The sequence below is a fragment of the Bos grunniens genome, chromosome 29 (genome assembly GCF_055505025.1).
Source record: "Bos grunniens cultivar Pamir isolate PY7600 chromosome 29, Bosgru_T2T1.0, whole genome shotgun sequence".
NCBI classification, from domain to species: Eukaryota; Metazoa; Chordata; class Mammalia; order Artiodactyla; family Bovidae; genus Bos; species Bos grunniens.
This window is the reverse complement of record NC_141193.1, coordinates 23,190,084-23,262,172: the sequence shown is the minus strand read 5'-3', so window position 1 is coordinate 23,262,172 and position 72,089 is coordinate 23,190,084. Positions and strand designations below refer to the sequence as shown.

The following is a 72,089-nucleotide window of genomic DNA, read 5'->3' as shown; positions in this document are numbered from 1 at the left end:
ACTGCAAGGAGTTCCAACCAGTCCATCCTAAAGGAGATCAGTCCTGGGTGTTCATTGGAAGGCCTGATGTTGAAGCTGAAACTCCAATACTTTGGCCACCTGACATGAAGAGCTGACTCATTTGAAAACACCATGACGCTGGGAAAGATTGAGGGCAGGAGGAGAAGGGGATGACAGAGGATGAGATGGTTGGATGACGTCACCAACACAATGGACATGGGTTTGGGTGGACTCTGGGAGTTGGTGATGGACAGGGAGGCCTGATGTGCTGCGGTTCATGGGGTCGCAAAGAGTCAGACACAACTGAGCGACTGAACTGAACTGAACTGAACTGAATAGTACTGTCACCTGTCCAAAACCTGAATCCTTGAAAAATGACTTCCTTCTTCTGTTTATTTCTAACTTACAAATTATATATTATACATGAAGATTTACACATGATAACATGTCTGCAAATGTGTCTCATTCGTATGCATTAGCTCTCAGACTTCTGGTTGTTCATCAGAGTTGTACAAGCATGGGCCCAAACCAATCCCCACCTGTCACAGAATTGTTTCCTGCCAGAGTCCAACTCCAGCAACCAGGGATTCAACCTTAAGAGGTGAACGGTGTCGGTGATGAGGCAGCCTCTCATTTTTCTTTTGGACTGCCTCTTTATTTCAAGCTTAAGATTCTCTTTTATACTTTTACAAAAACATTAGGCCAGAGGTTTGACATTTTCAGTTCCCCCTCTCCCAGATTTATTATCTCCATAAATCATTGTTGCTCTTCAAACAGAGTTCCTGCTTCAGTGATTCTTTGGAATCAGCCTTATCATCTATTATCTACCTCCTCTAATGTGTCCTATAGGTAACTTGTGATTACACTGTAGCTCATGCTACATTCCTCAGTTTACTACTTATCTTCTTAAATCCTATTTGCCCCTAATATCCTGAGCTCACTATCTCTAAAAAGGCTTCTAGCTATAGTGTCTCTAAAAATTCCTAACTTCTATAAGCTATAGTAAAATATGCTAACTTTACAACATTCCTTAAATCTTTAACTTCTAACTATTTTAATTATTTCTAAACCTTAAATTCAGTAAACTCCTTTGCCATAAACATTCTCCTCACAAATAGGCTTCAGATATCAATCCCTCCCATGGCCTCAAGCTACGGCCTATGTGCTCATCCTGGAACACTCTTTTGTAAAAGTCCTTAAACAAATGTCAATGATTAACTTTATGAATTATTTTCTGAGCACAACTGCAGAAGGCTTTGTGCCTTCTCATGCTCCTCTCAAGAACAATAAGCACCTTAATATTCCTTTTCAGTCAACTCAGCCAAGGAGAGGAAAAGACAAGTCAGAATGACAAGGCCTAACTCCTTCATCCCAGGATCCGTGCCTGCGGAATCAGGAGAGGGGCTGGGGACCGTGCCTCCATTTTGTCAGTAATGCCTAACGCGGCTCCCGACAGTTTCCTTTGTTATGCAGAAGCTTTTACGTCTGATGTAGTCCCATTTCCCATTTTATTATTTTTGATTTTGTTGTTTACACGTTTAGTGTCATAGCCCAAAAAAAATCATTGCAAGAGCAATGTCAAGGAGATTCTTCCCTATATTTTCTTCTAGAAGTTTTATGTTATCAGGTCTTATCTTTAAGTTTTTAAAGTTAAAATTAATCTTTGTGAAAGGTGTAAGAGAGTGGTCCAATGTCATTGTTTTGCAGTATTTATTCAGTTTTCCCAGTAACACTACTTAAAGAGACCATCCTGTCCCCATTGGCTCCCTTACTCACTTACCAATGTTAGCTGACTCTGTATGCAAGGAGTTAATCCTGGGCTCCCTTGCATTGGTTAATATGTCTATTTTTATGCCAAAACCATACTGTACACACTATTGTTTTGTAGTATATTTTAAAATCAGGAAACTATCAGGAAATTCTTCTTTCTCAAGATTGCTTTAGCTACTTGAGGTCTTTTGGTGTTTCCATACAAATTTTAGAATTTTTTTCTATGTATGTGAAAAATGCCATTATAATTTTGACAGGACTTCTATTGAATCTGTAGATGACTATAGGTGGTATGAATGTCTTAACACTATTAATTCTTCCAACCCATGAATGCAATAGTATACCTTTTCTTTTGTGTCTTTGATTCCTTTCAACAGATTCTTGTAGTTTTCATTATACAGATCTTTCACTTCCTAGGTTAAGCTTATTCCTATATATTTTATTGTTTTGATGCTATTGTAAATGGGATAGTTTTATTCTTTTTTCAAGTATGTATCAAAATTCACTTGTTTCTGTATATTAATTTAATATCCTAATATCCTGCAACTTTACTGAAATTGTTGATTAGTTTCAAAAACTTGTTGGTTGACTCTTGGAATTTTCTATACACAAAATCATATTATCTGCAAATAGCAACACTTTTACTTCTTTTCTGATTTTTAATGTCTTTGATTTCTTTGTCTTATCCAATTGCTCTAGCTAGGATTTCAGTTCCGTATTGAATAAGAGTGGTGAGAGTAGGCATCCTTTTCTTGTTCCTGAAATTAGAAATCTTTCAGTTATTCTTCTCTGAGTGTGTTAACTGTGATTTTGTTATATACTGTCTTTACTATGTCATTCTATACATAATTTATTGTGTTATCATGAAAGGATGTTCTATTTTGTCAAATGCTTTTTCTGCATCTACACCGATGTGCATGTGATTTTTATCTTTCATTCTATTAATGTGATATATTTCATTTCCTGATTTGCATATGCTATTGTGTTGTGTGTTTCTAGGATTTTGTCAACGTCGTCTGTGTCACCTCGTTTATTAGCATAAGTGTGCTGAGTTTCTCAGTCATATCTGACTTTCTGTTACCCCATGGACTGTAGCCTGCCAGGCGCCCCTGTCCATGGGATTTTCTAGGCAAGAATACTGGAGTGGGTTACCATTTCCTCCTTCAGGGGACCTTCCCAACCAAGAGACTGAACCCTTGTCTCCTGTGTCTCCTGCACTGGCAGGTGGATTCTTTAGCACTTAGCCACCTGGGGGCAAACACTAATAATATGCTCTTGGGATCATATGTATTTCCATAGTATCATCTGTAATGTCTTTGCTTTCATTTGAACTTCCCTGGTGGCTTAGATGGTAAAGCATCTGCCTACAATGCAGGAGACCCGGGTTCAATCCCTGGGTTGGGAAGATTGCCTGGAGAAGGAAATGGCAACCCACTCCAGTACTCTTGCCTGGAGAATCCCATGGATGGAGGAGCCTGGTAGGCTACAGTCCATGGGGTCGCAAAGTTTATTTGTTTGATCTCTTTTTTCTAAATTAACCTAGCTAAAGGTTTGTCAGTTTTGCTTATTTTTCCAAAGAACCAGCTCTTAGTTTCACTGAACCTTTCAATTATTTTCACTGGTCTCTATTTCATTAATTTCCACATGGATCTTTATCATTACAGTCCCTCTGCTAATTTGGGGTTTAATTTGTTCTTCTAGTCCTTTGAGTGTACAATTAGGCTGTTTATTTGAGATCTTTTTCATTCCTTTTTTATTGAAATATGGTTTACTTACATTATTATATTAGTTTCAGATATGGAACATAGTGATTCAATATTTTATAGATTATATTTCATTCAAAGTTATCACAAAACAATGGCCATATTTTCCTGTGCTGTAAAATATATCTATATGACATTTATTTTATATGTGGCAGTTTGTGTCTCAATCTCCTGCTCCTATATTGCCCCTCCCCCTTTCCTCTCCCCATGGGTAACCACTAGTTTGTTCTCTGAATGTGAGTCCATTTCAGTTTCAGACACCTGTTTTAAATCTATTTCTGTGTTGTTATATATATTCGTTTTGTTTTCTTAGATTACACATATAAGGGATAACATAGAGTACTTGTCTTTGTCTGACTTATTTCAGTAAACATAATACACTCCAGGTCCATCCATGTTGTTGCAAATGGTAGCATTTCATTCTTTTTATGGCTGAGTAATATTCCACTGTGTGTATATAAACAAGCAAACATATATATATGTATTATATATATATATATCACATCTATTTTATCCATTCATCTTCTTATGGATCTAATTTCTTAATATATGTATTTATTCCTATAAACTTTCCTCTCACAATTGTTTTTGCAGGGTCCCACAGGCTTCTCGCATGGCTCAGTTGGTAAGGAATCTGCCTGCAATGCAGGCGACCCAGGTTTGATCCCTGAGTGGGGAAGATCCCCTGAAGAAGGAAATGGCAACCCACTCCAGTATTCTTGTCTGGAGAATCCCATGGACAGAGTAGCCTGGCAGGCTACAGTCCAGGGGGTCACAAGGAGTCAGACACAACTGAACAACTAAACAGCAGCATGGGATTTGATATGTTGCTTTCCATTTTCATTTGTTTCAAGATAATTTTTCTCTTTTGATTTTTTTCTTTGACCCGTAGTTGCTCAGAAGTATGTTGTTTAGTTTCCACATATTTTAGATTTTCTAACTTTCCTCTTGTTATTAATTTCTAGTTTTATACCATTGTATTCATAAAAGGTAGTTTGTATAATTTCAGTGTTAATTTTGCTAAGATTTTTTTGGTGTCATATCATATGATATATTCTGGAGAATGTTCCAGGTGTACTAGAGAAGAATGTGTATTATGCTGCTGTTGGATTGAATGTTCTGTATACATCAAGATCATTTGGTCCAAAGTACAGTTCCATTCCAATGTTTTCATGTTGATTTTATGTCTGGAAAACCTATTCATTGCTCCCAAGGAAGTATTGAAACCCCTTACTATTATTGTACCGTCCATTCAGATCTGTTCAGTTCAGTTCAGTTCAGTCCCTCAGTCGTCTCCAACTCTTTGTGACCCCACGTATTGCAGCACTCCAGGCCTCCCTATCCATCACCAACTCCCAGAGTTCACTCAAACTCATGTCCATCGAGTCAGTGATGCCATCCAGCCATCTCATCCTCTGTCATCCCCTTCTCCTCCTGCCCCCAATCCCTCCCAGCATCAGAGTCTTTTCCAATGAGTCAACTCTTCACATGAGGTGGCCAAAGTATTGGAGTTTCAGCTTTAGCATCAGTCCTTCCAAAGAACACCCAGGACTGATCTCCTTTAGAATTAGTATTTGTTTAAAACTTGTAGGTGCTCTGACGTTGAGTGAATATATATTAATGGTTATTATATCTTCTTGATGTAATAACCCCTCTATCATTATGTAATGACCTTTTTGTCTCCTGTTATCATTTTTGGTTGAACTCCATTTTGTCTGATATATGTATGACTACCTCTGCTTTCTTTTGGCTTCCACTTGCTTGAACATCTACTTCCATCCTTTCACTTTGAGCCTATGTGTGTCTTTAGAGCAGAAATGGGTATTCTGTAAGCAGCGTATAGTAAGGTTTTAGTTTTTATCCGTGGTTACCAAAAAAAAACTACATAAAATGCCTCATAGGTAAAACAATCTATTTTATGCTGATACAAGCTTATCTTCATTCCCCAAAGACATCACCCTTTTGCTTCTCCTCTGCTGACAAGGATGCTGGTATTGCTACTGCCAAAAGTTCAGTCCCTCTCAGAGTTGCTCTAGGGAATATGCCCGCCTTAATGAGTTCCTTCCTTGCCTCTGCATCAAAAATCATCTTTATCTCATATCAGTGGCTTTCAGCATCTTCTGTCCGGCAGGCTATAGTGCCATCAGGCATTTTCACAATATGCTTTACAGAAGAAGAAAATGGAGTAATACATTTTAGATACTAAAAAAAATAAACATGAATGAAGGATGATTAATTTTGATACAGCCAGTCTGATTTAAATATAAAACTGCAGACAAACTACTATTAACTGATAAAAACTCAGGGGATCTTTTTACGATGGACAAATTTTACTAAACAGACATGCATAGCATTAAGTACTGTTTTTTACCTTTAAATCTAAGAAGGGTCATTGCCAGGGGTTGGGCTTGGGAAAAATGAGGGTACAAATTTTCAATTATAAGATGAATAAGTTCTGGGGATCATATGTACACCTTTGTGCCTATAGTTAATAATATTGAATTGCACACTTAAAATTTGCTAATAAAATAGATTTTAAGTACCCTCAGCACAAGAAAAGGTAACTATGTGAGATAATGGACATGTTTATTGACTTGATTGTGGTAATCATTTCACAATATACATATATGCCAAATCATCACATTGTACACCTAAAAACTCACATGTACTTAAATGTATATAATCTTTGTCATTCATATCTCAATAAAACTGGAAAAAATAAAAAACAGAAAAACTAAGCAAGGTTAATTACCAAAACATAAAAAAGTTTATTCTAGTTCAATGAAAAAAGCAGTTAACTAAAATTTTTAAAGTTTCATTTACCACTACAATATTGTAAAATAATTAGCCTCCAATTAAAATAAATAAATTTATATTTTAAAAAATTTTAATAAAGTTTCATTTTTACTAAATTCAGTGAATTTATGGAGAAATGTCCCAAAAAAGATATAAAATAAAACCTTTGCATAATAAAGACTATAAATATAGTTCATTATATGTAAAGATGAAAACTAATGATGAATATTAACCAGGATGGTATGGACTGATGGCAGAGGCAATGATGTTGGTGAAGGTGCTGAAGATGGTAATGGCTGAAGTGGTGATGGTAATGATGATGAAGCTAAAAGTGTCTTAGTGTTGACATTAAGCACCAAACTTACCAGGCTACAGGTAACTCTCCCACTAGAAGAAAAATTAACACACCTGGGAGGTAAAACATCTTTCATAGTGCAAATGGAAACCCAGACTAATTGCTCATTCAACAAGGACCCAGTCTCTGGAGCAACTGCATTCCAGGAGAGTCTACCTGTATAAACATACTCAGTGCTCCCAATTTCAGTGACCCATCTCTGTGACTTTGTTGATCCCTTTGACTGGAAATAGATGTAAAAATTTTAGTTTTCTATTTTCTGATTTTTATTTCTTGATTGCTGAAAACAAAGTACCTCCTAAGAATTTCAGGTAACAGTGTTCCAGTTTTCCTCAACACATGTATTCAATTATAGTTTTAAGGCAATTTTGTATAAGATAAGGACAAGATATCATCCATGAATTCCCATTTCTACTATCAACCTTTTTATATACTATTTCTCAATCATATATCCCCCTTGTCTCAGTGCTTTTTCCCCACTTGAAAAGGAAATATATTTGTCTTCATAATTCTATTTGTTGTCATTAGCAGCAATTTTGAGCTTCTCCTGAGCTGATAAAACTAGTGGTAAGATTTTTAGCAACTAACTAGAAATTCTGCAATTATTTATAAATTAGTTAGAAGATTACAGGAATAAAATTTAAATTCTTATTTTCTATTCATTAGAAAAGATGTCCACGTCAAGAGGCTGGAAACAAAATCTCTGCTTTGTAACAATATTCTGTTTTATAAGGAACTCTGACTGCTGGTAATGATACATTTTTGTGGATTTTCTGTTATTTATCATTTAGGAGACTTCCTTTTTGAGGGGATATGTAAGATATCTTTTAAATCTACTGTCACTCTCTAGATAAAATTTGTTTATCTATTTTCTTTTAAAAATTGAAATACGATTCAAAATTCTAACTCTTACTAGTTACTAAGAAGTTTACTACCTCACTGTCAGTAATTTAAGTTATAAAGTTTAAGATAATGCCGGTTATCTTATCTTCAATACCAAAATGAACACAAGTAATATTATTGCTGTTGCTGAGCAAGTGAGTCAGTGTCTTTTAATGCTGCAAAACAAACCAGGTTACAAACCAACATGTATAGTATGCTCATTTTTACTAAAAAAAAGAAACATATATATTAATGCATGTATATGTTAATGCATATATGCATAGAAAAATATCTAGTGGAATATACATAGCAATTTTAGATTTTCAGTCATTAGAATAAATGAGTTGATATTGCTTATCTATATGTTTACTTTTCTACAGTACAGATATATTGCTTTTCTAATTTAAAAAAATTCTGGAAATACAGCAATAAGATCCCTCCTTGGCCTTAATGTACTAAATTAAGTTTACTTAAAATATGAAGTGCCACAAGGACATAAGTTACAGTAATACAGCTGGAAAGCAAAACAAACTGATGGTCACAGCTCCTGGGTTCTGGGTTCTTGGGTGAATTGTGCAACTGGAGTTATGTTTCCTAGAGCAGGGTTTTGCAAGTGTTTCCAGGAAGGATGAGAGAGTAAATATTTCAGGCTCTGCAGTCCTTAGGATCTCTGTGGCCACTACTCAGCTCTGTCATTCTACTACAAAAGCAGCATCAATGAAGCATAAAGGAATGAACATGGCTTCGCTCCAGTGAAACTTTATCACAAAAACAGGCAGTGAGCTGGATTTGACTAAGTTTTCTGAAGCCTATCCTGGAGAGTATTTAGTATTATGTAGCATCTCTCTCCCTGTTTTTTCTATGCTCTCCTTATATTAAGAAACAAAGAGTAAACCTCAATATTGTGCAGCTGCAACATTGCCACAGACCTGTAATTGTGTGGATTTATAAGCCTACAGACCAAGGGAGAGGAAAGAGCATACAGATTTAAAAACAGCAGAATTAGGTTCAAGTTTCAAGTCACCACTGGTAAGTTTTGGGACCCTGGGGGAAGCCTTAAAACTTCTGCACGTCAACCTGGAACTAATACAGTGTGTGTTAGTCACTCAGTTGTTTCCAACTCGTTGCAACCCCGTGGACTGTAGCCCACCAGGCTCCTCTGGCCATGGAATTCTCCAGGCAAGAATACTGGAATAAGTAGCCCTTCCCTTTTAACTTAATGAGAACCTACTGTTTAGCCTAGGGAACTCTACTCAACAGTCTGTGGTGACATAAATGGGAAGGAAATCTTAAAAAGAGTGAATATATGTATCGGAGAAGGCAGTGGTACCCAACTCCAGTACTTGAGCCTGTTAGGCTGCAGTCCATGGTGTCTCTAAGAGTCGGACACGACTGAGCGACTTCACTTTCACTTTTCACTTTCATGCATTGGAGAAGGAAATGGTAACCCACTCCAGTGTTCTTGCCTGGAGAATCCCAGGGACGGGGGAACCTGGTGGGGTGCCGTCTATGGGGGTCACACAGAGTCGGACACGACTGAAGTGACTTAGCAGCAATTGATTCACTTTGTTCTACAGCAGAAACTAACAACACTGTAAAGCAGCTATACTCCACTAAAAATGTATTTCAAAAAAATGAAAGGTACCTGAGTTCCAATGAAGTCCAGCAGGACCCGATTCTAGAAGTTCATTAACTGACTAAGTTCAGTGCTCATGAAAGTTGATGCTTCCTTGTAAGATAAGTGCATTATCTCTGTCCTTCCTTGAGTTTTACTTTCAAATGCTCCAGAAAGTGTTTCTTCCTTTCCTTCTCTATTCTGCAATTGGCCCTCATAATTTGTTGTAAGAATTCAAATTGTACCTAACACAATCTGTATTGTTTTATTGTTCAGAAAGAAATAAATGACTATTTTGAGTATTCAAAAAAAGAATATTTGAAAGTAAAATATTTACATAATTTGCTTCAGATCACATAGTGAAAGTCAAAGTTGGAATTTAACCTCGCTGTGTATGACTTTTGAGTCTACAGCTACTACCACACTAAATGTCAAATATAATATTTTAACACAATTATGCTTTTTATATAAAACTACAACCCATAATATATTAATTCCACCAATAAAAAACATAAGGAAAGACAGCATTTCAATCAATTTTTTAAAATTAATGCATCACATAGTTTAAAATTCAAATGCTACTAAAAGAGTAGTCAAGAAAACTAATGGTTGCCTTCCCCAAGCAGCCCCACATCCACTCTGCCATCCAGAGAAAACCACTTTCAAGTATGTTTCCTCTGGTATTCACTTCTGTGTTTCCCCATTATATGCTTATAATAAATACACTTTGAGGATTTTATTATTTTAGACATTATTCATGGCCTGAAATAGGGTCTAAGTCATAATGCGTGCTAAGTCACTTTAGTTGTGTCCAATTCTTTGCTACCCTATGGACTGTAGCTTGCCAGGCTCCTCTGTCCATGGGACCTCCAGGCAAGAATACTGGAGCAGGTTGCCACGTCCTCCTCCAGGGGATCTTTCCAACCCAGGGATGAAACCCACATCTCTTACTACATCTCCTGCATTGGCAAACAAGTTACTTATCACTAGCACAACCTAGATAGCATATTCAAAAGCAGAGACATTACTTTGCCAACAAAGTTTCGTCTAGTCAAGGCTATGGTTTTTCCTGTGTTTTTCCTCACATCATGTATGGATGTGAGAGTTGGACTGTGAAGAAGGCTGAGCACGAAGAACTGATGCTTTTGAACTGTGGTGTTGGAGAAGACTCTTGAGAGTCCCTTGGACTGCAAGGAGATCCAACCAGTCCATTCTGAAGGAGATCAGCCCTTCAGATTTCTTTGGAAGGAATGATGCTAAAGCTGAAACTCCAGTACTTTGGCCACCTCATGCAAAGACTTGACTCATTGGAAAAGACTCTGATGCTGGGAGGGATTGGGGGCAGGAGGAGAAGGGGATGACAGAGGATGAGATGGCTGGATGGCATCACTGACTCGATGGACGTGAGTCTGAGTGAACTCTGGGAGTTGGTGATGGACAGAGAGGCCTGGCGTGCTGCGATTCATGGGGTCGCAAAGAGTCGGACACGACTGAGCGACTGATCTGATCTGATCTGAGCACCACCTAGGAAGCCCCTAAGTCATAATGGTTATTAAAAAATATTTCTTGAATGCATTACCTCCACTTAATATAGGTGCAGAATTATCTAAAACTCCTTCACCTCAGTACCCCTCCCTATTCTCCCAAAACACTTTTAATACAGTTTTTGGTTCTCAGTATTCCATGCCTACCAGATTAGAACTATGTTTTAATGCAGACTTCCTTATCATACTTAATTCTGCAGAGAATCATCACTGTAGAGACAAATATTTACTTTGGATTGTGTTTCCTTATTTGTACTACTTGTAAGTTTTCTGGAATCGTAATAATTGCCCAATAACAAGTACCTCTCCTTTATATTTTCACATGCTCCATAGTATCTAAGTACTCATTACTATTATTTTCCAAATCTCCAAATATTTGAGACAATCCACCAACTTCATTTCTCTACTAAAGGCCTCCATGCTCTATTCTTTCTGGACTTATTCTCCTAGAGTTCCCTTTGCAGCTCTCTTGTGTTGAGTCCCCTCTATCCCAAGTCCTGAAATCCTTGTCTTCAGATGCCTCATCTCATATCTGCTTTTTGTATTTTGTTTATGACTCTCCTTTCTCTCTTCTCTCTCTCTCTCTTCCTTTGGCTAGACACTTTTCCTTTACTGATATTTTCAGACTGTTTTTCATTTCATTGATTTCTTTCTACTGTTTACCTATTTCCTTGATTTGTGTGTTTATCTGTATTTCTTCCTTAATTCTGATTATTTTGTAGCCTATTAAGGTGGAAAACTAGATTAATGATTTTAGAATTTTCTTCTGTTCTAAAGTGTCACTTAATGACAAGTTTCACTATTAGAATTGTTTTAGCAGCATTCCAAAATGTTTTATTGATTTATCTTCTTGTTCATTCAGTTTAAAATATTATTTTCTAATTTAATTTGTGATTTCTTCTTCGACCCATGTTTAATTTTCAAGTATATTATCATTTTCTAGATATCTCACCATAAATTATTTGTAGTTTGTTTTGATAAAGGTACATACCATATATGATTTCAACTTTTTAAGGGTACTGTGGTTTGTCTTAAGGTTTCCCAGGTAGCTCAGCGGTAAAGAATCTAAATGCCAGTGCAGGAGACCATGGTTTGATCCCTGGGTCAGGAACATCCCCTCAAGGAGGAAATGGCATCTCACTCCAGTATTCTTGTCTGGAGAATCCCTTAGACAGAGGAGCCTGGCAGGCTACAGTCCATGGGTTCAGACACGACCGAGCACACACATGCATGTGGTTTGATTACTCAGAATAGGCTTTATCCTGAAAAGTGCTCCATGTGTACCTGAAAGATTGTGTATTCTGGGTGCAGTGTTCCAAAAATGTCAATTTGTGAGTTTCTGTGTTGTTACTTATTTTTCTACTAGTTCTATCAATTAATTTTTTTATAAAAAAGAGTATTGCAATCTTGAACTAATGGTGGACTTTTATACTCTCAGTTCTGTCATTTGGGTTCATGTGTTTTGAAACACTGTTAATAGGTAAAATTCTTCATGAGTTTTATGTCACCTTAATGAATTGACTTTTTTATCATTATGAAATGCCCCTTGTTATTGCTAGTAATATTTCTTGCTTTGAGGTCTGCTTTTATTAATGCTGATATACTCAGTCTGGCTTTCTTTTGATTGATATTTGCATTGTACATTTCTTCCATACTTAAAGTTTTAACTATTGGTATGGCTTCCCTAGTAGTTGAGTTGGTAAAGAATCTGCCTGCAATGCCGGAGACCCAGGTTCAATCCCTGGGTCAGAAAGATCCCCTGGAGAAGGAAATGGCAACCCACTCCAGTACTCTTGCCTGGAGAATTCCATGGACAGAGGAGCCTGGTAGACTATAGTCCATGGGATCCAAAGAGTCAGACACGACTGTGCAACTATGTTCATCTATATTTAAAGTGGATTTCTTGGTAAAGAGTATAATTGGGTAATGCCTTTTATCTAGTCTACCAAAAATTTGCATTTTAATTAGAACATTGAAGGTCTTTCCATTTAATTCAGTCATCAATGTGGTTGAGATTAGGTCTACCATCTTGCTACTGGTTTTCTACTTCTACCAATTGCTCTTTATGATATTTTTTTTCTTTGACTCTTCTGTACTAATTGAGTGCTTTGATGGTAATATTTTATCTCCAGTATTGGATTATTAGCTGTGACTCTTCCTTGTACTACTACTTAGATGTTGTTTTAGGTGTTACAATATTTATTCTTGGCGGTTTGTCCAACTGGAGGGTAGCATGGAAAATTCCTACAGGCAGTTCCTACAGGTAAGCTGATGTAGTCACTGGGATCATGATGTATTTTTCCCTCCTCTAAGGAATCATTTTGGTGCTGCCTGTGTTCAAATGTCTAGAAATAGTTGTTTCATATATCTTGTCTGATCTTCTAGTCGTTTATGGTGTAAATACAGTTCCTGTATGAGTTCACCCTTTGTGGGAGGAAGTGGAAGTCCGCACATTAACTTTTTTTTTTTTTTCCCCCACAACAAAACCAGCTCTAGATCCAGATTACCTGGTTCCTATTTCAACTGTTTTCTCGTGATAGATACCAAATGAATGAATTTCCCTGGTCATTCATTATAATGAATAATACAATGACAATGCCTTTATTTTCACAAAGTTTATACTCCAGTGAACATCAACCCAATATGTTCCCTACCCATGTATAAATTATATTCTCTTTTGTCACACATGGACTTCCCTGGTGGCTCAGATGGTAAAAACATCTGCCTACAATGCGGGAGACCCAGGTTCAATCCCTGGGTTGGAAAGATCCCCTGGAGAAGGAAATGGCAGCCCATTCCAGTATTCTTGCCTGGAAAATCCCATGGACAGAGGAGCCTGACAGGCTGCATTCCATGGGGTCGCAAAGAGTCAGACATGACTGAGCGACTTCACTTTCACTTTCATGTCTTGGCTATTATAAATACTGCTGCTATAAATATTGGGTTGCATGTATTTTTTTAGTTATATTTTCCTCCACATATATGCCTAGGAGTGGAATTGAAGGCCATATGGTGTTCCCCGTACTGTTCCCCGTACTGTTCCCCGTACTGGCTGTACCAATCTACATTCCACCAACAGTGCAGCATGGTTCCCATTTCTCCAGTGTGTGTTATTTATAGACTTTTTGATGAAGGCCATTCTGATGGGTATGAGGTGATACCTCTTTGTAGTTTTGACTTGCATTTCTCTAATGATTAGCAGTGTTGAGCATATTTTTATGTGCTAGTGGGCCATCTGTATGTCTTCTCTACAGAACTGATTATTTAGACCTTCTGCACTTTTTTTTTGATTGGGTTGTTTGTTTTTTTCAATATTGAGGTATATAATTTTTATATATATTCATATATTTTGGAAATTAAGCCTTTGTTGATTGCTTTATTTGCATAATTTTTTCTCTTGTTCCGTAGTTTATCTTTTCATTTTATTTATGGTTTCCTTTTCTGTACAAAAATGTTTAAATTTAATTAGGTCCCATTTATTCATTTTCCCTTTTGTTTTAATTACTCTGGGGGACAGATCTAAAAAGATATTGCTGTGATTTAGGTCAAAGAGTGTTCTGCCTTCCTCTAGGAGTTTTATAGTATCCAGTCTTACATCTAGATCTTTAATCCATTTTGAGTTTATTTTTGTGTATGGAGATAGTGTTCCAATTTCATTTTTCACATTTAGCTGTCCAGTTTTCCCAGCACCAATTGTTGGAGAATCTATCTTTTAAAACTCCATTGTATAGTTTTGCATCCTTTGACATAAGTTAACTGACCATTAGTGCACTGGTATATTTCTGAGCTTTCTATTTTGTTTATTTTGTTCCATTGATCTCTGTCTCTTTTTGTGCCAGTACCATGCTGTTTTGATTACTTTGTAGTATAGTCTGAAGTCAGAGAGTGTGATTTTTCCAGCTCTATTCTTCTTTCTCAGGATTGGTTTGGATAGTTGAGGCCTTTGGGTTTTGATAAAAATTTTTAAATTCCTTGTTCTAGTTTTGTGAAAATGCCATTGGTAGTTTGATAGAGTTTGCATTGAGTCTGTAGATAGCCTTGAGTAGTATGGTCATTCTGACAATACTGATTCTTCCAACCCAAGAATATGGTATATCTTTCCATTTTTGTCTTAAGCTTCTTTCATCAATGTCTTATAGGTCTTTTGCCTCCTTAGGCAGACTTATTCCTAGGTATTTTACTCTTTTTGATGTGATGGTAAATGGGATTGTTTCCTTACTTTCTCTTTCTGATCTTTTGTTCGTGGTGCATAGAAATGCAACAGATTTCTGTATATCAATTTGGTATCCTGAAACTTTAATGAATTCATTCAAGAGCTCCAATAGGTTTTTTTTTTTTTTTTTTTTTTTTTTGGTAGCATCTTCAGGATTTTCTAAGTATCAGATCAAATCAGATCAGATTAGTCGCTTAGTCTTGCCCAACTCTTTGCGACCCCATGAATCGCAGCACGCCAGGCCTCCCTGTCCATCACCAACTCCCGGTGTTCACTCAGACTCACGTCCATCGAGTCAGTGATGCCATCCATCACTGTCGTCCCCTTCTCCTCCTGCCCCCAATCCCTCCCAGCATCAGAGTCTTTTCCAATGAGTCAACTCTTCGCATGAGGTGGCCAAAGTACTGGAGTTTCAGCTTTAGCATCATTCCCTCCAAAGAAATCCCAGGGCTGATCTCCTTCAGAATGGACTGGTTGGATCTCCTTGCAGTCCAAGGGACTCTCAACAGTCTTCTCCAACACCACAGTTCAAAAGCATCAATTCTTCGGCACTCAGCCTTCTTCACAGTCCAACTCTCACATCCATACATGACCACTGGAAAAACCATAGCCTTGACTAGACGGACCTTTGTTGGCAAAGTAATGTCTCTGCTTTTGAATATGCTATCTAGGTTGGTCATAGCTTTCCTTCCAAGGAGTAAGCGTCTTTTGATTTCATGGCTGCAGTCACCATCTGTAGTGATTTTGGAGCCCAGAAAAATAAAGTCTGACACTGTTTCCATTGTTTCCCCATCTATTTCCCACGAAGTGATGGGACAGGATGCAATAATCTTCGTTTTCTGAATTTTGAGCTTTAAGCCAACTTATTCACTCTCCACTTTCACTTTCATCAAGAGGCTTTTGAGTTCCTCTTCACTTTCTGCCATAAGGGTGGTGTCATCTGCATATCTGAGGTCATTGATATTTCTCCTGGCAATCTTGATTCCAGCTTGTGCTTCTTCCAGCCCAGCGTTTCTCATGATGTACTCTGCATATAAGTTAAATAAACAGGGTGACAATATACAGCCTTGGTGTACTCCTTTTCCTATTTGGAACCAGTCTGTTTTTCCATGTCCAGTTCTAACTGTTGCTTCCTGACCTGCATACAAATTTCTCAAGAGGCAGGTCGGGTGGTCTGGTATTCCCATCTCTTGAAGAATTTTCCATAGTTGATTGTGATCCAACAGTCAAAGGCTTTGGCATAGTCAATAAAGCAGAAATAGATGTTTTTCTGGAACTCTCTTGCTTTTTCCATGATCCAGCAGATGTTGGCAATTATCTCTGGTTCCTCTGCCTTTTCTAAAACCAGCTTGAACATCAGGAATTTCAAGGTTCACATATTGCTGAAGCCTGGCTTGGAGAATTTTGAGCATTACTTTACTAGCGTGTGAGATGAGTGCAATTGTGAGGTAGTTTGAGCATTCTTTGGCATTGCCTTTCTTTGGGATTGGAATGAAAACTGACCTTTTCCAGTCCTGTGGCCACTGCTGAGTTTTCCAAATTTCTGCAAACTGAGCGTAAATAAATGAAATAGAGATTGAAAACAATATAAAAGATTAGTGAAATGAAAAACTGGTTCTTTGAAAAGGTAATCAAAATTGATAAAACATTAGCCATATTCATCAAGAGAAAAAAGAGACTCATTCTGTGAGTTCACCCTCACCCTGATACCAAAAGCAAACAAAGATACCACAAAAAAGAAAATTACAAGTCAATATCACTGATGAACATAGATACAAAACTCAACAAATACCAGCAAACTAAATCCAACAATGCATTAAAAGGATCATACAACATGATCAAGTAAGATTTACCCCAGGGAATCAAAGATGGTTCAGTACTCACAAATCAATCAATGTGATATACCATGTTAACAAATTGAAATAAAAAACTCCTTGTCACATCAACAGAAGAGAAAATAGCTGTTGATGAAGTTCATCATCCACTCTTTATGTTGAGAATGTATTTCAACATAATAAAGGCCATATATGACAAACCCACAGATCACATCATACTTAATGGTGAAAAGCTGAAAGCTTTACCTCTAATATCAGGAACAAGACAAAGATGTCCACTCTTTTATTCAAAATAGTTTTTAGTCAAAACAGTGACTTTTATTCAACACAGTTTTGAAAGTCCTAACTAAAGTAGAAAAGAAAAAAATAAAAAGAATTCAAATTGGAAAAGAAGAAATACAACTATCACTGTTGACAAGACTTGCTTAAGACAAATTTTAAACTGCCATTTTGACTTAGATATACCAAGATTCCTTCCAGGCAGTCTTAGGCATCTACATATTATTAACATCAGCTAAAAGTCTTCTCTGTACTGATTAGATTGGACTAAAGATGGACAAACAATAGGTAGTAATCTAGAAATCAACAACATAGAAACAGAAAAATGATGAAGCAACAGGAGAGACAGTGAATATTCTAAAGGATATACTTGATGTGAGAAGAAAAAGTGACCAAGATCATCTAACAAATAGGGATCCCAAGATTTAAAGATAAGCAAAGAAAGGGATAAGAGAAGATGTACAACGCTGTTCAAATAATGTTGCTCTTGATCTGTAAGTTGTACTGTATTCTGTTTCTACTTCCACCTACTTCTAAGCCTGGTCCAACATGAATTTTTCCTGAGTCCTTTCAACACAGTGGAGGGCAGTCTCAAACTCTTCCTCAGGAGCTTTGTTTAATGCAGTATAAACTGCTTTCCATGCCAAAATTTCAAGCTACAAAGGCATTCTGGTTACAATAAGCATAAAACTTAAAATAAAATCCTTTACTGACTTTAGTTGAATTTTGCCTGTCCAGAAACATCAGTTCAGTTCACTCCCTCAGTTGTATCTGACTCTTTGCGACCCCACGGACCAAAGCACACCAGGCTTCCCTGTCCAACACCAACTCCCATGGCTTGCTCAAACTCATATCCATTGAGTTGGTGATGCCATCCAACCATCTCATCATCTGTTGTCCCCTTCTCCTCCCACCTTCAATCTTACCAATATCAGGATCTTTTCAAATGAGTCAGTTCTTCTCAGGTGGCCAAAGTATTGGAGTTTCAGCTTCAGCATCTGTCCTTCCAATGAATATTCAGGACTGATTTCCTTTAGGATGGACGGGTTGGATCTCCTTGCCATCCAAGGGACTCTCAAGAGTGTTATCCAACACTACAGTTCAAAAGCATCAATTCTTTGGCACTCAGATTTCTCTATAGTCCAACTCTCACGTTCATACATGACTACTAGAAAAACTGTAGCTTTGACTAGATGGACCTTTGTTGGTAAATAATGTCTCTTTTTAGTATATTGGAGAAGGAAATGGCAACCCACTCCAGTGTTCTTGCCTGGAGAATCCCAAGGACGGGGGAGCTTGGTGGGCTGCCATCTATGGGGTCACGCAGAGTCAGACATGACTGAAGCGACTTAGCAGCAGCAGCAGCAGCAGCTTTTTAGTATGCTGTCTAGATTGGTCATAGCTTTTCTTCCAAGGATTGTATTTTAATTTCATGGCTGCAGTCACCATCTACAGTGATTCTGGAGCCCAAAAAACTAAAGTCTGTCACTGTTTCCATTGTTTCTCCATCTATTTGCCATGAAGTGATGGGACTGGATGCCATGATCTTAGTTTTCTGAATGTTGAGCTTTAAGCCAGCTTTTCACTCTCTTCTTTCACTTTCATCAAGAGGCTCTTTAGTTCTTCACTTTCTGCCATTAGGGTGGTGTCATCTGCATATCTGAGGTGATTGATATTTCTCCTGACAATCTTTATTCCAGCTGGTGCTTCATCCAGCCTGGCATTTCGCATGTTGTACTCTGCATATAAGTTAAATAAGCAGGGTGACAATACCCAGCCTTGACGTACTCCTTTCCCGATTTGGAACCAGTCTGTTTTTCCACATCTGTTTCTAACTGTTGCTTCTTGACCTACATACAGATTTCTCAGGAGGCAGGTCAGGGGGTCTGGTATTCCCATCTCTTGAAGAATTTTCCACAGTTTGTTGTGATAGACACAGTCAAAGGCTTTGGTATAGTCAATAAAGCAAAAGTAAATGTTTTTCTGGAACTCTCTTGATGTTTCGATGATCCAATGGATGTTGGCAATTTGATCTCTGGTTCCTCTGCCTTTTCGAAATCTAGCTTGGACATCTGGAAGTTCATGGTTCACATACTGTTGAAGCTTGGCTTGGAGAATTTCAAGCATTACTTTGCTAGTGTGTGAGATGAGTGCAATTGTGCGGTAGTTTGAACATACTTTGCCATTGCCTTTCAGAAACATAGCACTCAATAACCACAAAATCCCAGTAAATTAGAATTAATGTAAGTATAAACCTGACATCATTATTTTTTTAATCTCATCAGGTGATATTTATGTGTAACCAGAACTAAGAATAACTGTCCTAAGACCACAGGTTCAGTGAAAAATTACTACAAATTCCATATGCCTAATGAAAATGTACACTTGTATAGCAACAGAATATTTGGAAAATATTGAGTTGGCAAATTGTTTGGGTTTTCCGCAACATCTTACAGAAAACCCTGAACAATAGCCAATCTAATATTTCATGTATATTATTCCATTATATTTTTAACTTTGAAAATTGATATTGTAACTCCATATAATTCTCAAATGTGGAAACTGACTTGTCATTCAGTAATTGGAAGGGCTCTATCATCCCACACTATCTGGATTTAAGATAAGGTGACCTCATGCTTTCATTTCATGGGGAGTATTTTGGGATTGCAGAGATGATAAGGGCCTTTTTCTTTCTGGAGCAAAATTCAACTTTGGTCTCATAAATAAAACACACTTGTAGTTACCTCCAGGGTACTTGGAAAATATGAGAGTGGAAAGGCTCTATAGGGACCCCTATTTTCTCCAACTTCATATTCTTCAAACCATGCCATAATTGTAGGAATCCTAGAAAACATTAGACATGAAGAGACAAACAACTAGAAAAAATGAGTTCAAGATCACTCACTCAGGAACAGAAACTGATACCTACCCACACCAGAAAGGCTCATATATGGTTATTTATAAGTATCTTCAGGGGCTTACGTTTTCATAAGCTCTTATTTCTTTTTTCCACAGAGCTCCCAACCAGAGGCGAATGGCTGCACAAAACCACTCCACAGTGACAGAGTTCATTCTTGGAGGTTTAATAAATCAGCCAGAGCTCCAACTACCCTTCTTCTTCCTCTTCCTTGGGATCTACTCAGTCACCATGATAGGGAACCTGGGTGTGATAACACTGATTTGTCTGAATGCTCAGCTTCATACACCCATGTACTACTTTCTCAGCAGTCTATCACTATTAGATCTCTGCTACTCCTCTGTCATTACCCCTAAGATGCTGGTGAACTTTGTGTCAGAAAAGAACACCATCTCCTATGCAGGGTGCATGGCCCAGTTCTACTTCTTCATTGTGTTTGTCATTGCTGAGTGTTACATGCTGACAGTGATGGCCTATGACCGCTATGTTGCCATCTGCAGACCTCTGCTTTACAACATCATCATGTCTCATGGAGTCTGCTCCCTCCTGGTGGCTGCAGTCTATACCATGGGGCTCATTGGCTCAACCATAGAAATTGGCCTCATGTTAAAACTATCCTATTGTGAGCACCTCATCAGTTACTACTTCTGTGATGTTGTCCCACTCATGAAGCTCTCCTGCTCCAGCACTTATCATATTGAAATAACAACTTTCTTTTTGGCTGGATTTAACATCATAGTCACCAGCTTAACAATCTTTGTTTCCTATGCTTTTATTCTCTCCAGCGTTCTCCGTATCCACTCCACAGAGGGAAGGTCCAAAGCCTTCAGTACATGCAGCTCCCATCTTGCAGCTGTGGGATTGTTTTACGGATCTACCACATTCTTGTACTTAAAACCCCCCACACACAGTTCCCTGGCCCAGGAGAATGTCGTCTCCCTGTTCTACACCACAGGAATACCCATGCTGAACCCCCTAATCTACAGCTTGAGAAATAAGGAAGTGAAAGCTGCCAAAGCTGCCAAAGCTGCAGAAAACACTAAGGAGAAAACTCTTTGGATGCAAATGTCATTATTCTTTTTCAGGTTGAAAATTGGTAGAGAAATATAGAGGAGAAGCCCTGTAAAAATTTACATACATATAATGGAAAAACAACCACTTATCAATATGATTTATTGAATGTATTTGCTAATTTTTTCCAATTCCCTTTCTCCCTCTCACATCTCTCATGTCTTACTCTGCTTGAATCTTTCTGGTTTCAAGTGGTCTTTTGTTTTGCTTGAGATCAGTTATTTGGTTGGTTGGTTTATTTATGCTTTGCCCTCTGGTAAACAAGGAGATCCAACCAGTCCATTCTGAAGATCAGCCCTGGGATTTCTTTGGAAGGAATGATGCTAAAGATGAAGCTCCAGTACTTTGACCACCTCACGCAAAGAGTTGACTCATTAGAAAAGACTCTGATGCTGGGAGGGATTGGGGGCAGGAGGAGAAGGGGACGACAGAGGATGAGATGGCTGGATGGCATCACTGACTCAATGGACGTGAGTCTGAGTGAACTCCGGGAGTTGGTGATTGATAGGGAGGCCTGGCGTGCTGCGATTCATGGGGTTGCAAAGAGTCGGACACGACTGATGGACTGAACTGAACTGAAAACATGTATCTTGATTATAGCATAAGTTTAGAACATCTAGCAATGAGTTCCATACTGTTCCTGGGGTTCTCATGACAAGAATACTGGAGTGGTTTGCTGTTCCCTTCTCCAGTGGACCACATTTTGTCAGAGAACTATCCATTGATTTTTCCCCAACTAGCCCTTTAGAGTACACAGACAAATAGGGATGAATTAAGAAGTCATAAGAAATAGCAAATAGTCTCTTTCTCACCCAGATTTATCCCACTTTTCTCTTTTATTATACTTTTACTGTGTCCTTATACCTGCCACAACTATTGTTTTCCTAAAATGTCCTTCAGCTGAAAATTTATTTCCCCTCCTTTTCCTCTGCGGAGGCAAAACTTTAATGGCCAGTCTTTTGCTGCAAAGCTTAATGTGACAATTAATACACAAAGTAACCAAGTATCCTTGACCCATATGTCTGATCTCCATCTCTGCCATGATCATTTAAATGGTGCCTTCACCCAGTTATTACTATCACCATAGGATCATCACTGAATTATCACCATCCATCTCACATTCATGGATGCTAGGCCAACATCTAAGTGTTTGATGGAATTAGTTCATTTCTCAGATGAGGAAACTTTAAGTTAAGTAATCTCAGATAACATAGCTGCTAAACAATTAACGCTGAGATTCACACTGACAGATCGTCATCCCCCCTCTCTTGGCCAACAGTATCTCTGTGTATCCCGCTATTCTTAGCATAATTATAAATTTCCAATGTTTAACTTTTCCTTCCATTATCTTCCCACAGCTTCCAGACATCCAAGGAATATTAGACATCCTTGTAGTCTTTTCTCCATGCTAAATAACATTCTGCAATCTCTGCCTATATGACTCAGTAAACCAGTTGACCTGGTACAAAATGTCTTTCACCATTTCACTGAAACAATGAGTTAGAGAATTAGTTGCCTTGCACTGCAAATATTTGAGGGCATTCTTTTCATTATCATTCATAATTTTTTAATAACACTAAGCTAACTATCAGTCCTCTGTCATTTTAATTATTTAGATACAGTATTTCATAACTTGATGCAGAAAAATGAACAATTCTAAATTTCTTAAGCAGAAAGAATTTAATACAGGAAACTAAATGTTCAGATATTTTTCTTGCTATTTTTAACAGGTGTCGCAAAGAGTCGGACATGACTGAGCAACTGAACTGAACTGAACTGAACTTTAAATATATCCTGCCATTCCCTTCTGGCCTGCAGAATTTCTGCTGAAAGATCAGCTGTTAAGCCTATGGGGTTTCCCTTGTATGTTACTTGTTGCTTCTCCCAGGCTGCTTTTCATAGTCTTTCTTTGTGTTTAGTCTTCATTAGTTTGATTAGTATGTATCTTGGCATGTTTCTCCTTGGGTTTATCCTGTATGGGACTCTTTGTGCCTCTTGGACTTGGTTGACTATTTCCTTTTCCATGTTGGGGAAATTTTCAACTATACTCTCTTCAAAAATTTTTCTCATATCCTCTCTTTTTCTCTTCTCTTTCTGGGACCCCTATAATTCTAAGGTTGGTGCATTTGATATTGTCTCAGAGGCCTCTGAAACTATCCTCAGTTCCTGTCATTCTTTTTACTTTATTCCACTCTTCATAAATTACTTCTACCATTTTATCTTCCAGCTCACTGACTTGTTCTTCTGCTTCAGATATTCTGCTATTGATTCCTTCTAGGGTATTTTTAATTTCAGTAATTGTGCTGTTTGTCTCTGTATGTTTGTTCTTTAATTCTTCTAGGTCTTTGTTGATTCTTGCATTTTCTCCATTTTGTTTTCAAGGTTTTTGATCATCTTTACTATCACTATTCTAAATCCTTTTTAGGTAGTTTGCCTATTTCCTCTTCATTTATTTGGACTTCTGTGTTTCTAGTTTGTTCTTTCGTTTGTGTAGTATCTCTCTGTATTTTCATTATTTTTTTAACTTATTGTGTTTGAGGTCTCCTTTTCCCAGGCTTCAAGGCAAGTTGAATTCTTTCCTTGAAGAAAATTGAATTCTTTCTTCTTTTTGGTTTCTGCCCTCCTAAGGTTGGTCCAGTGGTTTCGGTAAGCTTCATATAGGGTGATATTTGTGCTGAGTTTCCGTTTGTTTGTTTGTTTTTCCTCTGGTGGGCAAGGCCGAGTGAGGTTGGAATCCTGTCTGCTGATGATTGGGTTTACACTTTTGTTTTGTTTGTTGTTTAGATAAGGCATCCTGCACAAGGTGCTACTGGTGGTTGGCTGATGCTGGATCTTGTATTCAAGTGGTTTCCTTTGTCTGAGTTCTCACTATTTGATACTCCCTAGGGTTAGTTCTCTGGGAATCTAGGATCTTGAAGTCAGTGCTCCACTCCAAAGGCTCAGGGCTTGATCTCTGGTCACAAGTAGTTTGTTATGGCATTAAGTGAGATTAAAACAAACACACTAAAACCAAAGATGAAACCCAGGCATATGGCAGTTACAAAATCAGGCAAATAATAATTAAAATAATGGAATATACACATAAACATATATACCCATAAGCAAAGTCAAAACAGTCCAACTAAAATAAAGTACAGTAGATTGACCCAGCAAACAAAGGAAATCAAAAGTTATATTTACCATTTAAGAACAAAACTAACTAAAGCACAAACTGGAAAACAAAACTAAAGCAAAGTGCCAGGTGGAGAATAAAGCAATGAAAACAAAACTAACAGATATGTTGAGAGGAAAGGAAAGAAAGAAAGAATAGATGTGCAATGTTAAAGAGAGGTAGATGAAGAAGAGTAATATACACTAAAGATTAACTGCAAAAACAGTTAAGGAAAAGAACAGTAGGAAAGGAAAACAAAGGAATAAATGTAGAAAAAATGTAATAGGATTTTAAAAATTAAAATTATTTTTAAAAGAAGAAAGAAAAAGGAGGAAAAAGGAAAACTCCAAAGAAGTGCAAAAGCCCAATGTAGGGGCAGAGTTTTATAATAGAAGAAAAGGTGTGATTGAATATACACATATACATATATGCTGCTGCTGCTGCTAAGTCGCGTCAGTCCTGTCCGACTCTGTGCAACCCCATAGATGGCAGCCCACCAGGCTCCCCATCCCTGGGATTCTCCAGGCAAGAACACTGGAGTGGGTTGCCATTTCCTCCTCCAGTGCATGAAAGTAAAAAGTGAAAGTGAAGTCACTCAGTCGTGTCCGACTCTTAGCGACCCCATGAACTGTAGCCCAACAGGCTCCTCGGTCCATGGGATTCTCCAGGCAAAAGTACTGGAGTGGGGTGCCATTGCCTTCTCCAATATATACCCATAAGCAAAATCAAAACAGTCCAACAAAAATATAGTACAATAGATTGACCTGGCTAATAAAGGAAACCAAATTTATATCTACCAAAATAAAGCACTAAATAAGGCACAGAACTAAAGCACAAACTGAAAAAAAAAAAAAAAGCAAGGTGCCAATTTGGGAATAAAGCAATGAAAATAGAACATATGTTGATAGGAAAGGTGAAAATGAAAAGAAAGAAAGATTATCTAGATATGCAAAGTTAAATAGAGGTAAATAAGGATTTACGTATATTAAAGATGAACTGCAAGGGGAAAAGAACAGTAGGAAAAGGAAAAAAAAAAAGTAGGAATAAATGTAGAAAAAATGATGGGTTTTAAAAATTAAAATTAAAAAAAAAGAGAGGAAAACTCCACAGAACTGCAAAAACTCAATGTAGAGGCAGAGATTTACAACAACAATAAAAAATATGACTGAGAAAAAAAATTTTTAAGCTCAAAAGCGTAATTGGATTTCATACTGCCTACAAAATCAACAACTACAACAGGGGGTGGAGGAAGGGAAAAAAAAAAAAAAAAGAAAAAAAAATCCAAAAGATTCTATAGAACAAGTCAAAAAATAAGAATAATAAATGTTTTTCTTGAGTCACTGCTGTCAGAGTCCTTTCCGTCGCTGGGAGTCACAGTCCACCTCACCTCCCTAGGATGCCCTCCAAAACCATGCTGATCTCTGGACCCGCTGTGGGGGCAGCTCAGAGTATAATCAGGTCCTATTCCTGTATGTTCTTACCGCCAATGTCCACAGCTATCAGAACTAGTGCGTTTTCTTTCGTGGGAGCTCTCAATGACCTTTAATATATTCCATAAGCATAGTCTGTCTGTTTGACCGTGTGGATTTAATCTGCAGCTTGTACAGCTGGTGGGAAGGTTTGGGTCTTCTTCCTTAGTCACACTGCCGCTAGGTTTAAATTGTGGTTTTATTTCCACCTCTACATGTGGGTCGTCCACTGGGGTTTGCTCCTGAGTCTGCCCTGGAGGACTTGGGTTTGCCGCTGTGAGGGCCAGGTGTGGAGGTGATGCAGCTGCTTGGGTCGCAGGGGTTCTGGCAGCACTAGGTACTCAGGGGCACTGGTGGATACGGCTGCAGGAAATATAGTGCTCTAGAAGGGTATGGCAACCAGTATTGGCCAATACGCTCCAATATTCTTGTCTGGAGAACCCACTCCCTGACAGAGAAGCCTGGCAGGACACAGTCTACAGGGTCGCAAAGAGTCGGACATGACCAAAGCAACCCTGCATGCATAGACACAAGACTTTTTTTGCCTGTGGCAGCTCTGCCCCAGTGAAAGTTGAGCGTGAAGGTGGTGCAGCTGTTTGGCTTTGAGGGACCCTGGCGACACCAAGTGTGCAGGGACACAGAGTGCCTCCCCTGCAGGGGTTATGGCCCTATCAGGGTCTTTTCGAGCCTCTTGGAGCTGGCGATCAGAAGGCCTCTTTGGCTAGTCTTTCTCTGTAGCTCCACCTTCATGCACTTAGAGGGCTCCCTTCCCTGGGATCCTTTTCTTTTGTTTGGCACATCAGGCACATACAGGGGCCCCCCTGACTGGGGTCCTACTCTGTAGATTGGTGCATCAGGCACTTAAAGGAGCACGCTGGTGGGGTCCTACTCTGAAGTTCAGTGCCTCAGGCATTTGATGGGCAAGCCTCTCTATTGTTCAGCTGCCAATGCTGGCATGTGGGGGAAGAGAGGCTATGGTGATGGCTCCACCCCTTACATGTGACTCAACAATATTGCCTTGCTACCATGGCTGCCTGGCTTTCCTCCACAGGCATTTCCCACCACAATTTCCTCCCTCACATCCCATCGATCCGTCTCTCTGCAGTCAACAGCACCTCTCAACCTGGGATTGCTCCACACTCCCTAAACTCCAGATCCCAGCTGCTGCACCTTCCAGAGGACCAGCGTGCCTGTCCAGGGTATGTATGGTTGTGTCAAGAACTGTCTGATTCTCATTCTATTTAGGCTGCCACAGATCAGCTGTTTCACTCTCAGCCTTAAATGTTTCTCCTCTGACTCAGACAATTGCCCCAGTGTGCAGATTGGACCCCTGCTTCAGTTCCCCCACCCACTGAGCGCAGGTCCAGTCTTACTAACACTCCTGTTTTTCCCCCTAGTTCCTTCATCCTACTGAGTTTTGCGTGGTTCTATATATTCTTTTCCACAGGTCAGGTACCCCTGTCCACTGTCAGCTGGTGTTCTGCATGCACTTATGTGTCTGAAGGTGTGTTCCTGATGTATCCATGGAGAGAGATGTACTCCATGTCCAGCTACTCCTCTGCCATCTTGTTCTCCTTCTGTATACCTTCTTTGATGATATATCTTCCAAGGTCTGAGAGATGAGTTGTTGCCAAGGTTCTGGGGAATGGCAGGATGGACAGGTAGAACACAAGAGTATTTTTAGGACAGTGAAACAACTTTGTATGTCACTATAAATGTTTATATATATATCACTATACATTTGTCAAAATCCACAAAATGCACAATACCAAGAGTGCCCGAATGTCATCTATGGACTTGGGTGGCAATGATGTATCAATGTGGATTCATAAGTCATAACAAATGTGCAACTCTGATGGGGGATGCTGATAATGGGAGAGGCTATGCTTATGAGGAGGCAAGAGATATGTGGGAAATCTCTGTACGTTCAGTTCAATTTTGCTTTGAGCCAAAAACTGCTCCAAAGAAAAATAATGTCTTTTTTTGAAAATGGTTTTTATATTCACAGTTACCAACAGAAGAAAGCGTGCCATACCATGAGGGCTAAACACAGAAGCACAGGCTTGGTCAGGAAGCACAAAGAGAGGATGTAACTGGACAAGAGACTTTATTGTGTTTTCCACATGGAATAATGAGCAGGGCAGACTAAGCAGGTTTAGGATTGGCTAGTTTGAATAATTTCAGCTGGTTCTGGAACACAAGGGCTGTCCCCAGTTGTATAGAAACTGAATTTGGCTTAGTTAGGGCAGATGGATAGTGGCCAAGAGTTTGAGAGCACAGTAAACGGGGTTGTTGGGTGTATGGGTCCAGCAGTGGTTGGTTTGCATTTGAAGCTACACTCATAAATGAAGGAATTCATCACAACTAAGCCTGCTTCATAAGAAATGCTAAAAAGCGTTCTTCAAGCTGATGTTCAGTTCAATTCAATCGCTAAGTCGTGTCCAACTCTTTGCGACCCCATGAACCGCAGCTGATGAAATGGAACTAATTAATAACATGAAAATGTTTGAAAATACACAAGTTAAATGTAAGTATATAGTCAAACTCGGAATACTACTATGATATAATATGGTGGTATCCAAGCCACTAAACTCTAATATGAAGGTTAAAAGACAAAATTATTAAAATAACTATAGCTACAATATTGTGTTAATGGATTATTGTTGTTAGTCTGTAAGTAGTGTCTGACTCTTTACAACCCAATGGACTGCAACATGCCAGGCTTCCCCCTCCTTCATTATCTCCCTGAGTTTGTTCAAATTCATGTCCATTGAGTCAATCATGCTAATAACCATCTCATCCTCTGTCACTCCTTTCTCCTGTTGTCTACAATCTTTCCCAGCATCAGGGTCTTTTCCATTGAGTCAGCTCTTCGCATCAGGTGGCCAAAGTATTGGAGTTTCAGCTTCAGCATCAGTCCTTCCAATGAATGTTCAGGGTTGATTTCCTTTAGGATTCATTGGTTTGATCTCCTTGCAGCCCGCAGGATTCTCAAGAGTCTTCTCCAGCACCACAGTTTGAAAGCATCAGTTCTTCAGCACTCTGCCTTCTTTATGGTCCAACTCTCACAACCATACAAGACTACTGGAAAAACCAAAGCTTTGATCATATGGACCTTTGTCAGCAAGCTGATGTCTCTCCTTTTTAATATGTTTTCTAGGTTTGTCATAGCTTTCCTTCCAAGAAGCAAGCATCTTGTAATTTCATGTTACTGATATACAATATGCTAATGGATATACAATATGAAAAGAACTAAGCTGTGTCAGCAGGGAGAGAGTAAAAGCGTAAAGTTTTTGTACACAATTGAATTAAGTTGCTGTCAGCATAAAATAGACTGTTATATCTATAAAATGTTTTATGTATGCCTCATGTAAACTCAAAGCAAAAAACCTAAGAGATACACAAAAGATAAAGAGAAGGTAGTCAAAGTACACTCATATGGAAAATTATTCAAAAAGGAAAGTAGCCAGAGAGGAGAAAACATACAAAAGAGCTACAAAATAGCCAGAAAACAATAAGATATCATTAGTACATTGTTACCTATCAACTATTACTCTTAATATAAATGAATTAAATTCACCTATCAAAGGCATAGAGTAACTGGATGAATTTAAAAAAAAAACTCAACTATATGATTCCTGTAAGAGACTCACTTCAGGTTTACTGACACACATGGAGTCAAAAGCCTCTTGAAGAAAGTGAAAGTGGAGAGTGAAAAAGTTGGCTTAAAGCTCAACATTCAGAAAACGAAGATCATGGCATCTGGCCCCATCACTTCATGGGAAATAGATGGGGACACAGTGGAAACAGTGTCAGACTTTATTTTGGGGGGCTCCAAAATCACTGCAGATGGTGACTGCAGCCAGGAAATTAAAAGACGCTTACTCCTTGGAAGGAAAGTTATGACCAACCTAGATAGCATATTCAAAAGCAGAGACGTTACTTTGCCAACAAAGGTCCGTCTAGTCAAGGCTATGGTTTTTCCAGTGGTCAAGTATGGATGTGAGAGTTGGACTGTGAAGAAAGCTGAATGCCAAAGAATTGATGCTTTTGAACTGTGGTGTTGGAGAAGACTCTTGAGAGTCCCTTGGACTGCAAGGAGATCCAACCAGTCCATCCTGAAGGAGATCAGCCCTGGGTGTTCTTTGGAAGGAATGATGCTAAAGCTGAAACTCCAGTACTTTGGCCACCTCATGAGAAGAGTGGACTCATTGGGAAAGACTCTGATGCTGGGAGGGATTGGGGGCAGGAGGAGAAGGGGACAACAGAGGATGAGATGGCTGGATGGCATCACTGACTCGATGGACGTGAGTCTGAGTGAACTCCAGGAGTTGGTGATGGACAGAGAGGCCTGGTGTGCTGCGATTCATGGGGTCGCAAAGAGTCGGACACAACTGAGCAACTGAAATGAACTGAACTGAACTGATGGAGTCAAAGTGAAAGGAAGGGAAAAGATAGTTTATACAAGTCAAAATAAAAAAGGACAATGGTAGCATAGTTATATCTGACAAAGTAGGCATCAAATTTAACATGATCACAAGGGACAAAAAATTGTCATTAGATAATGACAAGGGGATAATTCATCAAGGGAATAGAATAACCATAAATTATATGCACTAAATATCTAAGCATCCAATTAATCAGATACTAACAGATCTGAAGGGAGACATTGACAACAATACAAAAAGAACACATGGTTACGACACCCCACTGCCAATAATGGATAGATCACCCAGACAAAAAAGTAAAAAGGAAATGTCAAACTTGAACTATGCTTTAGACTAAATTGTCCTAACAGACATCGACAGAATATACCATCCCACAGCAGTAGAATGCTTGTCAAAGACACACAGAACATTTTCTAGGATATATTACATGATAGTTCATAAAGAAGCCCTAGGAAATTTTAAAAGACTGAAATCATGCAAAGCATCTCTTTTATCCACATTTGTATGAAACTAGAAATCAGTAACATGAAGAAAGCCAGAAAATTCACAAATATGTGGAAATTAAACAGCATACTCCTGAAATACCAGTCGGTCAAAGAATAATTTTTTTTAAATCTTGAGATAAACTGAATGGAAATACAACATACCAAATCTTATGGGCTACAACAAAAGCAGTTCTAAGAGTGAAATTTTTCCTGCTAATTTTTATTGAAGTATAGTTGATTTACAATGTTGTGTTAGTTTCTCGTATACAACAAAGTAATTCAGACAGATGTATAGATAAACATAGATTGTGTGTGTGCTCAGTAGCTTTAGTCTTGTCCAACTCTTTGTGAACCTATGGACTGTAGACTGCCAAGCTCCTCTGGTCATAGGATTCTCCAAGTAAGAATACCGGTGTGAGTTGTCATTTCCTTCTCCAGGGGATCTTCCCGACCCAGGGATTAGACCCGAATCTCCTGTGCCTCCTGCATTGCAGATGGGTTCTTTACTGCTGAGTCACTGGGAAAGCCATAAATATGGCTTTCTCAGAATCATCTTGATTATGTCTTATTACGGTACTTTTTTAAATTTTTTTTAATGCAGTTCCCTGTGCTATATAGTAGGACCTTCTGATTTATCTATTTAAATATAAGAGTTTATGTGTGCTAATCCCAAACTTTGTTTTTTTAGTTTTGTTTTGTTTTTAATTTAAATTTATTTATTTTAATTGGAGGCTAATTGCTTTACAATATTTTATTGGTTCTGCCACACATCAACATGAATCCGCCATGGGTGTAGATGTGTTCCCCATACTGAACCCCCCCTCCCACCCTCCCTCCCCGTACCATCCCTCCAGGTCATCCCAGTGCACCAGCCCCAAGCATCCTGTATCGAACCTGGAATGGCGATTCGTTTCTTATATGATATTATACATGTTTCCATGCCATTCTCCCAAATCATCCCACCCTCTCCCTCACCCACAGAGTCCAAAAGACTGTTCTATACATCTGTGTCTCTTTTGTTGTCTCACATACAGGGTTATCATTACCATCTTTCTAAATTCCATATATATGCATTGGTATACTGTATTGGTGTTTTTCTTTCTGGCTTACTTCACTCTGTTTAATAGGCTCCAGTTTCATCCACCTCATTAGAACTGATTCAAATGTATTCTTTTTAATAGCTGAGTAATACTCCATTGTGTATATGTACCACAGCTTTCTTATCCATTCATCTGCTGATAGACATCTAGATTCTTCCATGTCCTGGATATTATAAACAGTGCTTTGATGAACACTAGGGTTAATTTATCCCTCCCATCTTACCCCTTGGTAACCATAAGTTTGTTTCTATGTCTTTGAGTCTCTACCTTTATGTAAGTGAATTTATTTGTATCATATTTAAGATTCCACATATAATCGATATCATATGATATTTATCTTTCAATTTTACTTGCTTCACTTGTAAGATAATCTCTAGGTCCATCAATGTTGGTGCAAATGACATTATTTCATTCTTTATAATGGCTGAGAAATATTACATTGTCTCTCCTGAGGAAATAATCAGAAATCTAGACAAAATTTTAACACAAACTAATAATTATAGCATTATTTATAATAATAAAACATTGGAGAGCCTGACACAATTTTAATTTTTAACAATAGAAGAAAGATTTTTAATGACATATTTACATGATGAAACCTATGAAAAAGTATGATTCAAAAATATTTATTGATAAGCAAATGCTCCCATTATAATGAGAAATCCAACAGTATTTTATAACATGACATACAGAGCATGATCACACTGGAAAAAATGTTATACTCCAGATAAGATCCTCATTTCCTGATCTCTGAATGGTGGAGTGTGTGTATCAGTTAGCTGTTGCTATATAAGAGTCTCACAAAATCTCACTGGTGTACAGCAATGATTATTTGTTGCTCACATGTCTACAAGATCATTGTGGTGCATCTTGTCTAGAGCATTTGCCTATATGTATACATGTATATTATATATATAAATGTACAAAGATATATGTTTGAATATAGACATATTCATAAGGAATAGCAACAGCTGTTGCTTCTAAAGAGAATTCAGGGATGGAATAACTAGAGGGGACACAGACATATTTTCACTGCATAACCTCCACTTGTGTTGTTTAATTGTTTACCATGTGCAAGAATTACTTGGTCAAAATGTTTTTACTGTATTTTAATAATATTTAAGAGGAAATAGCAACCCACTTTAGTATTCTTGCCTGGAAAACTTCATGGACAAAGGAGCCTGGCAGGCTACAGTCCAGGGATTTGCACACAGTTGGACTCTACTGAACAACTAAGCATGCACACAAAATACAATTTTAAAATGAAAATTAGAAAACACTCAATTTTTCTCATGAATAAGGAAGTTCTTGAAAGGTGAAGTGATATGCTACAGGTCATGCAAAAAGCAAAGGAAGTACTGATAACTAGATGAAAGAGTTCCAGCAGGAAAGGAACTAAGATTTATTAAGCGCCTGGCATTTACTTCTATCAAAACCTCATGAAGTCAAGACCATTATCTCACTTTTAAAAACAGAGAAATTAATATTTAAAGACATTAAGTAATTTTCTCAAAATTACACAACTATTAACTGAGCTTACCAGATTACTAGAAAACCAACTCCATTACAGGGTCACAAATTGATGATTCCTCTGGTACCTTTTCGGAGAAGGCGATGACACCCCACTCCAGTACTCTTGCTTGGAAAATCCCATGGACGGAGGAGCCTGGTGGGCTGCAGTCCATGGGGTCGCGAAGAGTCGGGCACGACTGAGTGACTTGACTTTCACTTTTCACTTTCATGCATTGGAGAAGGAAATGGCAATCCACTCCAATGTTCTTGCCTGGAAAATCCCAGGGACGGGGGAGCCTGGTGGGCTGCCGTCTATGGGGTTGCACAGAGTCGGACATGACTGAAGTGACTTAGCAGCTGGTACCTTTTGAAAGGGTCTTAGTCACCTTATTCACCAGGTACATAAACCACACACTCAAAAGGTCTCCTGAATTCAATTCTCATTCCCTGTTGCATAATGAGTAAAGCAAAACCATCCCCCAGCACTCTCAGCTTTATAACTTTGATCTAAAGGGCAAACTAACCACACATTCAAAGTTCCCTTTTTCCCAAAGGAAGAGAAACTTCCCAAAGAAAAGCTCATATGAAAAATGTCTCTTCAGCATTTAATATGTTAATACCTTTCCAAAGAACTTTCCTTTTCTCTAGTCAATCACTGAGACCCAAGGTGTTCCAATGTATTCTATACCACTTTACCCAGTGTTCTAGGTGTATAAAACAGTCAAAATGAATTATCTCTTTCCCATATATGACTGCATGAGAAGATCCGTGCAATCCGCAGTGCCTTAAAATCCTCTAGAAATGACCTCTTCTAATAATCAGCTGCTTAGTACTTCATGATAACTAACTAAATCCACAAATTATTTACTCCTATCTTACAACTTACAGACTCTTAAGTAGTCTATCCCAAGCCACAGACTTTTCCATCAGAGCTAAATACCCAAACTAACCCTTCAGTTGAGTTCACTTCAGTCCCTCAGTCATGTCCGACTCTTTGCGACCCCATGAATTGCAGCACGCCAGGTCCCCCTGTCCATCACGAGCCCCCGGAGTTCACCCAAACTCATGTCCATCGAGTCAGTGATGCCATCCAGCCATCTCATCCTCTGTCGTCCCCTTCTCCTCCTGTCCCAAATCCCTTCCAACATCAGGCTCTTTTCCAATGAGTCAACTCTTCACATAGGTGACCAACATATTAGAGTTTAGGCTTCAGCCTCAGTCCTTCCAATGAACACCCAGGACTGATCTCCTTTAGGATGGACTGGTTGGATCTCCTTGCAGTCCAAGGGATCTCAAGAGTTTTCTCCAACACCACGGATCAAAAGTATCAATTCTTCAGGGCTCAGCTTTCTTCGCAGCCCAACACTCACATCTATACATGACCACTGGAAAAACCATAGCCTTGACTAGACAGACATTTGTTGCCAAAGTAATGTTTCTGCTTTTGAATATCCTGTCTAGTTGGTCATAACTTTCCTTCCAAGGAGTAAGCGTCTTTTAATTTCATGGCTGCAATCACCATCTGCAGTGATTTTGGAGCCCAGAAAAATTAAGTCAGCCACTGTTTCCACTGTTTCCCCATCTATTTGCCAGGAGGTGATGGGACCAGATGCCATGATCTTAGTTTTCTGAACTTTAAGTCAACTTTTTCACTCTCCACTTTCACTTTCATCAAGAGGCTTTTTAGTTCCTCTTCACTTTCTGCCATAAGGGTGGTGTCATCTGCATATCTGAGGTGATTGATATTTCTCCCGGCAATCTTGATTCCAGCTTGTGCTTCTTCCAGCCCAGCGTTTCTCATGATGTACTCTAGATATAAGTTAAATAAGTAGGGTGACAATATACAGCCTTAACGTACTCCCTTTCTTATTTGGAACCAGTCTGTTGTTCCATGTCCAGTTCTAACTGTTGCTTCCTGACCTGCATACAAATTTCTCAAGAAGCAGATCAGCTGGTCTGGTATTCCCATCTCTTTCAGAATATTCAACAGTTTATTGTGATCCACATAGTCAAAGGCTTTCGCATAGTCAATAAAGCAGAAATAGATATTTTTCTGGAACTCTCTTGCTTTTTTGATGATCCAGCAAACGTTGGCAATTTGATCTCTGGTTCCCCTGCCTTTTCTAAAACCAGCTTCAACATCTGGAAGTTCACAGTTCACGTACTGCTGAAGCCTGGCTTGGAGAATTTTGAGCATTACGTTACTAGCGTGTGAGATGAGTGCAATTGTGCGGTAGTTTGAGCATTCTTTGGCATTGCTTTTCTTTGGGATTGGAATGAAAACTGACCTTTTCCGGGCCTGTGGCCACTGCTGAGTTTTCCAAATTTGCTGGCATATTGAGTGCAGCACTTTCACAGCATCATCTTTCAGGATTTAAGAGAACTCAACTGGAATTCCACCACCTCCACTAGCTTTGTTCGCAGTGATGCTTCCTAAGGCCCACTGACTTCACATTCCAGGATGTCTGTCTCTAGGTGAGTGATCACACCATCGTGATTATCTTGATCATGAAGCTCTTTTTTGTACAGTTCTTCTGTGTATTCTTGCCACCTCTTCTTAATATCTTCTGCTTCTTTAGGTCCATACCATTTCTGTCCTTTACCGAGCCCATCTTTGCATGAAATGTTCCCTTGGTATCTCTAATTTTCTTGAAGAGATCTCTAGTCTTTCCCATTCTATTGTTTTACTCTCTTTCTTTGCATTGATCGCTGAGAAAGGCTTTCTTATCCCTCCATGCTATTCTTTGGAACTCTGCATTCAGATGCTTATATCTTTCCTTTTCTCCTTTGCGTTTTGCTTCTCTTCTTTTCACAGCTATTTGTAAGGCCTCCCAGGCAGCCATTTTGCTTTTTTGCATTTCTTTTCCATGGGGATGGTCTTGATCCCTGTCTCCTGTACAATGTCATGAACCTCTGTCCATAGTTCATTAGGCACTCTATCTATCATATGTAGTCCCTTAAATCTATTTCTCACTTCCACTGTATAATCATAAGGGATTTGATTTAGGTCATACCTGAATAGTCTAGTGGTTTTCCCTACTTTCTTCAATTTAAGTCTGAAATTGGCAATAAGGAGTTCATGATCTGAGCCACAGTCAGCTCCAGGTCTTGTTTTTGCTGACTGTATAGAGCTTCTCCATCTTTGGTTGAAAAGAATATAATCAATCTGATTTCGGTGTTGACCATCTGGTGATGTTCATGTATAGAGTCTTCTCTGCTGCTGCTGCTGTTAAGTCACTTCAGTTGTGTCCGACTCTGTGCGACCCCATAGACGGCAGCCCACCAGGCTCCCCCGTCCCTGGGATTCTCCAAGCAAGAACACTGGAGTGGGTTGCCATTTCCTTCTCCAATGCATGAAAGTGAAAAGTGAAAGTGAAGTCGCTCAGTCATGTCCGACCCTCAGCGACCCCATGGACTGCAGCCTACCAGGCTCCTCCATCCATGGGATTTTCCAGGCAAGAGTACTGGAGTGGGTCCCATTGTCTTCTCTGAGAGTCTTCTCTTCTAACCCTTAAATAACTCTAAATTCTGGCTCTCTTAGTCTTGAAATAATGTTGGAAATATTCCAATCAAGCATCTTTATAATCCTTTAAATAACAGAAGTTCTAATTCACTAGCCTGGGTCCCTCAGCTTCTACACGTAGCCATAGGAGTTACCATGCTTCACCTGCTATCTTAGACCTACACACTTGATACCCACACACCACATTTTTAACACAATTCTGTTGTCAGTTGGCCAGGATCAAGTTTAGCAAACATTTGTCTCCTACTCTTGTGAAGAAATGTAATATTCAAAACTTATATACTGAGAACTTTTATTAAATAACTGTGACTACTGTCAGATTTTAATATACTGACATATCATACTTTCAAAATGAAATCTGCAAGGGCAACAAGGAAATGACGCAAGAACACAGGGCACAGAGGAAAACGAAGCAGATTGAAATTCAAGGCCTGGATTCCAGTCCTAGCTGTGGCACCAGTTCTGTGGCCCTGGAAAACATATGTAATATTTCCAAGTCTCCAAGTCTGTTAAATGAGGAGACTAGATTAAATGGTTTATAAGACCCATTCAAGATTAAATGATCTATGATTGTAGAGCATATGCATAAAATAATATTAGAATATTCAGGGTGGATCAAGGGGCAGGGGAAATACATCTGAACCAAACACTCTGTGCTCACTCACTTCTGTCATGTCCAATTCTTTGCAACCCCATTGTCTGTAACCCAGCAGGCTCCTCTGTCCATGGGATTCTCTAGGCAAGAATACTGGAGTGGGCATTATCAGAGAAATGCAAATCAAAACCACAATGAGGTACCATCTAATACCAGTCATAATGGATGCTATCAAAAAATCTACAAACAATAAATGCTGGAGTAGGTGTGGAGAAAAGGGAACCCTCTTACACTGTTGGTTGGAATGCAAACTAGTACATCCACTATGGAGAACTGTGTGGCGATTCCTTAAGAAACTCGAAATAGAACTGCCTTATGACCCAGCAATCCTACTGCTGGGTATACACACCAAGGAAATCAGAATTGAAAGAGACACATGTACCCCAGTGTTCATTGCAAAACTGTTTACAATAGCTAGGACATGGAAGCAACCTAGATATCCATCAGCAGATGAATGGATAAGAAAGCTGTGGTACATATACACAATGGAGTGTTACTCAGCCTTTAAAAAAAAGCACATTTGAGTCAGTTCTAATGAGGTGGATGAAATTGCAGCTTATTATACAGAGTGAAGTAAGTCAGAAAGAAAAACACCAGTACAATATATTAATGCATATATGTGGAATTTAGAAACATGGTAACAACAACCCTGCATGTGAGACAGCAAAAGGGACACAGATATAAAGAACAGACGTTTGGGCTCTGGGAGAAGGTGAGGGTGGGAAGATTTGAGAAAATAGCATTGATGCATGTATATTACCATATTTGAAATAGATGATGAGTCCAAGTTCAATGCCTGAAACATGGCACTCAAAGTTGGTGTACTGGGACAACCCAGAGGGATGGGATGGGGAGGGAGGAGGGAGGGGGGATCAAGATGGGGGGACACATGTACACCCGTGGCTGATTCATGTCAATGTATGGCAAAAACCCACCATAATATTGTAAAGTAATTAGCCTCCAATTGAAATAAATAAATTCATTTTTTAAAAAGGAATACTGAAGTGGGTTGCCATGCCCTCCTCCGGGAGATCTAACGTATCTCTTATGTCTCCTGCATTGGCAGTTGTGTTCTTTACCACTAGTGCCACCTGGGAAGCCCGAAGTGAAAGTGTTAGTTGCACATCCAGACACAAAGACTTAAAGCTTTCCATACAAGAGAGAGGAAAGAATGGAACTTACACCCTTCGTTGAAAACACACACAAGCTAATAAATAAAATATTTTATCTACTTCTTCAAATACTACTCCCTTCTCAAGAAATTAATTTTCCCCAAGGTTTTCCTCAGGGCAGCTTTGACATCCTTGTTCCTCAAACTATATATCAGTGGATTTAACATGGGCACCACAATGGTATAGAACAGGGACGACACTTTCCCTTGGTCAAGGGGCAAAACCGAAGGTGGTTTGAGATACACAAAAGCCGCAGAACCAAAGAAAAGGAAAACCACAATTATGTGGGAGCTGCATGTACTGAAAGCTTTGGACCTGCCCTCAGTGGAGTGAATGCGGAGAATGCTGGAAAGGATTAGAGCATAAGAGATGGAGATGGTGACAATGACCATTCCAATAACAGTGGTCACAACTATGAAGACCACCAGTTCGTGCACAGAAGAGCTGTTGCAAGCCAGCTCAAGCAGAGGAGGGATATCACACAAGAAATGATTGATGAGGTTGTCAGCACAGAAGATCAGACTTGCTATGCTTCCTGTGTGGGCCATGGCCCCTGAAAACCCCATCACATACACACCCAACAAAAGCAGTAAACAGACCTTAGGAGACATGGTGACTGTGTACACCAGTGGCTTACAGATAGCCACATAGCGGTCATATGCCATCGCTGACAGGACCAAGGACTCAGAGATGACAAAGAAGCAGAAGAAAAACAGTTGCGTCAAACACCCTGCATGCAAGATGCTGTTCTTCTTTGAGACAAAACTCATCAGCATTTTGGGAGTGATGGTAGTGGAGTAACAGAAGTCTATTAAGGAGAGGTTGAAGAGGAAGAAGTACATGGGGGTGTGCAGGCGTGAGTTCAACCCAATCAGCATTATCAAGCCCAGGTTCCCCACTACAGTGACCACATAGAAACCTAGAAACAGGAGGAAGAGGGGGATCTGCAGTCCTGGCTGGTCTGTTAAGCCTGCAAGGATGAATTCTGTCACTGAAGAGTTCTCAGCTGCCATTCTCCCCTGGAGAAAACCCGGTCCATGGGGGAACGAAAAGAGAACCATTTTGAGAGAAACACCACTACCACCCTCCCAGTACCCACCTCCCATTCTTGAGAATGAAATCCACCAAGACATTTGAGATTTCGTGTGGAAGGAAGGTTTCTACCATTTGCTATGGATCTATTTTAATAGCTAAGTGACTTGAGCTTCCAGAGAACAATAAAGAGGCTAGACTTTGCCTCCAGAGTGACCGCTGGCACTTCTACAAGAAGCAGACATATATTCATATTCCAGTTCATTCAAAAATAAGAGATGTCTTTTAGGTCTTTACGTCAGTCCATTTTCTGTGCCCTGTCTCTTCTACTTCTGTTTGACAATGGGGACTTTCCCTTGACTGGCAGAAGACACTGTGACTTCTCAGAGCTCCCACCTCTGGGTCAGTGTTGACAAACAAAGAAGGACATCCCATATTTTTCCAGGATCTCCTGTCTCTAGTGGCTTTAGAATTAATGATAATTGTTTCAAGCTAGCACTTATTTAAGTGGCTACTATGTGAGGCTGTGTACTAAGAGCTATGTGACAATACTATTATCCACATTTTGCAGATGAGAAAGCTGAGTTAAGTAACTCACCCAAAACTCAGCCCTAAAACTACTGAGCAGCTGCCAGAAGGTGAACTTGGGCAGTCTGACTCTCACAGTTTGCACTGGTAACCACCATGTTGCATGACTGACCAGGGCCAATCACGAACTCACCTTCCTTTAGTTTAGAGCTGTAAGGCCATACTACACTGTCTCTTGTCCACAATTGTCCTGGGAAAGAAAATGACCATAGTGAATTGAAGATGGCTGCTTTGAGCTCAGAACTCTCTCCTCACAATCTGGTCTTAAGAATCAGAATCTCTGATTTATCTTGTATCTCATTCTGCTATAAAGAGCATGTTTCCAATTACTGGTTTACTCAAAACCCTCCAGCTACAAGGAAGAAGGCTGTGCCTTTTCCTGACTAGTGGATAACAGGAGAATGGGGAGTTTTATTAGGATTGTAGATCTCAGTGACTTCATTATTCAGAGACTCCCTCAAGACCATTTCCTGAGAGATTACTTTCCCAGGGATAGAAATGTTTGTTTATACCCTTGATATTACTTGCTTTGGTTTTCATTTTTTGTTGTTGTTGTTTCTTCATTGTGAGAGAGTCATTTCCTAGGCAGGTTGATAGGGAGTCTAGGGGTCCTCAAGGAGAGAGGGGTCTGGAATTCTCAAGGAGGAAAAAAGGACAAACTTTTTTTCTTTCTCCACATTCCTTAGGATTATATACCAATAATGTATCCTGCCTAAGGACAGTCTTTGGATTCAACCTTCTGTTATCTTAAAATGTAAATTATGGGAGTATGTCGGAGGAGGTCTTTACAACCTCCAGACATTCCTTGGATTATATAACCTCCTTATTAACACTAACAAGCGGGTACTCTTTCTGCCCCCTTCTGATGCCTATGTCAGAAGCTTTCTCTATCTCCTTTATACTTTAATAAAACTTTACTACACAAAAGCTCTGAGCGATCAAGCCTCGTCTCTGGGCCCGGCTTGAATTCTTCTCCTCCGGGTGCCAAGAATCCCGGTGTATTCGCGTGATTCAACAACAACCTTTCAATTTTTTTATGATATTATACATGTTTTAATGCCATTCTCTCAAATCGTTCCCCCCTCCCCCACCTCTCCCACAGAGTCCAAAAGACTTCTATACATCTGTGTCTCTTTTGTTGTCTCGCATACAGGGTTGTCATTACCATCTTTCTAAATTCCTTATATATGCGTTAGTATACTGTTTTGGTGTTTTTCTCTCTGGCTTACTTCACTCTGTATAATAGGCTCCAGTGTCATCCACCTCATTAGAACTGATTCAAATGTATTCTTTTTAATAGCTGAGTAATACTCCATTGTGTATATGTACCACAGCTTTCTCATCCATTCATCTGCTGATGGACATCTAGGTTGCTTCCATGTCCTGGCTATTATAAACAGTGCTGCGATGAACATTGGGGTACACGTGTCTCTTTCCCTTCTGGTTTCCTCAGTGTGTATGCCCAGCAGTGGGATTGCTGGGTCATAAGGCAGTTCTATTTCCAGTTTTCTAAGGAATCTCCACACTGTTTTCCATAATGGCTGTACTAGTTTGCGTTCCCACCAACAGTGTAATAGGGTTCCCTTTTCTCCACACCCTCTCCAGCATTTATTGCTTGTAGACTTTTGGATTGCAACCATTCTGACTGGCATGAAATGGTACCTCATTGTGGTTTTGAATTGCATTTCTCTAATAATGAGTGATGTTGAGCATCTTTTCATGTGTTTGTTAGCCATCTGTATGTCTTCTTTGGAGAAATGTCTATTTAGTTCTTTGGCCCATTTTTCGACTGGGTTGTTTATTTTTCTGGAATTGAGCTGTAGGAGTTGCTTGTATATTTTTGAGATTAGTTGTTTGTCGGTTGCTTCATTTGCTATTATTTTCTCCCATTCTGAAGGCTGTCTTTTCACCTTGCTTAGAGTTTCTTTTGTTGTGCAGAAGCTTTTAAGTTTAATTAGGTCCCATTTGGTTTTTTTTGCTTTTTTTCCAATATTCTGGGAGGTGGGTCATAGAGGATCCTGCTGTGATGTATGTCGGAGAGTGTTTTGCCTATGTTCTCCTCTAAGATATTTATAGTTTCTGGTCTTATGTTTAGATCTTTAATCCATTTTGAGTTTATTTTTGCGTATGGTGTTAGAAAGTGTTCTAGCTTCATTGTTTTACAAGTGGTTGACCAATTTTCTCAGCACCACTTGTTAAAGAGATTGTCTTTTCTCCATTGTATATTCTTGCTCTTTTGTCGAAGATAAGATGTCCACAGGTGTGTGGATTTATCTCTGGGATTTCTATTTTGTTCCATTGATCTATATTTCTGTCTTTGTGCCAGTACCATACAGTCTTGATGACTGTGGCTTTGTAGTAGAGCCTGAAGTCAGGCAGGTTGATTCCTCCAGTTCCATTCTTCTTTCTCAAGATTGCTTTGACTATTCAAGGTTTTTTGTATTTCCACACAAATTGTGAAATTATTTGTTCTAGCTCTGTGAAAAAAACTTCTGGTAGCTTGATAGGGATTGCATTGAATCTATAGATTGCTTTGGGTAGTATACTCATTTTCACTATATTGATTCTTTTGATCCATGAACATGGTATATTTCTCCATCTATTAGTGTCTTCTTTGATTTCTTTCAACAGTGTTTTACAGTTTTCTATATATAGGTCTTTAGTTTCTTTAGGTAGATATATTCCTAAGTATTTTCTTCTTTTCATTGCAAAGGTGAATGGAGTTGTTTCCTTAATTTCTCTTTCTATTTTCTCATTATTGGTATATAGGAATGCAAAGGATTTCTGTGTGTTGATTTTATATCCTGCAACTTTACTATATTCTTTGATTAGCTCTAGTAATTTTCTGGTGGAGTCTTTAGGGTTTTCTATGTAGAACATCATGTCATCTGCAAACAGTGAGTTTTACTTCTTCTTTTCCAATTTGGATTCCTTTCATTTCTTTTTCTGCTCTGATTGCTGTGGCCAAAACTTCCAAAACTATGTTGAAAAGTAGTGGTGAGAGTGGGCACCTTTGTCTTGTTCCTGACTTTAGAGGAAATGCTTTCAATTTTTCACCATTGAGGATAATGTTTGCTTTGGGTTTGTCATATATAGCTTTTATTATGTTGAAGTATTGCTTTGGTTTTTAGAGACAGTTTCTCTCAACAAACAGTTATCTGGTATAATTAAGAAAAAAATCATTGGAAAAATGACTGTTATTACCATTTCTTGAATATCCATTACTGTGCCTGACAAAGACCCTTTACACTTTCTGGCTGCCAAGATTGAAAACATCATGCACATATATTCTATTTCTCATAATAATGATATTCGTTATTAAGGTAAGTTGCTCACAGAGACAATGTGTCTCAGAGCCCACATGCCTGGGTCTGTGTAAATTTAAGCCCCTATATATAATCACCTGATTAAACTTCCTCTTCTTGAGGGTCACTGGAATTCTTAAAGCAGAGTCCCTGCCTTCTGAAATCTGGCAATTTGGGGAAAAGTAACAAATAAATATGAAATGACTTTAATAAAAACAAGAATTATGTCAAGAAACAATTAACACTAAGAGCTATCTATTATAATTTAGAGTAAGATACGCTTTCCAGGTGGCTCAGACAGTAAAGAGTCCACCTGTAATGCAGGAAAACCAGGTTCAATCCCTGGGTCAGGAAAATGTCCTGGAGAAAGAAATGGCAACCCACTCCAATATTCCCACCTGGTGATCCCATGGACAGAGGAGCCTAATGGGCTACAATCCCTGCAGTTGCAAAGAGTCAGACAAAACTGTGCAACTAACACTTTCACTTTTCACTTTCATTCAATAGTGTATTCATATTTCATTCTGGGAATAACTGCACTGTCCAGCAAACAAGAAAGAAGATTTCTGTGATTCTCTGCCCTTATCTTCCCATAGGCTGTAAGTCTAGTGGTAGCAAAGGTTCTCTATCAAGCACTTCGTCTCAGCGTCTGTCAGAAGCAGCTTTTCTCTCAACGAAAACTCCCTTTGGCTGTCCCTACCTTCCACCCACTTGTAATCGAGTGCTCCTCTCTATTGACTTTCTAGCTTCTCCAATTCTGAGGCTGACTCCTCATAGATCAGATTCCCAATCCAGGGATATATCCAAATTTGTTCGTCCTCTTTAGTTTGCTTTTGTCTATTGTGTCTTCTACTTCTCAACATAAACTTCTGCCTTGTCAAAATTTTCATTAGATTAAAGCCTCGATGCACTAGTTTTGATGTTTTTACTGAATGATGTCAGATGATGCGTGACTGTAGGTGAGATTTTCAAAGTTAAGGTGCTTTGGGAGAAACTATATATGGAAATTGATACAATCACTATGAAGGAAATTATGGCGATTCCTTAAGAAACTAGGAATAAAACTATCGTATGACCCAGTAGTCCCAGCGTTGATTTCCTTTAGGATTGACTGGCTTGATCTCCTTGCTGTCCGAGGGACTCTCAAGAGTCTTCTACAACACCACAATTCAGAAGCATCAGTCCTTCACCTCTCAGTCTTCTTTAAGGTCCAGCTCTGACACCTATACATGACTACTGAAAAAACCATAGCTTTGACTAGACGGACCTTTCTTGGCAAAGTAATGTCTCTGCTTTTTAATATACTGTCTATGGTTGTCATAGTTTTTCTTCCAAAGAGCAAGTGTCTTTTAATTTCAAGGCTGCAGTCACCATCTCAGTGATTTTGGGAGCTCAAGGAAATAAAGTCTGTCACTGTTTGCATTGTTTCTCCATCTATTTGTCATGAAGTGATGGGACCAGATGCCGATCACTCAGCTATAAAAGAAACAAAATTGTGTCAGTTGTAGTGATCTGGGTGAACCTAGAGTCTGCCAAACAGAGTGAGGTAAGCCAAAAAGGGAAAATATATATACTATATTACTGCATATGTATACATGGAATCTAGAGAAATGGTACTGATGAACCTATCTGCAGGGAAAGAATAGATGCAGATGTAGAGTGTGGACTTGTTGAACAGTGAGGGAAGGAGCGGGTGGGATGAACTGAGAGAGTGGGACTGCCATGTGTACACTACTGTGTGTAAGCAGACAGCTAGGGGGAGGCTCCTGTAGAGCACGAGGGGCTCAGCTCAGTGCTCTGTGATGACCTAGAGGGGTCGATGGGGGATGTGGGAGGGAGCCCCTTGGGAGGGGATATATGTATACATATGGCTGATTCATGTTGTTGTATAGCAGGAATTAACACAGCATTGTAAAGCAATTATCCTTCAATTAAAAATTTTAAAAGGAAACTTACCACAGAAATAATGAAAGAATTTGGTTATGGAGCTTCCTCAGGGCTCATCTTTGTTACAAGTAACACCTCAAAGGTCTTCAAAACAAATTTTTATCTTAAGCTTTACATTTCAAGAACAAATGTACTATTTTAAAAAGAAAATCTCCCTGTGCAATGCTATAAAATCTACAATTTCCCAAGGATGAAACATAAATCAAGATTATGAAGTGAACTGACATAAAAAGGGGATTAACAAGGGGAAAAAACTGACATCATCTCAAGTCCAAAGTGTGTGGCTTATTATGCTGGAGCAGGGAGATGATTCTTAACACAATAAACATCTCCATGGACAAGAAAAAGTGTTTCTAAAAACAGAAGTATTAGACAAATAGAAAACAAAGATTGAAGGGATTAAATGCAATTTATAGACCTTTCAGTTCAGTTCAGTTCAGTCGCTCAGTCGTCTCCGGCTCTTTGCGACCCCATGAATCGCAGCACGCCAGGCCTCCCTGTCTATCACCAACTCCCTGAGTTCACTCAGACTCAGGTCCATCGAGTCAGTGATGCCATCCAGCCATCTCATCCTCTGTTGTCCCCTTCTCCTCCTGCCATCCCTCCCAGCATCAGTCTTTTCCAATGAGACCTTTACTGAAAATGAAAGCCACATTTTTTCTCTAAAAAGTGTTTCAGAACTTTACAAAGTCTTTTCCCAACAACTTTATTCTGGTGGCTAGCTCACATCTAGAAGGGATGTGTTGCTGTGGAAGGAGCCAAATCTAATTGTACTGAGTCTTCTGCCTTAAACTACTCCTGGCTGGACTGCCTTGACCAAGATGCTAAGTTCTCTTTGCTGGTGTTCCCCTCTCTACAGCATGGCAACAGTTAAAACTGATTTGTCTGTGTCACACTATTGTTCATTAATTGCATCAGATGTTTTAAACCAGGTGGATATTCTGATGTCCTGTTTACTTGATACCATTAAGAACTTCATTTTCAAGACACTTTAACTTTCCACCTTTCCTTCAACTTCTCCCCACTTATTTTCATTCTCCTTCAAGGTTCCTTATTCACCTGTCCGTGAATGTTAATGACAACAGATCCTTAACTTCTTTCCTCTTGTCCTACTCACTTTTTCTGAGCCATCTCATCCACTTGCTCACAATGAATGAATTCAAAGTCCAATCTATATTTCTAGCTGGGATTTTACACCTATAACACCACCTACCCACCGCACATCTCCACCTGAATGCCCCATAGACATGTGGGTCATCCACTGGGGTTTGCTCCTGAGTCAGCCCTGGAGGACTTGGGTTTGCCGCTGTGAGGGCCAGGTGTGGAGGTGATGCAGCTGCTTGGGTCGCAGGGGTTCTGGCAGCACCAGGTACTCAGGGGCACTGGCAGCTAGGGCTGCAGGAAATATAGTGCTCTAGAATGGTATGGCAACCAGTATTGGCCAATACACTCCAATATTCTTGTCTGGAGAACCCACTCCCTGACAGAGAAGCCTGGCAGGACACAGTCTACAGGGTTGCAAAGAGTCGGACATGACCAAAGTGACCCTGCATGCATAGACACAAGACTTTTTGCCTGTGGCAGCTCTGCCCCAGTGAAAGTTGAGCGTGAAAGTGGTGCAGCTGCTTGGCTCTCAGCGACCCTGGCGAGGCCAAGTGTGCAGGGACGCAGAGTGCCTCCCCTGCAGGGGTTATGGCCCTATCAGGGTCTTTTCGAGCCTCTTGGAGCTGACGACCAGAAGGCCTCTTTGGCAAGTCTTTCTCTGTAGCTCCACCCTCATGCACTTAGAGGGTTCCTTTCCCTGGGATCCTTTTCTTTTGTTTGGCACATACAGGGGCCCCCCGAATGGTGTCATACTCTGTAGATCGGTGCATCAGGCACTTAAAGGAGCACCCTGGGTGGGGTCCTACTCTGAAGTTCAGTGCCTCACGCATTTGATGGGCAAGCCTCTCTATTGTTTAGCTGCCAATGCTGGCATGTGGGGGAAGAGAGGCTATGGTGATGGCTCCACCCCTTACATGTGACTCAGCAATATTGTCTTGCTTCCATGGCTGCCTGGCTTTCCTCCACAGGCACTTCCAACCACAATTTCCTCCCTCACATTCTATCGATCCGTCTCTCTGCAGTCAACAGCACCTCTCACCCTGGGATTGCTCCACACTCCCTAAACTCCAGATCCCAGCCGCTGCACCTTCCAGAGGACCAGCGTGCCTGTCCAGAATATGTAGGGTCGTGTCAAGGACTGCCTGATTCTCATTCTATTTAGGCTGCCACAGATCAGCTGTTTCACTCTCAGCCTTAAATGTTTCTCTTCTGACTCGGACAATTGCCCCAATGTGGGGATTGGACCCCTGCGTCAGTTTCCCCACCCACTGAGGGCAGGTCCAACCTTACTAACACTTCTGTTTTTCCCCCTAGTTCCTTCAGCCTACTGAGTTTTGTTCAAATATAGCACAATTGCACTCATCTCACACGCTAGTAAAGTAATGCTCAAAATTCTCCAAGCCAGGCTTCAGCAGTACGTGAACCGTGAACTTCCAGATATTCAAGCTGGTTTTAGAAAAGGCAGAGGAACCAGAGATCAAATTGCCAACGTCTGCTGGATCATCAAAAAAGCAAGAGAGTTCCAGAAAAACATCTATTTCTGCTTTATTGACTATGCCAAAGCCTTTCACTGTGTGGATCACAATAAACTGTGGAAAATTCTTCAAGAGATGGGAATACCAGACCACCTGACCTGCCTCTTGAGAAACCTGTATGCAGGTCAGAAAGCAATAGTTAAAACTGGACATGCAACACCAGACTGGTTCCAAATAGGAAAAGGTGTATGTCAAGGCTGTATATTGTCACCATGCTTATTTAACTTATATGCAGAGTACATCATGAGAAACGCAGGGCTGGAAGAAACACTAGCTGGAATCAACATTGCCGGGAGAAATATCAATCACCTCAGATATGCAGATGACACCACCCTATGGCAGAAAGTGAAGAGGAACTAAAAAGCCTCTTGATGAAAGTGAAAGAGGAGAATGAAAAAGTTGGCTTAAAGCTCAACATTCAGAAAACGAAGATCATGGCATCTGGTCCCACACTTCATGGGAAATAGATGGCGAAACAGTGGAAAGAGTGTCAGACTTTATTTTTCTGGGCTCCAACACCACTGCAGATGGTGACTGCAGCCATGAAATTAAAAGATGCTTACTCCTTGGAAGGAAAGTTATGACCAACCTAGACAGCATATTCAAAAGCAGAGACATTACTTTGCCAACAAAGGTCCATCTAGTCAAGGATCTGGTTTTTGCAGTGGTCATGTATAGATGTGAGGGTTGGACAGTAAAGAAAGCTGAGCTCTGAAGAATTCATGCTTTTGAACTGTGGTGTTGGAGAAGACTCTTGCAAGTCCCTTGGACTGCAAGGAGATCCAAACAGTCCATTCTAAAGGAGATCAGTCCTGGGTGTTCTTTGGAAGGAGTGATGCTGAAGCTGAAACTCCAATACTTTGGCCACCTCATGCAAAGAGTTGACTCCTTTGAAAAGACTCTGATGCTGGGAGGGATTGGGGGCAGGAGGAGAACGGGATAACAGAGGATGAGATGGCTGGATGGCATCACCGACTCGATGGATGTGAGTTTGAGTGAACTCCGGGAGTTGGTGATGGACAGGGAAACCTGGCGTGCTGCGATTCATGGGGTCGCAAAGAGTCCTACACGACTGAGCGACTGAACTGAACTGAACTGAACTGAGTTTTGCGTGGTTCTATATATCTTTTCCACATGTCAGGTACCCCTGTCCGCTGTCAGCTAGTGTTCTGCATGCACGTATGTGTCTGAAGGTGTGTTCCTGATGTACCCATGGAGCGAGATGTACTCCATGTCCAGCTACTCCTCCGCCATCTTGTTTTCCTTCTGTATATCTTCTTTGATGATATATCTTCCAAGGTCTGAGAGATGAGTTGTTTTCAAGGTTTTGGGGAATGGCAGGATGGACAGGTAGAATACAAGAGTATTTTTAGGACAATGAAACAACTTGTATGTCACTATAAATGTTTATATATATATATATATATATATATATTGCTATACATTTGTCAAAATCCACAAAATGCACAATACCAAGAGTGCCCTAATGTTATCTATGGACTTGAGTGGCAATGATGTATCAATGTGGATTCATAAATCATAACAAATATGCAACTCTGATCGGGGATGTTGATAATGGGAGAGGCTATGCATATAAGGAGGCAAGAGATATGTGGGAAATCTCTGTACGTTCAGTTCAATTTTGCTTTGAGCCAAAAACTGCTCCAAAGAAAAATAATGTCTTTTTTTGAAAATGGTTTTTATATTCACAGTTATCAAGAGAAGAAAGCATGCCATACCATGAGAGCTAAACACAGAAGCACAGGATTGGTTAGGAAGCAAAAAGAGAGGATGTAACTGGACAAGAGACTTGTGTTTTCCACATGGAATAATGAGCAAGTTTAGGATTGACTAGTTTGAATATTTTCAGCTGGTTCTGGAACACAAGGGCTGTCCCCAGTTGTCTAGAAACCGAATTTGGCTTAGTTAGGGAAGATGGATTGTGGCCAAGAGTTTGAGAGCACAGTAAACGAGGTTGTTGGGTGTATGGGTCCAGCAGTGGTTGGTTTGCATTTGAAGCTACACTCATAAATGAAGGAATTCATCACAACTAAGCCTGCTTCATAAGAAATGCTAAAAAGCGTTCTTCAAGCTGATGTTCAGTTCAATTCAGTCGCTCAGTTGTGTCCGACTCTTTGCGACCCCATGAACCGCAGCTGATGAAAAGGCACTAATTAATAACATGAAAATATTTGAAAATACACAAGGTAATTGTAAATGTAAGTATATAGTCAAACTTGGAATACTATTATGATATAATATGGTGGTATGCTGCTGCTGCTGCTGCTGCTCCTACTAAGTCGCTTCAGTCGCTTCCGACTCTTTGCGACCCCATAGACGGCAGCCCACCAGGCTCCCCTGGGATTCTCCAGGCAAGAACACTGGAGTGGGTTGCCGTTTCCTTCTCCAATGCATGAAAGTGAAAAGTGAAAGTGAAGTCACTCGGTCCTGTCTGACTCTTAGCGACCTCATGGACTGCAGCCCACCAGGCTCCTCTGTCCATGGGATTTTCCAGGCAAGATTACTGGAGTGGGGTGCCATTACTTTCTCTGAATATGGTGGTATCCAAGCCACTAAACTCTAATATAAAGGTTAATGGACAAAATTATTAAAATAACTATAGCTACAATATTGTGTTAATGGATCATTGTTGTTGTTTAGTCTGTAAGTAGTGTCTGAGTGTTTACAACCCAATGGACTGCAACATGCCAGGCTTCCCTCTCCTTCATTATCTTCCTGAGTTTGTTCTAATTCATGTCCATTGAGTCAATGATGCTGATAACCATCTCATCCTCTGTCACTCCTTTCTCATTTTGCCTACAATCTTTCCCAGCATCAGGGTCTTTACAAATGAGTCAGCACCTCTTTGCATCAGGTGGCCAAACTATTGGAGTTTCAGCTTCAGCATGAGTCCTTCCAATGAATATTCAGGGTTGATTTCCTTTAGGATTCATTGGTTTGACGTCCTTGCAGCCCACAGGATTCTCAAGGGTCTTCTCCAGCACCACAGTTTGAAAGCATCAGTTCTTCAGCACTCTGCCTTCTTTATGGTCCAACTCTCCCAACCATACATGATTACTGGAAAAATCATAGCTTTGATCATATGGACCTTTGTCAGCAAGCTGATGTCTCTGCTTTTTGATACGTTGTCTAGGTTTGTCATAGCTTTCCTTGCAAGAAGCAAGCATCTTTTAATTTCATGTAACTGACATACAATATGCTAATAGATATACAATATGAAAAGAACTAAGGTATGTCAGCAGGGAGAGAGTAAAAGGGTAAAGTTTTTGTACACAATTGAACTTAAGTTGCTGTCAGCATAAAATAGACTGTTATATCTATACAATGTTTTAGGTATGCCTCATGTAAACTCAAAGCAAAAACCCTAAGAGATACACAAAAGATAAAGAGAAGGGAGTCGAAGTACACCAATATGGAAAATTATTCAAAAAGGAAAGTAGCCAGAGAGGAGAAAAGGTATAAAAGAGCTACAAAATAGCCAGAAAACAATAAGATATCATTAGTAAGTTGTTATTTATCAACTATTACTCTTAATGTAAATGAATTAAATTCCCCTATCAAAGGCATAGAGTAACTGGATGGATAAAAAAAAAAAACTCAACTACATGATTCCTGTAAGACACTCACTTCAGGTTTACTGACACACATGGAGTCAAAGTGAAAGGAAGGGAAAAGATACTTCATGCAAGTGAAAAATTAAAGAGCAATGGTACCTATACTTATATCTGACAAAGCAGACATCAAATTTAAATGATCACAAGGGACAAAAAATTGTCATTAGATAATGACAAGAGGATAATTCATCAAGGGAATAGAATAACCATAAATTATATGCACTAAATATCTAAGCATCCAATTAATCAGATACTAACAGATCTGAAGGGAGACATTGACAACAATACAAAAAGAACACGTGGTTATGACACCCCACTGCCAATAATGGATAGATCACCCAGACAAAAAAGTAAAAAGGAAATGTCAAACTTGAACTATGCTTTAGACTAAATTGTCCTAACAGACATCTATAGAATATACCATCCCACAGCAGTGGAATACTTGTCAAAGGCACACAGAACATTTTCTAGGATATATTACATGATAGTTCATAAAGAAGCCCTAGGAAATTTTAAAAGACTGAAATCATGCAAAGCATCTCTTTTATCCACATTTGTATGAAACTAGAAATCAGTAACATGAAGAAAGCCAGAAAATTCACAAATATGTGGAAATTAAACAGCATACTCCTGAAATACCAGTCGGTCAAAGAATAATTTTTTTTAAATCTTGAGATAAACTGAATGGAAATACAACATACCAAATCTTATGGGCTACAACAAAAGCAGTTCTAAGAGTGAAATTTTTCCTGCTAATTTTTATTGAAGTATAGTTGATTTACAATGTTGTGTTAGTTTCTCGTGTACAACAAAGTAATTCAGGCAGATGTATAGATAAATATAAATGGTGTGTGTGCTCAGTAGTTTTAGTCTTGTCCGACTCTTTGTGAACCTATGGACTGTAGACTGCAGGCTCCTCTGGTCATAGGATTCTCCAAGTAAGAATACCGGTGTGGGTTGCCATTTCCTTCTCCAGGGGATCTCCCCGACCCAGGGATTAAACCCGAATCTCCTGTGCCTCCTGCATTGCAGATGGGTTCTTTACTGCTGAGTCACTGGGAAAGCCACAAATATGGCTTTCTCAGATTCATCTTGATTATGTCTTATTACAGTATTTTGAATGTAGTTCCCTGCGCTATATAGTAGGACCTTCTGATTTATCTATTTAAATGTAGGAGTTTATGTGTGCTAATCCCAAACTCTTAATTTATCCCTCCCCTCTTACCCCATGGTACCAATAAGTTTGTTTCTATGTCTGTGAGTCTCTACCTTTATGTAAGTGAATTTATTTGTATTATATTTAAGATTCCACATATAATTGATACCATATGATATTTATCTTTCAATGTGACTTGCTTCACTTGTAAGATAATCTCTAGGTCCATCAATGTTGCTGCAAATGGCATTATTTCATTCTTTATAATGGCTGAGAAATATTCCATTGTGTCTCCTGAGGAAATAATCAGAAATCTAGACAAAATTTTAACACAAACTAACAATTATAGCATTATTTATAATAATAAAACATTGGAGAACCTGACACAATTTTAATTTTTAACAATAGAAGGAAGATTATTAATGACATTTTTACATGATGAAACCCATGAAAAAGTATGATTCAAAAATATTTACTGATAAGTAAATGCTCCCATTATAATGAGAAAGTTAACAATATTTTATAACATGACATACAGAGCATGATCACACTGGAAGAAAATATTATACTCCAGATAAGATCCTCATTTCCTGATCTCTGAATGGTGGAGTGTGTGTATCAGTTAGCTGTTGCTATATAAGAGTCTCACAAAATCTCACTGGTGTACAGCAATGATTATTTGTTGCTCACATGTCTACAGGATCGTTGTGGTGCATCTTGTCTGGTGCATAAGCCTATATGTATACATGTATATTATATATATAAATGTACAAAGATATATGTTTGAATATAGACATATTCATAAGGAATAGCAACAGCTGTTGCTTCTAAGGAGAATTCAGGGATGGAATAACTAGAGGGGAAGCAGCCATATCATCACTGCATAACCTCCACTTGTGTTGTTTAATTGTTTACCATGTGCAAGAATTACTTGGTCAAAATGTTTTTACTGTATTTTAATAATATTTAATACAGGAAATAGCAACCCACTTCAGTATTCTTGCCTGGAAAACTTCATGGACAGAGGAGCCTAGCAGGCTACAGTCCAGGGAGTTGCAAAGAGTCAGACACAAATGAACAACTAAGCATGCACACAAAATATAATTTTAAAATGAAAATTAGAAAAGAGCCAATTTTTCTCATGAATAAGGAAGTTCTTGAAAGGTGAAGTGATATGCTACAGACCATGCAAAAAGCAAAGGAAGTGCTGATAACTAGATGAAAGAGTTCCAGCAGGAAAGGAACTAAGATTTATTAAGCGCCTGGCATTTACTTCTCTCAAAACCTCATGAAGTCAAGACCATTATCTCACTTTTAAAAACAGAGAAATTAATATTTAAAGACATTAAGTAATGTTCTCAAAATCACACAACTATCAACTGAGCTTACCAGATTACTACCAACCAACTCCATTACAGGCTCACAAATTGATGCTTCCTCTGCGACCTTTTGAAAGGGTCTTAGTCACCTCATTCACCAGCCACATAAACCACACATTCAAAAGGTCTCCTGAATTCAATTCTCATTCCCTGTTGCATACAGAGTAAAGCAAAACCTTCCCCCAGCACTCTCAGTTCTATAACTTTGATCTAAAGGGCAAACTAACCACACATTCAAAGTTCCCTTTTTCCCAAAGGAAGAGAACCTTTCCAAAGAAAAGCTCATATGACAAAATGCCTCGTCAGAATTTAACATGTTAATACTTTTCCAAAGAACTTTCCTTTATTACTAATTAATCATTGAGACCCAAGGTGTTCTGATGTATTCTAAAACACTTTACCCAGTGTTCTAGGTGTGTAAAACAGTCAAAATGAATTATCTCTTTCCCATACATGACTGCATGAGAAGATCCGCGCAATCTATAGTGCCTTAATCCTCTGGAAATGACCTCTTCTAATAATTAGCTGCTTAGTACTTCATGATAACTAACTAAATCCACAAACTATTTACTCCTATCTTACAACTTACAGGCTCTTAAGTAGTCTATCCCAAGCCACAGACTTTTCCATCACAGCTAAATACCCAAACTAACCCTTCAGTTCAGTTCACTTCAGTCACTCAGTCGTCTCGGACTCTTTGTGACCCCATGAATTGCAGACAAGCAGGTCTCCCTTTCCATCACCAACTCCAGGAGTTCACCCAAACTCATGTCCATCGAGTCTGTGATACCATCCAGCCATCTCATCCTCTGTCATCCCTTTCTCCTGTCCCCAATCCCTCCCAGCATCAGGGTCTTTTCCAAGGAGTCAACTTTGCATGAGGTGGCCACAGTATTGGAGTTTCAGCTTCAGCATCAGTCCTTCCAATGAACACCCAGGACTGATCTCCTTTACAATGGACTGGTTGGATAGCCTTGCAGTCCAAGGGCTCTCAAGAGTCTTCTCCAACACCACAGTTCAAAAGCATCAATTCTTCGTTGCTCAGATTTCTTCACAGTCCAAATCTCATATCCATACATGACCACTAGAAAAACCATAGCCTTGACTAGGTGGACATTTGATGGCAAAGTAATGTCTCTGCTTTTGAATATGCTGTCTATGTTGGTCATAACTTTCCTTCCAAGGACTAAGCGTCTTTTAATTTCATGACTGCAATCACAATCTGCAGTGACTTGGAGCCCCCCAAAAATAGTCTGACAATGTTTCCACTGTTTCCCCATCTATTTCCCATGAAGTGATGGGACCAGATGCCATGATCTTCGTTTTCTGAATGTTAAGCTTTAAGCCAACTTTTTCACTCTCCTCTTTCACTTTCATCAAAAGGCTTTTTAGTTCCTCTTCACTTTCTGCCATAGGGTGGTGACATCTGCATATCTGAGGTGACTGATGTTTCTCCCAGCAATTTTGATACCAGCTTGTGCTTCTTCCAGCCCAGCATTTCTCATGATGTACTCTGGATATAAGTTAAATAAGTAGGGTGACAATATACAGCCTTGATATACACCTTTTCCTATTTGGAACCAGTCTGATGTTCCATGTCCAGTTCTAACTGTTGCTTCCTGACCTGCATACAGGTTTCTCAAGAGGCAGGGCAGGTGGTCTCACATTCCCATCTCTTTAAGAATTTTCCACAGTTTATTGTGATCCACACAGTGAAAGGCTTTGGCATAGTCAATAAAGCAGAAATAGATGTTTTTCTGGAACTCTCTTGCTTTTTTGATGATCCAGCAGATGTTGGCAATTTGATCTCTGGTTCCTCTGCCTTTTCTAAAACCAGCTTCAACATTTGGAAGTTCACAGTTCACTACTGCTGAAGCCTCGCTTGGAGAATTTTGAGCATTATTTTACTAGTGTGTGAGATGAGTGCAATTGTGTGGTAGTTTGAGCATTCTTTGGCATTGCTTTTCTTTGGGATTGGAATGAAAACTGACCTTTTCCAGGCCTGTGGCCACTGCTGAGTTTTCCAAATTTGCTGGCATATTGAGTGCAGCACTTTCACAGCATCATCTTTCAGGATTTGAAAAAGCTCAATGGAATTCCACCACCTCCACTAGCTTTGTTTGTAGCGATGCTTCCTAAGGCCCACTTGACTTCACATTCCAGGATGTCTGTCTCTAGGTGAATGATCACACCATCGTGATTATCTTGGTCATGAAGCTCTTTTTTCTACAGTTCTTCTGTGTATTCTTGCCACCTCTTCTTAATATCTTCTGCTTCTTTAGGTCCATACCATTTCTGTCCTTTATAGAGCCCATCTTTGCATGAAATGTTCCCTTGGTATCTCTAATTTTCTTGAAGAGATCTCTAGTCTTTCCCATTCTGTTGTTTTCCTCTCTTTCTTTGCATTGATCGCTAAGAAAGGCTTTATTATCCCTCCATGCTATTCTTTGGAACTCTGCATTCAGATGCTTATATCTTTCCTTTTCTCCTTTGCTTTTTGCTTCTCTTCTTTTCACAGCTATTTGTAAGGCCTCCCAGGCAGCCATTTTGCGTTTTTGCATTTCTTTACCATGGGGATGGTCCTGATCCCTGTCTCCTGTACAATGTCATGAACCTCCGTCCATAGTTCATTAGGCACTCTATCTATCATATGTAGTCCCTTAAATCTATTTCTCACTTCCACTGTATAATCATAAGGGATTTGATTTAGGTCATACCTGAATAGTCTAGTGGTTTTCCCTACTTTCTTCAATTTAAGTCTGAAATTGGCAATAAGGAGTTCATGATCTGAGCCACAGTCAGCTCCTGGTCTTGTTTTTGCTGACTGTATACAGCTTCTCCATCTTTGGCTGAAAAGAATATAATCAATCTGATTTCGATGTTGACCATCTGGTGATGTTCATGTGTAGAGTCTTCTCTGCTGCTGCTGCTGCTCTTAGTCACTTCAGTCGTGTCTGACTCTGTGCAACGGCATAGACGGCAGCCCACCAGGCTCCTCCATCCCTGGGATTCTCCAGGCAAGAGCACTGGAGTGGGTTGCCATTTCCTTCTCCAATGCATGAAAGTGAAAAGTGAAAGTGAAGTCGCTCAGTCGTGTCCAACCCTCAGCGACCCCATGGACTGCAGCCTTCCAGGCTCCTCCGTCCATGGGATTTTCCAGGCAAGAGTACTGGAGTGGGTGCCATTGTCTTCTCTGAGAGTCTTCTCTACTAACCCTGAAATAACTCTAAATTCTGACTCTCTTAGTCTTGTAATAATGTAGGAAATATTCCAATCAAGCATCTTTATAATCCTTTAACTAACAGAAGTTCTAATTCACTAGCCTGGGTCCCTCAGCTTCTACACATAACCATAAGAGTTACCATGCTTCACCTGCTATCTTGGACCTACACACTTGATACCCACACATCACATTTTTAACACAATTCTGTTGTCAGTTGGCCAGGATCAAGTTTAGCAAACATTTGTCTCCTACTCTTGTGAAGAAATGTAATATTCAAAACTTATATACTGAGAACTTTTATTAAATAACTGTAACTATAGTCAGATTTTAATATACTGATATATCATACTTTCAAAATGAAATCTGCAAGGGCAACAAGGAAACGATGCAAGAACAAAGGGCACAGAGGAAAACGAAGCAGATTCTAATTCAAGGCCTGGATTCCAGTCCCAGCTGTGGCAACAGTTCTGTGGCCCTGGAAAACATATGTAATATTTCCAAGTCTCCAAGTCTGTTAAATGAGGAGACTAGATTAAATGGTTTATAAGACCCATTCAAGATTAAATGATCTATGATTGTAGAGCATATGCATAAAATAATATTAGAATATTCAAGGTGGATCAAGGGGCAGGGGAAATACATGTGAACCAAACACTCAATGCTCACTCACTTCTATCATGTCCAATTCTTTGCAACCCCATTGTCTGTAACCCAGCAGGCTCCTCTGTCCATGGGATTCTCTAGGCAAGAATACTGGAGTGGGCATTATCAGAGAAATGCAAATCAAAACCACAATGAGGTACCATCTAATACCAGTCAGAATGGATGCTATCAAAAAGTCTACAAACAATAAATGCTGGAGTAGGTGTGGAGAAAAGGGAACCCTCTTACACTGTTGGTTGGAATGCAAACTAGTACATCCACTACAGAGAACAGTGTGGCGATTCCTTAAAAAATTGGAAATAGAACTGCCTTATGACCCAGCAATCCTACTGCTGGGCATACACACCAAGGAAATCAGAATTGAAAGAGACACATGTACCCCAATGTTCATTGCAAAACTGTTTAAAATAGCTAGGACATGGAAGCAACCTAGATATCCATCAGCAGATGAATGGATAAGAAAGCTGTGGTACATATACAAAATGTAGTATTACTCAGCCTTTTAAAAAAAAGCACATTTGAGTCAGTTCTAATGAGGTGGATGAAATTGAAGCTTATTATACAGAATGAAGTAAGTCAGAAAGAAAAACACCAATACAACATATTAATGCATATATGTGGAATTTAGAAACATGGTAACAATGACCCTATATGTGAGACAGGAAAAGGGACACAGATATAAAAAACAGACGTTTGGGCTCTAGGAGGTGAGGGTGGGAAGATTTGAGAAAATAGCATTGATGCATGTATATTACCATATGTGAAATAGATGACAAGTCCAAGTACAATGCATGAAACATGGCACTCAAAGTTGGTGTACTGGGACAACCCAGAGGGATGGGATGAGGAGGGAGGAGGGAGAGGGGATCAAGATGGGGGGACACATGTACACCCGTGGCTGATTCATGTCAATGTATGGCAAAAACCCACCATAATATTGTAAAGTAATTAGCCTCCAATTAAAATAAATAAATTCATTTTTTAAAAAGGAATACTGAAGTGGGTTGCCATGCCCTCCTCCGGGAGATCTAACGCATCTCTTATGTCTCCTGCATTGGCAGTTGTGTTCTTTACCACTAGTGCCACCTGGGAAGCCCGAAGTGAAAGTGTTAGTTGCACATCCAGACACAAAGACTTAAAACTTTCTGTACAAGAGAGGGCAAAAAATGAAACTTACACCCTTCATTGAAAACACACACAAGCTAATAAACAAAACATTTTATCTACTTCTTCAAATACTACTCCCTTCTCAAGAAATTAATTTTCCCCAAGGTTTTCCTCAGGGCAGCTTTGACATCCTTGTTCCTCAAACTATATATCAGTGGATTTAACATGGGCACCACAATGGTATAGAACAGGGACGACACTTTCCCTTGGTCAAGGGGCAAAACCGAAGGTGGTTTGAGATACACAAAAGCCCCAGAACCAAAGAAAAGGAAAACCACAATTATGTGGGAGCTGCATGTACTGAAAGCTTTGGACCTGCCCTCAGTGGAGTGAATGCGGAGAATGCTGGAAAGGATTAGAGTGTAAGAGATGGAGATGGTGACAATGACCATTCCAATAACAGTGGTCACAACTATGAAGACCACCAGTTCGTGCACAGAAGAGCTGTTGCAAGCCAGCTCAAGCAGAGGAGGGATATCACACAAGAAATGATTGATGAGGTTGTCAGCACAGAAGATCAGACTTGCTATGCTTCCTGTGTGGGCCATGGCCCCTGAAAACCCCATCACATACACACCCAACAAAAGCAGTAAACAGACCTTAGGAGACATGGTGACTGTGTACACCAGTGGCTTACAGATGGCCACATAGCGGTCATATGCCATCGCTGACAGGACGAAGGACTCAGAGATGACAAAGAAGCAGAAGAAAAACAGTTGAGTCAAACACTCTGCATGCAAGATGCTGTTCTTCCTTGAGACAAAACTCATCAGCATTTTGGGAGTGATGGTAGTGGAGTAACAGAAGTCTATTAAGGAGAGGTTGAAGAGGAAGAAGTACATGGGGGTGTGCAGGTGCGAGTTCAACCCAATCAGTGTTATCAAGCCCAGGTTCCCCACTATGGTGACCACATAGAAACCTAGAAACAGGAGGAAGAGGGGGATCTGCAGTCCTGGCTGGTCTGTTAAGCCTGCAAGGATGAATTCTGTCACCGAAGTGTTCTCAGCTGCCATTCTCCCCTGGAGAAAACCCAGTCCATGGGGGAAAGAAAAGAACCATTTTGAGAGAAACACCACTACCACCCTCCCAGTACCCACTTCCAATTCTTGAGAATGAAATCCACCAAGACACTTGAGATTTCGTGTGGGGGGAACGTTTTTACTTTTTGCTATGGATATTCTTTAATAGCTAAGTAACTTAAACTTCCAGTGAACAATAAAGAGGCTAGACTTTACCTCCAGAGTGACCACTGACACTTCTAGAAGAAGCAGACATATATTCATATTCCAATTCATTCAAAAATAAGAGATGTCTTTTAGGTCTTTAAGTCAGTCTGTTTTCTATGCCTTGTCTCTCCTACTTCTGTTTGACAATGGGGACTTTCCCTTGACCTCCAGAAGAGACTGTGACTTCTCAGAGCTCCCACCTCTGGGTCAGTGTTGACAAAGAAAGAGATTTCATATTTTTTCAGGATCTCCTGTCTCTAGTGGCTTTAGGTTTAATGATAATTGTTTCAAACCAGCACTTATTTAAGTGGCCACTATGTGAGGCTGTGTACTAAGAGCTATGTGACAATACTATTATCCACATTTTGCAGATGGGAAAGCTGAGTTAAGTAACTCACCCAAAACTCAGCCCTAAAACTACTGAGCAGCTGCCAGAAGGTGAACTTGGGCTGTCTGACTCTCACAGTTTGCACTGGTAACCACCTTGTTACATGACTGACCAGGGCCAAGCACGTACTCACCTTCCTTTAGTTTAGAGCTGTAAGGCCATAGTCCACTGTCTGTTGACCACAATTGTCCTGGGAAAGAAAATGACCATAGTGAAATGAAGATGGCTGCTCTGAGCTCAGAACTCTCTCCTCCCAATCTGGTCCTAAGAATCAGAATCTCTGACTTATCTTGTATCTCATTCTGCTTTGAAGAGCATGTTTCCGATTATTGGTTTGCTCAAAACCCCTCCAGCTACAAGGAAGGAGGCTGTGCCTTTTCCTGACTAGTGGATAACAGGAGAATAGGGAGTTTTATTAGGATTCTGGATCTCAGTGACCTGATTATTCAGAGACTCCCTCAAGACCATTTCCTGAGAGATTACTTTCCCAGGGATAGAAATGTTTGTTTATACCCTTGATATTACGTGCTTTGGTTTCTGGAGAAAGTTTTTTTCAACAGACAGTTACCTGGCATCATTAAGAAAAAAATCATTATGAAAAATGACTGTTATTACCATTTCTTGAATATCCATTACTGTGCCTGACAAAGACCCTTTACACTTTCTGGCTGCCAAGATTGAAAACATCATGCACATCTATTCTATTTCTCATAATAATTATATTCATTATTAAGGTAAGTTGCCCATAGAGACAATGTGTTTCAGAGCCCATGTGCCTGGGTCTGTCTAAATTTAGGCCCATATATATAATCACTAGATTAAACTTCATCTTGTTGAGGGTCACTGGAATCCTTAAAGCAAGGTCCCTGCCTTCTGAAATCTGGCAATTTTGGGGAAAGTAACAAATAAATATGAAATGACTTTAATAAAAAAAAGAAGTGAGTATGTCAAGAAACCATTAACACCAAGTGCTATCTATTATAATTTACAGGAAGATACACTTCCCAGGTGGCTCAGACAGTAAAGTGCCGGGGACCAGCCCCAGCTGATCCAGGGTATTCGAAGGAGAGACGGCGTAGGCGAAGATCAGGAAACAATTGCTTAATTAAATGTTAATTAAGGATATAAAGAGTAATAGAATGAGGATAGCTCAGTAAAATTCAGTGAAGAAAAGAGGCTGAAATAAGGATAGCTCAGTGAGGAAATTCAGTGGAGAAAAGAGGCTGAATAATTCAGCCAGAAGGTAAGAGAAAGAATGACAAGGTGAGACCAAGTTTCAGTGAACAAGGCCCGCACTTTATTTTCCAAAGTAGTTTTTATACCTTAAGTTATGCATAGAGGATAATGTGGGAAGGGGTAGAGTCAGGCAGCAAGCCAGGCTTTCTTCCTGCAAACTTATCATATGCAAAAGCTTAGGTGATTTGCATCATTTTCTGGCCCGGAGGCCTGTTAACATTTTAAGACCTTTTCTTCAGAAAACTTATTTTTGTCTAAAGGTGATTGGTCAGGAGCCACCCTCCAAAAGCATTAGATAAAGTTGCATTCCTACAGCGCAAAGGTGTGGTGGGCTATAACAAGAAAAAGAATTAACTCAAGGGTCCCAGGTTACAAACATTAAAGCTACTACTTACACCAATTATATTAATCAATACACTGCCAGGGACACAGCAGGTAAGGGATATGGAAACTTAGCAGCAAACATTGGCCCAACAAGTGAAAATCCCTTCACCAATACAATTTCTAATCATCTTTTAACTACTCAAAAGAATCTGTGTTTAGACAGTTTAGAACATCTCCTGCCTCTCACAGTTGGGAGGCTCTGAACAATCACTTGTGGCCGGAAAAACCTATTCAGGCAGGCTAGAGGATTTCCAAAGGAGTTTGTAGGTTAAACACTGTCACACCCAGGAATCCTTAACTGGAGCTGTAAGCTAACTCTTTTTTCAGAGAGGTAGTGGGGGACAGCCCCCTGTAAAGTCAGAGGTGTAGGTGAAAGCACAAAGCAGAAAGTAGGCAGACTCTGGTTTTGGGGGTATATGCTCGAGAATTTCCAGGGGGACTCCTGAAGCTCGATCCCGCCTTTGCGTATGCCGAGCCTCCTTCCTCACGACCTTTGTCATGGGCGGAGTTCCTCACGCTGGCTACCGGCAGTGATAGAATTCCAGTTGAGCTATTCCAGATCCTGAAAGATGATGCTGTGGAAAGTGCTGCACTCAATATGCAATATGCACTATGCACTCAATATGCAATATGCCGGCTCCCGGCAGTAAAGAGTCTGCCTGTAATGCAGAAAAACCAGGTTCAATCCCTGGGTCAGGAAAATGTCCTGGAGAAGGAAATGGCAACCACTCCAATATTCCCACCTGGTGATCTGGTGGACAGAGGAGCCTAATGGGCTACAATCCCTGCAGCTGCAAAGAGTCAGACAAAACTGTGCAACTAACACTTTCACTTTTCACTTTCATTTAATAGTGTATTCATATTTCATTCAATGGTGTATTCATATTTGATTCAATAGTGTATTCATAATTCATTCATTCTAGGAATGACTGCACTGTCCAGCAAACAAGAAAGATTTCTGTGATTTTCTGCCCTTATCTTCCCATAGGCTGTAAGTCTAGTGGTAGCAAAGGTTCTCTATCAAGCACTTCGCCTCAGCATCTGTCAGAAGCAGCTCTTCTCTCAGTTAAAACTCCCCTTGGCTGTCCCTACCTTCCACCCAGTTTTAATCGAGTACTCCTCTCTATTGACTTTCTAGCTTCTCAAGTTCTCAGGCTGAATCCTCATAGAGCAAATTCCCAGTCCAGGGATACATCTAAATTTGTTCTTCCTCTGTAGTTTGCTTTTGTCTATTGTGTCTTCTACTTCTCAACATTAACTTCTGCCTTGTCAAAAACTCATTAGATTAAAGCCTCAGTGCACTAGTGTTGAGGTTTTTACTAAATGATGTCAGATGATGTGTGACTGTAGGTGAGATTTTCAAAGCTGGGGTGCTTGTGGGAGAAACTATATATGGAAATTGATACAATCACTATGAAGGACATTATGGAGATTCCTTAAGAAACTAGGAATAAAACTATCCTATGACCCAGTAGGTCACTACTGGGCACATTGCCTGTGAAGATCATAATTCAAACTACACAGTGGAAAAAATGACAGACTTACTTTTGAGGACTCCAAAATCACTGCAGATGGTGACTGCAGCCATGAAATTAAGACACTTGCTCCTTGGAAGAAAAGTTATGACCAACATAGACAATATATTACAAGGCAGAGACATTACTTTGCCAACAAAGGTCTGTCTAGTCAAAGCTATGGTTTTTCCAGTAGGCATGTATGGATGTGAGACTTGGACTATAAAGAAAGCTGAGCACCAAAGAATTGATGCTTTTGAACTGGGATGGAGAAGAGTCTTGAGAGTCCCCTGGACTGCAAGGAGATCCAACCAGTCCACCCTAAGGGAGATCAGTCCTGCATATTCATTGGAAGGACTGATATTGAAGTTGAAACCAATACTTTGGCCACCTGACGCAAAGAACTGACTCATTGGAAAAGACTCAGATGCTGGGAAAGATTGAAGATAGGAGGAGAAGGGGATGACAGAGGATGAGATGGCTGGATGGTATCACTGACTTAATGGATGTGAGTCTGAATGAACTCCGGGAGTTGGTGATGGACAGGGAGGCCTGGTGTGCTGCGATTCATGGGGTCGCAAACAGTTGGACATGACTGAGTGACTGAACTGAACTGAACTGAACTGGGCTGCAACACACCAGTCTCCCCGTCCTTTACTATCTCCAGGAGTTTGCTCATACCCATGTTCATTGAGTTAGTGATGTCATCCAACCATCTCATCCTCTGCTGCTCCCTTCTCCTCCTGCCCTCAATATTTTCCAGCAATAAAGTGTTTTCCAATGAGTTGATTCTTCACATAAGATGGCCAAAGTATTAGAGCTTCAGCTTCAACATCAGTCCCTCCAGTGAATATTCAGGGTTGATTTCCTTTAGGATTGACTGGCTTGATCCCCTTGCTGTCCAACGGACTCTCAAGAGTCTTCCCAACACCACAATTCAGAAGCATCAGTCCTTCACCTCTCAGTCTTCTTTATGCTCAAGCTCTGACACCTATACATGACTACTGGAAAAACCATAGCTTTGACTAGATGGACATTTGTTGGCAAAGTAATGTCTCTGTTTTTTAATACACTGTCTATGGTTGTCATAGTTTTTCTTCCAAGGAGCAAGTGTCTTTTAATTTCAAGGCTGCAGTCACCATCTCAGTGATTTTGGGAGTTCAAGGAAATAAAGTCTGTCACTGTTTCCATTGTTTCTCCATCTATTTGCCATGAAGTAGTGGGACCGGATGCCGATCACTCAGCTATAAAAGAAACAAAATTGTGTCAGTTGTAGTGATCTGGGTGAACCTAGAGTCTGTCAAAGAGAATGAAGTAAGCCAAAAAGAGAAAATATATGTACTATATTAATGCATATGCATATATGGAATCTAGAGAAATGGTACTGATGAACCTATCTGCAGGGAAAGAATAGATGCAGATGTAGAGTGTGGACTTGTTGAACAGTGAGGGAAGGAGCGGGTGGGATGCACTGGGAGAGTGGGACTGCCATGTGTACACTACTGTGTGTAAGCAGACAGCTAGGGGGAGGCTCCTGTAGAGCACGAGGGGCTCAGCTCAGCGCTCTGTGATGACCTAGAGGGGTCGATGGGGGATGTGGGAGGGAGCCCCTTGGGAGGGGATATATGTATACATATGGCTGATTCATGTTGTTGTATAGCAGGAATTAACACAGCATTGTAAAGCAATTATCCTTCAATTAAAAATTTTAAAAGGAAACTTACCACAGAAATAATGAAAGAATTTGGTTATGGAGCTTCCTCAGGGCTCATCGTTGTTACAAGTAACACCTCAAAGGTCTTCAAAACAAATTTTTATCTTAAGCTTTACATTTCAGGGACAAATGTACTATTTTAAAAAGAAAATCTGCCTTACAATGCTATAAAATCTACAATTTCCCAAGGATGAAACATAAATCAAGATTATGAGGTGAACTGACATAAAAGGGGGATTAATTAGGGAAAAAACTAACATCATCTCAAGTCCAAAGTGTGTTGCTTAATATGCTGGAGCAGGGAGATGATTCTTAACACAATAAAACATCTCCATGGACAAGAAAAAGTGTTTCTAAAAACAGAAGTATAGAAAACAAAGATTGAAGGGATTAAATGCAATTTATAGACCTTTCAGTTGAGTTCAGCTCAGTCACTCAGTCATGTCCAACTCTTCATGACTTCATGGATTGCAGCATGCCAGGCCTCCCTGTCCATCGTCAACTCCTGGAGTTTACTCAAACTCATGTCCATTGAGTCAGTGATGCCATCCAGCCATCTCATCCGCTGTCATCCCCTGTTCCTCCCACCTTCAGTCTTTCCCAGCAACAGGGTATTTTAAAATGAGTCAGTTCTACGCATCATGTGGCCAAAGTTTTGGAGTTTCAGCTTCAGCATCAGTCCTTCCAATGAATATGCAGGACTGATCTCCTTTAGGATGGACTGGATTGATCTCCTTGCAGTCCAGGGGGCTCTCAAGAGTCTTCTCCAACACTACAATTTGAAAGCATAAATTCTTTGGTGTTTAGCTTTCTTTACAGTCCAACTCTCACATCCATACATGACTATGGGAAAAATCATAGCCTTAACTAGATGGACCTTTGTTGGCAAAGTAATGTCTGCTTTTTAATATTTGGCCATAACTTTTCTTCCAAGGAGTAAACATCTTTTAATTTCATGGCTGCAGTTACCATCTGAAGTGACTTTGGAGCCAAAAAATAAAAAAATAAAGTCTGTCACTGTTTCCACATCTATTTGCCATGAAGTGATGGGACCAAACGCCATGATTTCAGTTTTCTGAATGTTGAGTTTTAAGCCAGCTTTTTCACTTTCCTCTTTCACTTTCATCAAGAGGCTCTTTAGTTCTTCTTCTCTTTCTGCCATAAGGGTGGTGTCATTTGCATATCTGAGGTGATTGATATTTCTCTGGCAATCTTGATTTCAGCTAGTGCTCCCTCCAGTCCTGTGTTTCTCATGATGTACTCTGCATATAAGTTAAATAATACAGCCTTGACGTGCTCCTTTTCCTATTTGGAACCAGTCTGTTGTTCCATGTCCAGTTCTAACTGTTGCTTCCTGACTTGCATACAGGTTTCTCAAGAGGCAGGTCAGGAGGCCTGATATTCCCATCTCTTTCAGAATTTTCCACAGTTTTTGGTGGTCCACACAGTCAAAGGCTTTGGCATAGCCAATAAAGCAGAAATAGATGTTTTTTTGGAACTCTCTTGCTTTTTTCGATGATCCAACAGATGTTGTCAATTTGACCACTGGTTCTTCTACCTTTTCTAAAACCAGCTTGAACATCTGGAAGTTCATGGTTCACGTATTGCTTAAGCCTGGCTTGGAGAATTTTGAGCATTACTTTACTAGCAAAGCAAGTAAGAAGCCCTACTCTCTGGGGTGACTTGATATGTTTTATGGCAGAAACCTTGTCAGGGATTTATACCAACCAGCCAGTGGACTTCCCTGGTAAAGTCCTGGTAAAGTCAGATGGTAAAGTGCCTGCCTGAAATGCAGGAGACTGGGGTTCAATCCCTTGGTAGGGAAGATCTCCTGGAGAAGGAAATGGCAACCCTCTATAGTATCCTTGCTTGGAAAATCCCATGGACCGAGGAGCCTGGTAGGCAACAGTCTATGGGGTCACAAACAGTCAGACAAGACTGAGTGACTTCACTCTCACTTTCACTTTACTAGTAAAAAGTGCAATTATGAGATGAGTGCAATTATGCGGTAGTTTGTGCATTCTTTGGCATTGCCTTTCTTTGGGATTAGGATGAAAACTGACTTTTTCCAGTCCTATGGCCACTACTGACTCTTCCAAATTTGCTGGCATAATGAGTGCAACACTTTCACAAAATCCTCTTTTAGGATTTGAAATAGCTCACCTGGAATTCCATCAACTCCACTAGCTTTGTTCATAGTGATGCTTCTTAAGCCCCATTTGACTTCACAATCCAGGATGTCTGGCTCTAGGTCAGTGATCACACCCTCGTGATTATCTGGGTCATGAAGATCTTTTTTGTATAGTTCTTCTGTGCATTCTTGCCACCTCTTCTTAATATCTTCTGCTTCTGTTAGGTCCATACCATTTCTGTCCTTTATTGTGCCCATCTTTGCATGAAATGTTCCCTTGGTATCTCCAATATTCTTGAAGAGATCCCTCAGTTCAGTTCAGTTCAGTCGCTCAGTTGTGTCCGACTCTTTGTGACCCCATGAATCGCAGCATGCCAGGCCTCCCTGTCCATCACCAACTCCCGGAGTTCACCCAGCCTCATGTCCATTGAGTCGGTGATGCAATCCAGCCATATCATCCTCTGTCATCCCCTTCTCCTCCTGCCCCCAATCTCTCCTAGAAACAGAGTCTTTTCCAATGATTCAACTCTTCACATGAGGTGAAGAGTTGAATTTGGTCACCTCATGAACAAAATACTGGAGTTTCAGCTTTAGCATCATTCCTTCCAAAGAAATCCCAGGGCTGATCTCCTTCAGAATGGACTGGTTGGATCTCCTTGCAGTCCAAGGGACTCTCAAGAGTCTTCAACACCACGGTTCAAAAGCATCAATTCTTTGGTGCTCAGCTTTCTTCACAGTCCAACTCTCACATCCATACATGACCACTGGAAAAACCATAGCCTTGACTAGACGGACCTTTGTTGGCAAAGTAATGTCTCTGCTTTTCAATATGCCCTAGTCTTAACCATTCTATTGTTTTCCTCTATTTCTTTGCATTGATCACTGAGGAAGACTTTCTTATCTCTCCTTGCTATTCTTTGGACTTTAGTGACTGCTAAAATATTGGAGACAGACAGACAGAAAGACCAGTAGCAGTCAAGGGAAAATATGTGCATGAGAAAATATACCTGACATAGAGTAAGCACTAGGTATTACAAATAGTTAAAAAATATCTTTAATGTAGTCAAAATGTTAAAGAATACATACTTTAGGGATTTACTTTCTGAATGTATTTTTCATGTGTGTGTGTGAGTGTGTATACATAAGATTTTATGTGTGTGTATATTGCTTTTATGGTCAGTAGCTAAGTCATGTCCAACTCTTTGGGACCCCATAAACTATAGCCTGGCAGGCTCCCTTGTCCATAGAATTTCCCAGGCCAGAGTACCAGAGTGAGTTGTCATTTCCTTTTTCAGGTGATTTTCCTGACCCAGGAATCAAATCCACATCTGCACCGGCAGGCAGATTCTTTACCAATGAGCCACCAGGGAAGCCAAAAATTGCTTACAGGAAAGCTTATCAGGTGATACTGAGAATAGCAGCAGAAACTGGGAGGAGTTTAACTCACTCCAACAGCAGGTGAATTTAAGAGTGCTAAAACAATGTCTGAAGGAGGTGCATCATTCTTTGGATCTAGAATCTCAAGTCTAATCACATAGAACTCTTCTACAGAACAAACACCCATGTTGATAAGAAACAGACAACATCTTAAGAGAAACCTATTTGGGAAAGGAGGGACAATTTAAGATCAAAAAGAAAATGAGAATTCAAGAGAATTTTTATTGTTTTTTTTTTATTTGTTTGGTTCTTTTATTTATTTTTTCAAATCGCCAGTCCAGGTTTGATGTAAGAGAAATTTTTAACTTCAAAGCTAGACAAAAATGATCCAATATACACAGAAAAGAACAGAAACCCAGAAATATAATGAAAGCAAGGGAACAAAACAAACACTAAAATTTAGAGTTTATAAAAATTCTCATTAGGTTAAAAAATAATAAAGGACTGAAACTTGTTCTGAAAAGGAACACACCATGTCAAAGAATACTGACTCAGAGTGAAAAACTGCCAATCACACTCTAGCAAAATTATTGGACATTAAGGGAAATGAAAAGATCTTTTGAGTACCCAGAAATGGTATTTATTTACCTTTAAATATAAGAAGGGTGGTCAACAGCAGTTGGGCATGGGGGAAATGGGGAGATGTTGGTCAAGGGTACAAATTTCCAGTTTGTACAGTTCCACAGAACTCAATAAGTCTGTGGAATATAATGTACAATATGGTGCCTATAGTTAACACTACTGTATTGAACACCTAAAATTTGCTGAGAGTATATTTTAAGTGTTCTTGGCTCACACAAAAAGGTAACTATGTGAGATGAGGGATAGTTTATTACTTTGATTGCAGTCATCATTTCACAATATGTATGTATGTCAAATCACATAGTACACTTACAAATATCACATGTGCAACTGAGATGTATATAATTTTTATTTGTCAATCATATTGCAGTAAAGCTAAAAAAATATAAAATAAAAACAAAAGTAATCAAGGTTAATTACTAAAAATTAAATAAAATTAATTCTATTTCAATAAAAAAACAGTTAACTAAAATTAAACAGGATTTTTTTTTTAAGTAAGCTTAGGGAATTTGTTTTTGGAGAAATGTCAAATATAAAAGATATAAAATAAAGCATTTTATAATAAAGACTATAAATACAGTTCATTGTACATGTAGGTGAAAAACTAATGGTGCATACCAAATCACGATGGCAGTGACTAATGACAAAGGCAATGATATTGGTAAAAGTAGGATGATATTCATGGTAATGACTGACGTGGTCATGGTGAAGATAATGATAATGATAATGAAGCTAAAACTGTCCAGCTTCTGGGATTAGGTACCAGACTTACCAGGCAGGATAATTCTCCCAGTAAAAGAAAAATTAACACACCTGGGAGTTAACACAGCTTTCATAGAGCAAATGGAAACACACACTAATTGTTCATTGAGGACCCAGTCTCTGGAGCAGGCATTCCAGGGGAGTGTCTACCTACACACAAAAATACCCGGTGCACCAGGCTGTATGACCCATTTCTATGACTGGTTGGTCCCTTTACCTGAAAATAGATGTAAGTCTTGTAGCTTTCTATTTTCTGATATTTATTTCTTGAGCACTGGAAAACCAAGTACCTCCTAAGATTTCCAGGTAGCAATGTTCCATTTTTCCTCAACACAGATATTCAGTTATGGTTTTAAGGCAGCTGTGTACGATGAGAACAAGGTATCTTCCATGAATTCCCGTTTCTACTACAGACCTTTTATACACACTATTTTCAATCATATGTCTCCCTTCTCAGAGCTTTTCCCCTCACTTGGAAAGGAAATATATTTGCTTTTATAATTCTGATTGCTTTCATTAGCAGCAGTTCTTTGCTTCTGGTGAGCTGATAAAACTACTAGTAAGATTTTTAGCAACTAACCAGAAATTTAGGGGTCATTTATAAGTTAGCCAGAAGATTACAGGAAAATATCACTGTTGCCCATGATTTTGTATTCAATAGAAAAGGTGTTTACATCAAAAGACAAGAAATAAAATCTCTACTTCCTAACAATATTCGGTTTTCTGGAACTTTGATTCCTAGTAATGAGATGTTTGTGAATTTTCTATTCCTCATCATCTTAGGAGACTCTGATTTGAGGGAAGAAGATACATAAGATATGTTTTAAATCTGCTGTCATTATCTAGATGAAAATTGCTTGTATCTTTTTTAAAAAATTGAAATACAATTCAAAATTATGTTACTATTGTTGAAAATTTAAATACCTCACTGCCAATAATTTAAGGTATACATTTTATTATAATGCAGATTTCCTTATCTTCAGTACCAAAATGAACAGAAGTGATATTACTGTTGCTGAACAAGTCAGTCAGTGTCTTTTAATGCTACAGAACAAAGCAGGTTACAAACCAACATGTATAGTATGCTCACTTTGACTAAAAAATAAAAAACCTGTATATTAATGTACACATTTGTAAGTACATATATGCACAGAGGAAGATCTAGTAGAACATACATAGCAATTTTATATTCTCAGTTGAAAGAATATGACAATTTGATTTTCGTCTGTGTGTTTACTTGTCTACAATGCAGATATATTGCTTTTGTACTCTTAAAAAAGTTTCTGGAGATATAGCAATGAGATCTTTCATTGGCCTTAATGTACTACATTAAGTTTACCTAAAATATAAAGTTTCACAAAGAGACAAGTTATAGCCAGACAGCACAGTATAGTAAAGGCAAAACAGACTCATGGTTACAACTCCT

The 72,089-nt window shown here is 39.5% G+C and overlaps 2 protein-coding genes and 1 pseudogene across 2 annotated transcripts; 1 reads left to right on the top strand and 2 right to left on the bottom strand.

Moving 5' to 3' along the window:
• The first annotated feature begins 20,050 nt into the window (after positions 1 to 20,050).
• On the top strand, positions 20,051 to 21,059 carry LOC147342291 (olfactory receptor 8A1-like; annotated as a pseudogene).
• Positions 21,060 to 38,626: 17,567 nt separating this feature from the next.
• LOC147342290 (olfactory receptor 8B12-like) lies at positions 38,627 to 39,568 on the bottom strand. Its single transcript, XM_086385219.1, has one exon. The coding sequence runs from the start codon at positions 39,566 to 39,568 to the stop codon at positions 38,627 to 38,629; it is 942 nt and encodes a 313-aa protein (XP_086241345.1).
• Positions 39,569 to 59,360: 19,792 nt separating this feature from the next.
• LOC147342289 (olfactory receptor 8B12-like) lies at positions 59,361 to 60,302 on the bottom strand. The gene has a single exon (XM_086384098.1). The coding sequence runs from the start codon at positions 60,300 to 60,302 to the stop codon at positions 59,361 to 59,363; it is 942 nt and encodes a 313-aa protein (XP_086240224.1).
• Between the last annotated feature and the right edge of the window lie 11,787 nt (positions 60,303 to 72,089).

What these genes read in the sequence shown, in the direction of transcription:
- LOC147342289 (XM_086384098.1), bottom strand. Translation starts at nt 60,302, where the DNA reads ATGGCAGCTGAGAACACTTCGGTGACAGAATTCATCCTTGCAGGCTTA.
- LOC147342290 (XM_086385219.1), bottom strand. Translation starts at nt 39,568, where the DNA reads ATGGCAGCTGAGAACTCTTCAGTGACAGAATTCATCCTTGCAGGCTTA.